This window comes from Vigna umbellata, chromosome 4, assembly GCF_029865625.1.
Source record: "Vigna umbellata cultivar VRB3 chromosome 4, Vumbellata_1.0, whole genome shotgun sequence".
NCBI lineage: Eukaryota > Viridiplantae > Streptophyta > Magnoliopsida > Fabales > Fabaceae > Vigna > Vigna umbellata.
In genome coordinates this window covers 70182719-70253583 of record NC_142168.1, presented here as the reverse complement: position 1 = coordinate 70253583, position 70865 = coordinate 70182719, and positions in this window count along the sequence as shown.

Genomic DNA, 70865 nt, shown 5'->3' with positions numbered 1-70865 from the left:
CTTCTTCCACTTCTTCCACTTCTTTCAGTTCGTCCACTTCGTCCACTTCGTCCACTACGTCCACATCCGCCACTTCGGCCACGTCGTCCCCTTCGTCCGCTTCGTCCACTTCGTCCACTTCGTCCACTTCTTCCACATCTTTCACTTCTTCCCGTTCGTCTATCTTGTCAACTTCGTCAACTTCGTTCACTTCGTCCACCTCTTGAACTTCGTCCACCTCGTCCAATTCTTCTTCTTGTTCTTGTTCTTGTTCGTCTTCTTCTTCCACATCGTCCACTTCGTCCACATCGTCAACTTCGTCCCCTTCTTCCACTTCGTTCACTTCGTCAACTGTGCCCACTTTGTCCAATTCGTCCACCACGTCTTCTTGTTCTTCTTTTTTTTCTTGTTGTTGTTGTTCTTCTTCTTCTACTTCTTCACTTCGTCCACTTCATCCACTTCGTCCACTTCGTCAACTTCGTCAACTTTTTCCACTTCTTCCAGTTCCTTTAGTTCATCCACTTCGTCCACTTTGTCCACTTCGTCCACTTCTTCCACTTCTTCCACTTCTTTCAGTTCGTCTAGTTCGTCCACTTCGTCCACTACGTCCACATCGTCCACTTCGGCCACGTCGTCCACTTCATCCGCTTCATCCACTTCGTCCACTTCTTCCACATCTTCCACTTCTTCCCGTTCGTCTATCTTGTCAACTTCGTCCACTTCGTTCACTTCGTCAACTTCGTCCACCTCGTCAACTTCGTCCACCTCGTCCAATTCTTCTTCTTGTTCTTCTTCTTGTTCTTGTTCTTGTTCGTCTTCTTCTTCCACATCGTCCACTTTGTCCACATCGTCAACTTCGTCCCCTTCTTCCACTTCGTCCACTTCGTCAACTTCGCCCACTTTGTCCAATTCGTCCACCTCGTCCACCACTTCTTCTTGTTCTTCTTTTTCTTCTTCTTGTTGTTGTTCTTCTTCTTCTACTTCTTCACTTCGTCCACTTCGTACACATCGTCCACTTCGTCCACTTCGTCCGCTTCTTCCACTTCGTCCACTTCGTCCACCTCGTCCACCTCGTTCACTTCTTCCAGTTCTTCCACTTCTTTGAGTTCGTCTAGTTCGTCCACTTCGTCCACTACGTCCACATCGGCCACTTCGGCCACGTCGTCCCCTTCGTCCGCTTCGTCCACTTCGTCCACTTCTTCCACATCTTCCACTTCTTCCCGTTCGTCTATCTTGTCAACTTCGTCCACTTCGTTCACTTCGTCCACCTCGTCCACTTCGTCCACCTCGTCCAATTCTTCTTCTTGTTCTTCTTCTTGTTCTTGTTCTTGTTCGTCTTCTTCTTCCACATCGTCCACTTCGTCCACATCGTCAACTTCGTCCCCTTCTTCCACATCGTTCACTTCGTCCCCTTCGTCCGCTTCGTCCACTTCTTCCACATCTTCCACTTCTTCCCGTTCGTCTATCTTGTCAACTTCGTCCACTTCGTTCACTTCGTCCACCTCGTCAACTTCGTCCACCTCGTCCAATTCTTCTTCTTGTTCTTCTTCTTGTTCATGTTCTTGTTCGTCTTCTTCTTCCACATCGTCCACTTCGTCCACATCGTCAACTTCGTCCCCTTCTTCCACTTCGTCCACTTCGTCAACTTCGCCCACTTTGTCCAATTCGTCCACTTCGTCCACCACGTCTTCTTGTTCTTCTTTTTTTTCTTATTGTTGTTGTTCTTCTTCTTCTACTTCTTCACTTCGTCCACTTCGTCCACTTCGTCCACTTCGTCAACTTCGTCAACCTCTTCCACTTCTTCCAGTTCCTCTAGTTCATCCACTTCGTCCACTTTGTCCACTTCGTCCACTTCTTCCACTTCTTTCAGTTCGTCTAGTTCGTCCACTTCGTCCACTTCGTCCACTACGTCCACATCGTCCACTTAGGCCACGTCGTCCACTTCATCCGCTTCGTCCACTTCTTCCACATCTTCCACTTCTTCCCGTTCGTCTATCTTGTCAATTTCGTCCACTTCGTCCACCTCGTCAACTTCGTCCACCTCGTCCAATTCTTCTTCTTGTTCTTCTTCTTGTTCTTGTTCTTGTTCGTCTTCTTCTTCCACATCGTCCACTTTCTCCACATCGTCAACTTCGTCCCCTTCTTCCACTTCGTTCACTTCGTCCACTTCGTCAACTTCGCCCACTTTTTCCAATTCGTCCACTTCGTCCACCACTTCTTCTTGTTCTTCTTTTTCTTCTTCTTGTTGTTGTTGTTCATCTTCTACTTCTTCACTTCGTCCACTTCGTCCACATCGTCAACTTCGTCCACTTCTTCCACTTCTTCCAGTTCCTCTAGTTCATCCACTTCGTCCACTTTGTCCACTCCGTCCACTTCTTCCACTTCCTCCACTTCTTCCAGTTCGTCTAGTTCGTCCACTTCGTCCACTTCTTCCATTTCTTTTTCGTGTTCTTCTTCCACTACTTCTTCTTGTTCTTCTTGTTCTTCTTGTTCTTCTTCTTCTTCTTCTTCTTCTTCCACTTGGTGCACTTGGTGCACTTCTTCCACTTCTCCCAGTTCCTCAACCTCATCCATTTCGTCCACTTCATCCATTTCGACCACTTCGTCAGCTACGCCGACTTCGTCCACTTCGCCCATTTCTTCCACTTCTTCTTGTTCTTCTTCCACTTCGTCCCCTTCGTCAACTTCGTCTACTTTGTCCACTTCGTCCACTTCGTCCAATTGTCCCACTTTTCCACTTCTTCTTGTTCTTCTTCTACTTCTTCTTCTTCCACTTCGTCCACCTCGTCCATTTCGTCCACCTCGTCCATTTCGTCCACTACTTCTTCTTGTTCTTCTTCTTCTTCTTCCTCTTCCACTTCGTCCACTACGTCCACATCGTCCAATTCGTCCAATTCGTCCACTTCGTCCGCTTCTTCCACTTCGTCCACTTCGTCCACCTGGTCCACCTCGTCCACCTCGTTCAATTGTTCCACTTCTTCCACTTCTTTCAGTTCGTCTAGTTCGTCCACTTCGTCCACTACGTCCACATCGGCCACTTCGGCCACGTCGTCCCCTTCGTCCGCTTCGTTCACTTCGTCCACTTCTTCCACATCTTCCACTTCTTCCCGTTCGTCTATCTTGTCAACTTCGTCCACTTCGTTCACTTTCTCCACCTCGTCAACTTCGTCCACCTCGTCCAATTCTTCTTCTTGTTCTTCTTCTTGTTCTTGTTCTTGTTCGTCTTCTTCTTCCACATCATCCACTTCGTCCACATCGTCAACTTCGTCCCCTTCTTCCACTTCGTTCACCTCGTCCACCTCGTCCGCCACGTCTTCTTGTTCTTCTTTTTTTTCCTGTTGTTGTTGTTCTTCTTCTTCTACTTCTTCACGTCGTCCACTTCGTCCACTACGTCCACATCGTCCACTTCGGCCACGTCGTCCACTTCATCCGCTTCGTCCACTTCGTCCACTTCTTCCACATCTTCCACTTCTTCCCGTTCGTCTATCTTGTCAACTTCGTCCACTTCGTTCACTTCGTCCACCTCGTCAACTTCGTCCACCTCGTCCAATTCTTGTTCCTGTTCTTCTTCTTGTTCTTGTTCTTGTTCGTCTTCTTCTTCCACATCGTCCACTTCGTCCACATCGTCAACTTCGTCCCCTTCTTCCACTTCGTTCACTTCGTCCACTTCGTCAACTTCGCCCACTTTGTCCAATTCGTCCACTTCGTCCACCACTTCTTCTTATTCTTCTTTTTCTTCTTCTTGTTGTTGTTGTTCTTCTTCTACTTCTTCACTTCGTCCACTTCATCCACTTCATCAACTTCGTCCACTTCTTCCACTTCTTCCAGTTCCTCTAGTTCATCCACTTCGTCCACTTTGTCCACTTCGTCCACTTCTTCCACTTCTTCCACTTCTTCCAGTTCGTCTAGTTCGTCTAGTTCGTCCACTTCGTCCACTTCGTCCACTTCGTCCACTTCGTCCACTTCGTCTATTTCTTTTTCGTGTTCTTCTTCCACTACTTCTTGTTGTTCTTCTTGTTCTTCTACTTCTTCTTCTTCTTCCACTCGATGCACTTGGTCCACTTCTTCCACTTCTCCCAGTTCCTCAACCTCATCCATTTCGTCCACTTCATCCATTTCGTCCACTTCGTCAGCTTCGTCCACTTCGTCCACTTCGCCCATTTCTTCCAGTTCTTCCTTTTCTTCTTCTACTTCTTCTTCTTCTTCCACTTCGTCCCCTTCGTCAACTTCGTCTACTTTGTCCACTTCGTCCAATTGTCCCACTTTTCCACTTCTTCTTGTTCTTCTTCTACTTCTTCTTCTTCCACTTCGTCCACCTCGTCCATTTCGTCCACTTCGTCCACTTCGTCAACTTCGTTCCACTTCTTCCAATTCGTCCACTACTTCTTCTTGTTCTTCTTCTTGTTCTTCTTCTTCTTCTTCTTCTTCTTCTTCCTCTTCCACTTCGTCCACTACGTCCACATCGTCCACTTCGTCCCCTTCGTCCGCTTCTTCCACTTCGTCCACTTCGTCCACCTCGTCCACTTCGTTCACTTCTTCCACTTCTTCCACTTCTTTCAAGTCGTCTAGTTCGTCCACTTCGTCCACTACGTCCACATCGTCCACTTCGGCCACGTCGTCCACTTCGTCCACTTCTTCCACATCTTCCACTTCTTCCCGTTCGTCTATCTTGTCAACTTCGTCCACTTCGTTCACTTCGTCCACTTCGTCCACCTCGTCAACTTCGTCCACCTCGTCCAATTCTTCTTCTTGTTCTTCTTCTTGTTCTTGTTCTTGTTCGTCTTCTTCTTCCACATCGTCCACTTCGTCCACATCGTCAACTTCGTCCCCTTCTTCCACTTCGTTCACTTCGTCCACTTCGTCAACTTCGCCTACTTTGTCCAATTCGTCCACTTCGTCCACCACTTCTTCTTGTTCTTGTTTTTCTTCTTCTTGTTGTTGTTCTTCTTCTTCTACTTCTTCACTTCGTCCACTTCGTGCACTTCGTCAACTTCGTCAACTTCTTCCACTTCTTCTAGTTCCTCTAGTTCGTCCAGTTTGTCCACTTCGTCCACTTCTTCCACTTCATCCACTTCTTTCAGTTCGTCTAGTTCGTCCACTTCGTCCTCTTCATCCACTTCGTCCACTTCTTCAAATTCTTTTTCGTGTTCTTCTTCCACTACTTCTTGTTGTTGTTCTTGTTCTTGTTCTTCTTCTTCTTCTTCCACTTGGTGCACTTGGTCCACTTCTTCCATTTCTCCGAGTTCCTCAACCTCATCCATTTTGTCCACTTCGTCTATTTCGTCCACTTCGTCAGCTTCGTCCACTTCGTCCACTTCGCCCATTTCTTCCACTTCTTCTTGTTCTTCTTCTACTTCTTCTTCTTCCACTTCGTCCCCTTCGTCAACTTCGTCCACTTCGTCCACTTCGTCCACCTCGCCCACTCCGTCCACTTCTCCCACTTCTTCCGCTTCTTCTTCTAGTTCTTCTTCCAGTTCTTCTTCCTATTCTTCTTCTTGTTCTTCTTGTTCTTTTTCTTCTTGTTCCACATCGTCCACGTCGTCCGCTTCGTCCCCTTCGTCCCCTTCGTCCACATCGTCCTCTTCGTCCACTTCTCCCACTTCGTCGACTTCTTTTTCTTGTTCTTCTTCCACTTCTTCTTCTTGTTCTGTTGGTTCTTCTTCTTCTTCCACTTCGTCCACTTCGTCAACTTCGTCCACCTCGTCCGTCCACTTCGTCCACCTCGTCCACTCCGTCCACTTCTTCCACTTCTTCTTCTTTTTCTTCTTCCAGTTCTTCATCTTGTTTTTCTTCTTGTTCTTGTTCTTGTTGTTCTTCTTCTGCCACATCTTCCACTTCGTCCCCTTCGTCCCCTTCGTCCACTTCGTCCACTTCGTTCTCTTCGTCCACTTCTCCCACTTCTTCCACTTCTTCTTCTTGTTCTTCTTGTTCTTCTTCCACTTCTTCTTCTTGTGCTGTTGGTTCTTCTTCTTCTTCTTCTTCCACTTCGTCCACTTCGTCAACTTCGTCCACTTCCTCAACTTCGTCCACTTCGTCCACTTCGTCTACTTCGTCCACTTCTCCCACTTCCACTTCTTCTTCTTATTCTTCTTCCACCTCTTCTTCTTGTTCTTCTTCTTGTTCAGCTTATTCTACTTCTTCCACTTCTTCCACTTCGTCCACTTTGTCCACTACTTCTTCTTGTTCTTCTTCTTGTTCTTCTTTTTCTTCTTCTTGTTCTTCTTCCTCTTCTTCCACTTCGTCCACTTCCTGCACTTCGTGCTCTTTTGCACTTCGTCCACATCGTCCACTTCGTCCACTTCATCAACTTCGTCCACTTCGTCCACTTCGTCAACTTCGTCAACTTCGTCAATTTCGTCCACTTCTTGCATTTCTTCGAGTTCGTCTAGTTCCTCCACTTCGTCCACTTCTACCACTTCCACTTCTTCTTCTTATTCTTCTTCCACTTGTTCTTCTTGTTCTTGTTCTTCTTTTTCATCTTGTTCTGCTTATTCTGCTTATTCTGCTTCTTCCACTTCTTCCACTTCCTCCAGTTCGTCCACTTCGTTCACTTCGTCCACTTCGTCCACTTCGTCCATTTCGTCCCCTTCGTCCACTTCGTCCACTTCGTCCACTTCTCCCACTTCTTCGACTTCTTTTTCTTGTTCTTCTTCCACTTCTTCTTCTTGTTCTTTTGGTTCTTCTTCGTCTTCCACTTCGTACACTTCGTCAACTTCGTCCACTTCGTCAACTTCGTCCACTACGTCCAATTCGTCAACTTCGTCCACTTCTTCCACTTCTTCCACTTCTTCCAGTTCGTCAACTTCGTCCACTTTGTCAACTTCGTACACGTCGTCCAGCTCTCCTACTTCCACTTCTTCTTCTTATTCTTCTTCCACTTCTTCTTCTTCTTCTTCTTCTTCTTCTTCTTCTTGTTCATCTTGTTCCGCTTATTCTACGTCTTCCACTTTTTCCACTTCCTCCAGTTCGTCCACTTCGTCCACTTCGTGCACTTTGTCCACATCGTCCACTTGGTCCCATTCGTCCCATTCGTCCACATTGTCCACTTCGTCCACTTCTCCCACTTCTTCCACTTCTTCTTCTTGTTCTTCTTCCAGTTCTTCTTCTTGTTCTTCTTCATGTTCTTCTTCTTCTTCTTCTTCCACATCGTCCACTTTCTCTACTTCGTCCACCTCGTCCACTTCTCTCACTTCTTCCACTTCTTCTTCTTCTTCTTCTTCTTCCAGTTCTTCTTATTGTTCTTCTTCTTGTTCTTGTTCTTGTTGTTCTTCTTCTTCTATTTCGTCCACTCCATCCCCTTTGTCCATTTCGTCCACTTCGTCAACTTCGTTCACTTCGTCCACTTCGTCCTCTTCGTCCACTTCGTCCACTTCTCCCACTTCTTCCACTTGTTCTTCTTGTTCTTCCTGTTCTTCTTCCACTTCTTCTTCTTGTGCTGTAGGTTCTTCTTCTTGTTCTTCTTCCTCTTCTTCCACTTCGTCCACTTCCTGCACTTCGTGCTCTTTTGCACTTCGTCCACATCGTCCACTTCGTCCACTTCATCAACTTCGTCCACTTTGTCCACTTCGTCAACTTCGTCAACTTCGTCCACTTCTTGCATTTCTTTGAGTTCTTCTAGTTCGTCCACTTCGTCCACTTCTACCACTTCCACTTCTTCTTCTTATTCTTCTTCCACTTCTTCTTCTTGTTCTTGTTCTTCTTGTTCATCTTGTTCTGCTTATTCTGCTTCTTCCACTTCTTCCACTTCCTCCAGTTCGTCCACTTCGTCCACTTCGTTCACTTCGTCCACTTCGTCCACTTCGTCCATTTCGTCCCCTTCGTCTACTTCATCCACTTCGTTCACTTCGTCCACTTCTCCCACTTCTTCCACTTCTTCTTCTTGTTCTTCTTCTTGTTCTTCTTCTTCTACTTCGTCCACTTCGTCCCCTTCTTCCACTTCGTCAACTTCGTCCACTTCGTCCACCTCATCCACTTCGTCCCCGTCGTCCACTCCGTCCACTTCTCCCACTTCTTCCACTTCTTCTTCTTGTTCTTCTTCCAGTTCTTCTTCTTGTTCTTCTTCTTGTTCTTCTTCTTCTTCTTCTTCCACATCGTCCACTTTCTCCACTTCGTCCAGCTCGTCCACTTCGTCCACTTCTCCCACTTCTTCCACTTCTTCTTCTTCTTCTTCTTCCAATTCTTCTTATTGTTCTTCTTCTGATTCTTCTTCTTGTTCTTGTTCTTCTTATTCTTCTTCTTCTATTTCATCCACTCCGTCCCCTTTGTCCACTTCGTGCACTTCGTCAACTTCGTTCACTTCGTCCACTTCCTCCACATCGTCCACCTCGTCCACTTCGTCCACGTCGTCCACTCCGTCCACTTCTCCCACTTCTTCCGCTTCTTCTTCTAGTTCTTCTTCCACTTCTTCTTCCTATTCTTCTTCTTGTTCTTCTTGTTCTTCTTCTTCTTGTTCCACATCGTCCACGTCGTCCGCTTCGTCCCCTTCGTCCACTTCGTCCACATCGTCCTCTTCGTCCACTTCTCCCACTTCTTCGACTTCTTTTTCTTGTTCTTCTTCCACTTCTTCTTCTTGTTCTGTTGGTTCTTCTTCTTCTTCCACTTCGTCCACTTCGTCAACTTCGTCCACCTCGTCCACTTCGTCCACCTCGTCCACTCCGTCCACTTCTCCCACTTCTTCCACTTCTTCTTCTTTTTCTTCTTCCAGTTCTTCTTCTTGTTTTTCTTCTTGTTCTTGTTCTTGTTGTTCTTCTTCTGCCACATCTTCCACTTCGTCCCCTTCGTCCCCTTCGTCCCCTTCGTCCCCTTCGTCCCCTTCGTCCCCTTCGTCCACTTCGTCCACTTCGTTCTCTTCGTCCACTTCGTCCACTTCTCCCACTTCTTCCACTTCGTCCACTTCGTCAACTTCGTCCACTTCCTCAACTTCGTCCACTTCATCCACTTCGTCTACTTCGTCCACTTCTCCCACTTCCACTTCTTCTTCTTATTCTTCTTCCACCTCTTCTTCTTGTTCTTCTTCTTGTTCAACTTATTCTACTTCTTCCACTTCTTCCACTTCGTCCACTTTGTCCTCTACTTCTTCTTGTTCTTCTTCTTGTTCTTCTTTTTCTTCTTCTTGTTCTTCTTCCTCTTCTTCCACTTCGTCCACTTCCTGCACTTCGTGCTCTTTTGCACTTCGTCCACATCGTCCACTTCGTCCACTTCATCAACTTCGTCCACTTCGTCCACTTCGTCAACTTCGTCAATTTCGTCCATTTCTTGCATTTCTTCGATTTCGTCTAGTTCCTCCACTTCGTCCACTTCTACCACTTCCACTTCTTCTTCTTATTCTTCTTCCACTTGTTCTTCTTGTTCTTGTTCTCCTTGTTCATCTTGTTCTGCTTTTTCTGCTTCTTCCACTTCTTCCACTTCCTCCAGTTCGTCCACTTCGTCCACTTCGTTCACTTCGTCCACTTCGTCCACTTCGTCCATTTCATCCCCTTCGTCCACTTCATCCACTTCGTCCACTTCGTCCTCTTCGTCCACTTCTCCCACTTCTTCGACTTCTTTTTCTTGTTCTTCTTCCACTTCTTCTTCTTGCTCTTTTGGTTCTTCTTCGTCTTCCACTTCGTCCACTTCGTCAACTTCGTCAACTTCGTCCACTTCGTCCACTTCGTCAACTTCGTCCACTTCGTCAACTTCGTCCACTACGTCCAATTCGTCAACTTCGTCCACTTCTTCGACTTCTTCCACTTCTTCCAGTTCGTCTACTTCGTCCACTTTGTCAACTTCGTACACGTCGTCCACCTCTCCCACTTCCACTTCTTCTTCTTATTCTTCTTCCACTTCTTCTTCTTGTTCTTCTTCTTCTTCTTGTTCATCTTGTTCCGCTTATTCTACGTCTTCCACTTTTTCCACTTCCTCCAGTTCGTCCACTTCGTCCACTTCGTGCACTTTGTCCACATCGTCCACTTCGTCCCATTCGTCCCATTCGTCCACATTGTCCACTTCGTCCACTTCTCCCACTTCTTCCACTTGTTCTTCTTGTTCTTCTTCTTGTTCTTCTTCATGTTCTTCTTCTTCTTCTTCTTCCACATCGTCCACTTTCTCCACTTCGTCCACCTCGTCCACTTCTCTCACTTCTTCCACTTCTTCTTCTTCTTCTTCTTCTTCCAGTTCTTCTTATTGTTCTTCTTCTTGTTCTTGTTCTTGTTGTTCTTCTTCTTCTATTTCGTCCACTCCGTCCCCTTTGTCCATTTCGTCCACTTCGTCAACTTCGTTCACTTCGTCCTCTTCGTCCACTTCGTCCTCTTCTCCCACTTCTTCCACTTGTTCTTCTTGTTCTTCTTGTTCTTCTTCCACTTCTTCTTCTTGTGCTGTTGGTTCTTCTTCTTGTTCTTCTTCCTCTTTTTCCACTTCGTCCACTTCCTGCACTTCGTGCTCTTTTGCACTTCGTCAACATCGTCCACTTCGTCCACTTCGTCCACTTCATCAACTTCGTCCACTTCGTCCACTTCGTCAACTTCGTCCACTTCTTGCATTTCTTCGAGTTCTTCTAGTTCGTCCACTTCGTCCACTTCTACCAATTCCACTTCTTCTTCTTATTCTTCTTCCACTTCTTCTTCTTGTTCTTGTTCTTCTGGTTCATCTTGTTCTGCTTATTCTGCTTCTTCCACTTCTTCCACTTCCTCCAGTTCGTCCACTTCGTTCACTTCGTCCACTTCGTCCACTTCGTCCATTTCGTCCCCTTCGTCCCCTTCGTCCACTTCATCCACTTCGTTCACTTCGTTCACTTCGTCCACTTCTCCCACTTCTTCCACTTCTTCTTCTTGTTCTTCTTCTTATTCTTCGTCTTGTTGTTCTTCTTCTTCTACTTCGTCCACTTCGTCCCCTTCGTCCACTTCGTCCACTTCGTCCACCTCATCCACTCCGTCCCCGTCATCCACTCCGTCCACTTCTCCCACTTCTTCCACTTCGTCTTCTTGTTCTTCTTCTTCTTCTTCTTCCACATCGTCCACTTTCTCCACTTCGTCCACCTCGTCCACTTCTCCCACTTCTTCTTCTTCTTCTTCTTCCAATTCTTCTTATTGTTCTTCTTCTTGTTCTTGTTCTTGTTCTTGTTCTTGTTATTCTTCTTCTTCTATTTTGTCCACTCCGTCCCCTTTGTCCACTTCGTCAACTTCGTTCAGCTCATCCACTTCGTCCACGTCGTCCACTCCGTCCACTTCTCCCACTTCTTCCACTTCTTATTCTAGTTCTTCTTCCAGTTCTTCTTCCTGTTCTTTTTCTTGTTCTTCTTGTTCTTCTTCTTCTTGTTCCACATCGTCCACGTCGTCCTTCGTCCCCTTCGTCCACTTCGTCCACATCGTCCTCTTCGTCCACTTCTCCCACTTCTTCGACTTCTTTTTCTTGTTCTTCTTCCACTTCTTCTTCTTATTCTGTTGGTTCTTCTTCTTCTTCCACTTCGTCCACTTCGTCAACTTCGTCCACCTCGTCCACTTCGTCCACTTTGTCCACTTCGTCCACCTCGTCCACTTCGTCCACCTCGTCCACTTCGTCCACCTCGTCCACTTCGTCCACCTCGTCCACTCCGTCCACTTCATCCACTTCTTCCACTTCTTCTTCTTTTTCTTCTTCCAGTTCTTCTTCTTGTTTTTCTTCTTGTTCTTGTTCTTGTTCTTCTTCTTCTGCCACATCTTCCACTTCGTTCCCTTCGTCCCCTTCGTCCACTTCGTCCTCTTCGTCCACTTCTCCCACTTCTTCCACTTCTTCTTCTTGTTCTTCTTGTTCTTCTTCGACTTCTTCTTCTTGTGTTGTGGGTTCTTCTTCTTCTTCTTCTTCCACTTCTCCCACTTCCTCACATTCGTCCACTTCGTCCACTTCGTCTACTTCGTCCACTTCTCCCACTTCCAATTTTTCTTCTTATTCTTCTTCCACCTCTTCTTCTTGTTCTTCTTCTTGTTCAGCTTATTCTACTTCTTCCACTTCGTCCACTACTTCATCTTGTTCTTCTTTTTCTTCTTCTTGTTCTTCTTCTTCTTCCACTTCGTCCACTTCCTGCACTTTCTGCTCTTTTGCACTTCGTCCACATCGTCCACTTCGTCGACTTCATCAACTTCGTCCACTTCGTCCACTTCGTCCACTTCGTCCACTTCGTCAACTTCGTCAACTTCGTCCACTTCTTGCATTTCTTCGAGTTGGTCTAGTTCGTCCACTTCTACCACTTCCACTTCTTCTTCTTATTCTTCTTCCACTTCTTGTTCTTGTTCTTGTTCTTGTTCTTCTTCTTATTCATCTTGTTCTGCTTATTCTGCTTCTTCCACTTCTTCCACTTCCTCTAGTTCGTCCACTTCGTCCACTTCGTCCATTTCGTCCCCTTCGTCCACGTCATCCACTTCGTCCACTTCGTCCTCTTCGTCCACTTCTTCCACTTCTTCGACTTCTTTTTCTTGTTCTTCTTCCACTTCTTCTTCTTGTTCTTTTGGTTCTTCTTCGGTTCCACTTCGTCCACTTCCTCCACTTCGTCAACTTCGTCCACTTCGTCCACTTCGTCAACTTCGTCCACTTCGTCCAATTCGTCAACTTCGTCCACTTCTTCCACTTCTTCCACTTCTTCCAGTTCGTCCACTTCGTCCATTTTGTCAACTTCGTAAACGTCGTCCACCTCTCCCACTTCCACTTCTTCTTCTTATTCTTCTTCCACTTCATCATCTTCTTCTTCTTCTTCTTCTTCTTCTTTTTCAACTTGTTCCGCTTATTCTACGTCTTCCACTTTTTCGACTTCTTGCAGTTCGTCCACTTCGTGCACTTTGTCCACATCGTCCACTTCGTCCCATTCGTCCCATTCGTCCACATCGTCCACTTCGTCCACTTCGTCCACTTCTCCCACTTCTTTCGCTTCTTCTTCTTGTTCTTCTTCTAGTTCTTCTTCTTGTTCTTGTTCTTGTTATTCTTCTTCTTCTACTTCGTCCGCTTCGTCCCCTACGTCCACTTCGTCAACTTCGTCCACTTCGTCCACCTCGTCCACTGCGGCCCTGTCGTCCACTCCGGCCACTTCTCCCACTTCTTCCACTTCTTCTTCTTGTTCTTCTTCCAGTTCTTCTTCTTCTTCTTTTTCATGTTCTTCTTCTTCTTCTTCATCCACATCGTCCACTTTCTCCACTTCGTCCACCTCGTCCACTTCTCCAACTTCTTCCACTTCTTCTTCTTCTTCTTCTTTCAGTTCTTCTTATTGTTCTTGTTGCTCTTGTTCTTGTTGTTCTTCTTCTTCTATTTCGTCCACTCCGTCCCCTTTGTCCATTTCTTCCACTTCGTCAACTTCGTTCACTTCGTCCACTTCGTCCACATCGTCCACGACGTCCACTTCGTCCACGTCGTCCACGTCGTCCACTCCGTCCACTTCTCCCACTTCTTCCACTTGTTCTTCCGATTCTTCTTCCAGTTCTTCTTCTTGTTCTTCTTCTTGTTCTTCTTGTTCTTCTTCTTCTTGTTCCACATCATGCCCGTCGTCCACTTCGTCCCCTTCGTCCACCTCGTCCACTTCGTCCCCGTCGTCCACTCCATCCACTTCTCCCACTTCTTCCACTTCTTCTTCTTGTTCTTCTTCCAGTTCTTCTTCTTGTTCTTCTTCATCTTCTTCTTCTTCTTCTTCTTCTTCCACATCGTCCACTTTCTCCACTTCGTCCACATCGTCCACTTCTCCCACTTCTTCCACTTCTTCTTCTTCTTCTTCTTCCAGTTCTTCTTATTGTTCTTCTTCTTGTCCTTGTTCTTGTTGTTCTTCTTCTTCTATTTCGTCCACTCCGTCCCCTTTGTCCATTTCGTCCACTTCGTCAACTTCGTTCACTTCGTCCACATCGTCCACTTCGTCCATGTCGTCCACTCCGTCCACTTCTACCACTTCTTCCACTTCTTCTTCTGTTTCTTCTTCCAGTTCTTCTTCTTCTTCTTCTTGTTCTTCTTGTTCCACATCGTCCACTTCGTCCCCTTCGTCCAGTTCGTCCACATCGTCCTCTTCGTCCACTTCTCCCACGTCTTCGACTTCTTTTTCTTGTTCTTCTTCCACTTCTTCGTCTTGTTCTGTTGGTTCATCTTCTTCAACTTCGTCCACTTCGTCAACTTCGTCCACCTCGTCCACTTCGTCCACCTCGTCCACTCCGTCCACTCCGTCCACTCCGTCCACTCCGTCCACTCCGTCCACTCCGTCCACTTCTCCTACTTCTTCCACTTCTTCTTTTTCTTCTTCCAGTTCTTCTTTTTGTTTTTCTTCTTATTCTTGTTCTTGTTCTTCTTCATCTGCCACATCTTCCACTTCGTCCCCGTTGTCCCCGTCGTCCTCTTCGTCCACTTCGTCCACTTCATCCTCTTCGTCCACTTCGTTCATTTCTCCCACTTCTTCCACTTCTTCTTCTTGTTCTTCTTGTTCTTCTTCCACTTCTTCTTCTTGTTCTGCTGGTTCTTCTTCTTCTTCCACTTCGTCCACTTCGTCCACTTCGTCCACTTCGTCCACTTTGTCCACTTCGTCCACATCGTCCTCTTCGTCCACTTCTCCCACTTCTTCGACTTCTTTTTCTTGTTCTTCTTCCACTTCTTCTTCTTGTTCTGTTGGTTCTTCTTCTTCTTCCACTTCTTCCACTTCGTCAACTTCGTCCACCTCGTCCACTTCGTCCGCTTCGTTCACTTCGTCCACCTCGTCCACTTCGTCCACCTCGTCCACCTCGTCCACTCCGTCCACTTTGTCCACTTCTCCTACTTCTTCCACTTCTTCTTCTTTTTCTTCTTCCAATTCTTCGTCTTGTTTTTCTTCTTGTTCTTGTTCTTGTACTTCTTCTTGTGCTACATCTTCCACTTCGTCCCCTTCGTCCACCTCGTCCTCTTCGTCCACTTCTCCCACTTCTTCCACTTCTTCTTCTTGTTCTTCTTGTTCTTCTTCCACTTCTTCTTATTCTTTTGGTTCTTCTTCTTCTTCTTCGTCCACATCGTCAACTTCGTCCACTTCCTCAACTTCGTCCACTTCGTCTACTTCGTCCACTTCTCCCACTTCCACTTCTTCTTCTTATTCTTCTTCGACCTCTTCTTCTTGTTCTTCTTCTTGTTCAGCTTATTCTACTTCTTCCACTTCTTCCACTTCGTCATCTTCGTCCACCTCGTGCACTTCGTCCGCTTCGTTCACTTCGTCCACTTCGTCCACCTCGTCCCCTTCGTCCACCTCGTCCACTTCGTCCCACCTCGTCCACTCCGTCCACTTTGTCCACTTCTCCTACTTCTTCCACTTCTTCTTCTTTTTCTTCTTCCAGTTCTTCTTCTTGTTTTTCTTCTTGTTCTTGTTCTTGTTCTTGTTCTTCTTCTTCTGCCACATCTTCCACTTCGTCCCCTTCGTCCCCTTCGTCCACTTCGTCCTCTTCGTCCACTTCTCCCACTTCTTCGACTTCTTCTTCTTGTTCTTCTTGTTCTTCTTCTACTTCTTCTTCTTGTTCTGTTGGTTCTTCTTCTTCTTCCACTTCGTCCACATCGTCCACCTCGTCCACATCGTCCACCTCGTCCACTCCGTCCACTTCTCCCACTTCTTCCACTTCTTCTTCTGGTTCTTCTTCCAGTTCTTCTTCTTGTTCTTCTTCTTGTTCTTCTTCTTCTTGTTCCACGTCGTCCACCACGTCCACATCGTCCTCTTCGTCCACTTCTCCCACTTCTTCGACTTCTTTTTCTTGTTCTTCTTCCACTTCTTCTTCTTGTTCTGTTCGTTCTTCTTCTTCTTCCACTTCGTTCACCTCCTCCACTCCGTCCCCTTTGTCCACTTCGTCCACTTCGTCAACTTCGTTCACTTCGTCCACTTCGTCCACATCGTCCACCTCGTCCACTTCGTCCACGTCGACCACTCCGTCCACTTCTCCCACTTCTTCCACTTCTTCCACTTCTTCTTCTGGTTCTTCTTCCAGTTCTTCTTCTTCTTGTTCTTCTTCTTCTTGTTCTTCTTCTTCTTGTTCCACGTCGTCCACCACGTCCACTTCTCCCACTTCTTCGACTTCTTTTTCTAGTTCTTCATGCACTTCTTCTTCTTGTTCTGTTCGTTCTTCTTCTTCTTGCACTTCGTCCACCTCGTCCACTTCGTCCACCTCGTCCACTCCGTCCACTCCGTCCACTCCCTCCACTCCCTCCACTTCTCCCACTTCTTCCACTTCTTCTTCTTTTTCTTCTTCCAGTTGTTCTTCTTGTTTTTCTCTTGTTCTTGTTCTTGCACTTCTTCTTCTGCCACATCTTCCACTTCGTCCCCTTCGTCCACTTCGTCCACCTCGTCCTCTTCGTCCACTTCTCCCACTTCTTCCACTTCTTCTTCTTGTTCTTCTTGTTCTTCTTCCACTTGTTCTTCTTATTCTGTTGGTTCTTCTTCTTCTTCTTCGTCCACTTCGTCAACTTCGTCCACTTCCTCAACTTCGTCCACTTCGTCGACTTCGTCTACTTCGTCCAATTCTCCCACATCCACTTCTTCTTCTTATTCTTCTTCGACCTCTTCTTCTTGTTCTTCTTCTTGTTCAGCTTATTCTACTTCTTCCACTTCTTCCACTTCGCCCACTTTGTCCGCTACTTCTTCTTTTTCTTCTTCTTCTTCTTCTTCTTCTTCTTCTTCTTCCACTTCGTCCACTTCCTGCACTTCGTGCTCTTTTGCCCTTCGTCCACATCGTCCACTTCATCAACTTCGTCCACTTCGTCAACTTCTTCCACTTCTTGCATTTCTTCGAGTTCGTCTAGTTCGTCCACTTCTCCCACTTCCACTTCTTCTTCTTATTCTTCATCCACTTCTTCTTCTTGTTCTTCTTCTTCTTCTTCTTCTTGTTCATCTTGTTCTGCTTATTCTGCTTCTTCCACTTCCTCCAAGTCGTCCACTGCGTCCACTTCATACACTTTGTCCACTTCGTGCACTTCGTCCCCTTCGTCCCCTTCGTCCACTTCGTCCCCTTCGTTCACTTCGTCCACCTAGTCCACTTCGTCCACCTCGTCCACGTCGTCCACGTCGTCCACTCCGTCCACTTCTTCTTCTTGGTCTTCTTCCAGTTCTTCTTCTTCTTCTTCTTCTGGTTCTTGTTCTTCTTCTTCTTCTTCTTCCACATCGTCCACTTTGTCCACTTCGTACCCTTCATCCACTTCGTCCACTTCGACCCCTTCGTCGACTTCATCCACTTCGTCCACTTCGTCGACTTCGTCCTCTTCGTGCACTTCTCCCACTTCTTCAACTTCTTTTTCTTGTTGTTCTTCCACTTCTTCTTCTTGTTCAGTTGGTTCTTCTTCTTTTTCCACTTCGTCCACTTCGTTCAATTCGTCAACTTCGTCCACTTCTTCTTCTTCTTCTTCAACTTGGTCCACTTGGTCCACTTCGTCCACTTGGTCTACTTCGTCGACTTCGTACAGTTCGTCCACATCGTCCACTTCGTCCACTTCTCGTTCTTCTTCTTTTTCTTCTTCTTCTTCTTCTTCTTCTTCTTCGTCCACTTTGTCCACTTCGTCCACCTAGTCAACTTCGTCAACTTCGTCCACTTCGTCAACTTCGTCCACTTCGTCAACTTCGTCCACTTCTTCAACTTCTTCCACTTCTTCCAGTACGTGTAGTTCGTCCACTTCCTCCTCTTCTTCGACTTCTTCTTCTTGTGCTTCTTCAACTACTTCTTTTTCTTGTTCTTGTTCTTCTTCTTCTTCTTCATCCACTTCGTCCAGTTCGTCCACTAATTCTTCTCGTTCTTCTTTTTCTTCTTCTTGTTCTTCTTTTTCTTGTTCTTGTTCTTCTTCTTCTTCTTCCACTTCGTCCAGTTCGTCTAGTTCGTCCACTTCGTCAACTTCGTCCACTTCGTCCACTTCGTCTACTTCGTTCAACTTGTCCACTTCACCCACTACTTCTTCTTGTTCTTCTTTTTCTTGTTCTTGTTCTTCTTTTTCTTCTTCTTCTTCTTGTTCTTGTTCTTCTTCTTCTTCTTCTTCCACATCGTCCATTTCGTCCCCTTCATCCCCTTCGTCCACTTTGTCCACTTCGTCCTCTTCGTTCACTTCGTCCTCTTCTTCCACTTCTTCTTCTTGTTCTGTTGGTTCTTGTTCTTTTTCTTCTTCTTGTTCTTGTTGTTCTTCTTCTTCTTCCACTTCGCCGACTTCGTGCACTTCGTCCACTTCGTCTACTTCGTCCACTTCGTCCAATTCGTCCACTTCATCCAATACTTCTTCTTGTTTTTCTTTTTCTTCTTCTTGTTCTTCTTTTTCATCTTCTTCTTGTTCTTTTTCTTCTTCTTCGACTTCGTCCACTTCGTCCACTACATCTTCTTGTTCTTCTTTTTCTTCTTCTTGTTCTTCTTTTTCTTCTTCTTGTTCTTCTTTTTCTTCTTCTTGTTCTTCTTGTTTTTCTTCTTCTTCTTCTTGTTCTTCTTCTTCTTCTTCTTCTTCTTCTTCTTCTTCTTCCACTTCTTCCAGTTCGTCCACTTCGTCCACTACTTCTTCTTGTTCTTCTTTTTCTTCTTCTTGTTCTTGTTTTTCTTCTTCTTGTTCTTGTTCTTCTTATTCCACTTCGTCCAGTTCATCCAGTTCGTCCACTTCGTCCACTTCTTCCACTTCTTCCAGTCCGTCTAGTTCGTCGACCTCGTCCACATCGTCCACTTCCTCCACTTCTTCCACTTATTCTTCTTTCTCTTCTTCCAGTACTTCTTCTTCTTCTTCTTCTTCCAGTTTGTCCACTTGGTCCACTTCTTCCACTTCTTCCAGTTCGTCCATTTCGTCCACTTCGTCCAGTTCTTCTACTTCGTTCACTTCGTCCACCTCGTCCACTTCGTCCGCCTCGTCCGCCTCGCCTGCTTCGTCCGCTTCGTCCACTTCGTCCACTTCGTCAACTTCGTCCACTTCTTCCACTTCTTCCAGTTCGTCTATCTTGTCAACTTCGTCCACCTCGTCAACTTCGTCCACTTCTTCCAGTTCGTCTAGTTCGTCCACTTCGTCCACATCGTCCACGTCGTCCACTTCTTCCACTTCTTCCACTTATTTGTCTTTCTCTTCTTCCACTACTTATTCTTCTTCTTCTTCTTCATTTTCTTCTTCTTCTTCTTCTTCTTCTTCTTCTTCTAGTTCGTCCACTTGGTCCACTTCTTCCACTTCTTCCAGTTCGTCCACTTCATCCAGTTCGTCCAGTTCTTCCACTTCGTTCACTTCGTCCACTTCGTCTACGTCGTCCGCTTAGTCCGCTTCGTCCACTTCGTCCACTTTGTCCACTTCGTCAAATTCGTCCACTTCTTCCACTTCTTCCAGTTCGTCTATCTTGTCAACTTCGTCCACTTTGTCTACTTCATCCACTTCGTCCACCTCGTCCACTTCGTCTACTTCCGTCCACCTCGTCCCCTTTGTCCACCTCGTCCACTCCGTCCACTTCTCCCACTTCTTCCACTTCTTCTTCTTGTTCTTCTTCCAGGTCTTCTTCTTGTTCTTGTTCTTGTTCTTGTTCTTCTTCTTCTTCCACATCGTCCACTTCGTCCACTTCGTGCCCTTCGTTCCCTTCGTCCACTTCATCCACTTCTCCCACTTCTTCCACTTCTTCTTCTTGTTATTCTTGTTCTTCTTCGAATCCTTCTTCTTCTTCTTCTTCTTCCACTTCGTCCACTTCGTCAACTTCGTCCACTTTGTCCACTTCTCTCACTTGCACTTCTTCTTCTATTCTTCTTCCAGGTCTTCTTCTTGTTCTTGTTCTTGTTCTTGTTCTTCTTCTTCTTCCACATCGTCCACTTCGTCCACTTCCTGCCCTTCGTTCCCTTCGTCCACTTCATCCACTTCTCCCACTTCTCCCACTTCTTCCACTTCTTCTTCTTGTTATTCTTGTTCTTCTTCGACTCCTTCTTCTTCTTCTTCTTCTTCCACTTCGTCCACTTCGTCAACTTCGTCCACTTCGTCTACTTCGTCCACTTCTCTCACTTGCACTTCTTCTTCTATTCTTCTTCCACTTCTTCTTCTTGTTCTTCGTCCACTGCTCGTTCTTCATCTTTTTCTTCGTCTTCTTCTCCTTCTTCCACTTCGTCCACTTCTTCCACTTCTTCCTGTTCCTCCACTTCGTCCACTTCTCCCACTTCGTCCACTTCTTCTTCTTGTTCTTCTTCCACTTCTTCTTCTTGTTCTTCTTTTTGTTCTTCTTCTTGTTCTTCTTTTTGTTCTTCTTATTCTTCTCCTTCTTCTTCTTCTTCCACTTCGTCAATTTCGTCCACTTCGTCAACTTCTTCAACTTCTACCACTTCTTCCAGTTCGTGTAGTTCGTCCACTTCTTCCACTTCTTCTTCTTATTCTTCTTCAACTACTTCTTTTTCTTGTTCTTGTTCTTCTTGTTCTTCTTGTTCTTCTTCTTCTTCCACTTCGTCCAGTTCGTCCACTTCGTCCACTACTTCTTCTCGTTCTTCTTTTTCTTCTTCTTGTTCTTCTGTTTCTTCTTCTTGTTCTTCTTCTTCTTCTTCTTCCACTTCGTCCAGTTCGTCCACTTCGTCCACTTCATCCACTTCGTCCACTTCGTCAACTTCGTCCACTTCGTCCACTTTTTCCAGTTCGTCTAATTCGTCCACTTCGTCCACTTCGTCCACTTCTTCCACTTATTCTTCTTTCTCTTCTTCCACTACTTCTTCTTGTTGTTCTTCTATTGGTTCTTCTTGTTGTCCTTCTTCTTCTTCCACTTCGTCCACTCGGTCCACTTCTTCCACTTCTTCCAGTTCGTCAACTTCGTCCGTTTTGTCCACTTCGTCCATTTCGTCCACTTCGTCAGCTTCGTCGACTTCTCCCACGTCTTCCACTTCTACTTGTTCTTCTTATACTTCTTCTTCTTCCACTTCGTCTACTTCGTCAACTTCGTCCACTTTGTCCACTTTGTCCACTTCTCCCACTTCTTCTTATTCTTCTTTTACTTCTACTTCTTCCACTTCGTCCACTTCGTCTACTTCGTCCACTTCTTCCACTTCGTTCACTTCGTCCACTTTGTCCACTTCGCCCACTTCGTCCACTTCGCCCACTTCATCTACTTCGTCCACCTCGTCCACCTCGTCCACTCCGTCCACTTCTCCCACTTCTTCCACTTGTTCTTCTTGTTCTTCTTCCAGTTCTTCTTCTTGTTCTTCTTCTTATTCTTCTTGTTCTTGTTCTTGTTCTTGTTCTTCTTCTTCCACATCGTCCACTTCGTCCCCTTCGTCCCCTTCGTCCTCTTCGTCCACTTCGTCCTCTTCTTCCACTTCTTCTTCTTGTTCTGTTGGTTCTTGTTCTTTCGCTTCTTCTTGTTCTTCTTGTTCTTCTTCTTCCACTTCGTCGACTTCGTGCACTTCGTCCACATCGTCTACTTCGTCCAATTCGTCCACTTCGTCCACTTTGTCCACTTCGTCCACTTCGTCCACATCGTCCACGTCGTCCACTTCTTCCACTTCTTCCACTTCTTCCACTTATTTGTCTTTCTCTTCTTCCACTACTTATTCTTCTTCTTCTTCTTCTTTTTCTTCTTCTTCTTCTTCTTCTTCTTCTTCTTCTAGTTCGTCCACTTGGTCCACTTCTTCCACTTCTTCCAGTTCGTCCACTTCATCCAGTTCGTCCAGTTCTTCCACTTCGTTCACTTCGTCCACTTCGTCTACGTCGTCCGCTTAGTCCGCTTCGTCCACTTCGTCCACTTTGTCCACTTCGTCAAATTCGTCCACTTCTTCCACTTCTTCCAGTTCGTCTATCTTGTCAACTTCATCCACTTTGTCTACTTCATCCACTTCGTCCACCTCGTCCACTTCGTCTACTTCCGTCCACCTCGTCCCCTTTGTCCACCTCGTCCACTCCGTCCACTTCTCCCACTTCTTCCACTTCTTCTTCTTGTTCTTCTTCCAGGTCTTCTTCTTGTTCTTGTTCTTGTTCTTGTTCTTCTTCTTCTTCCACATCGTCCACTTCGTCCACTTCGTGCCCTTCGTTCCCTTCGTCCACTTCATCCACTTCTCCCACTTCTTCCACTTCTTCTTCTTGTTATTCTTGTTCTTCTTCGAATCCTTCTTCTTCTTCTTCTTCTTCCACTTCGTCCACTTCGTCAACTTCGTCCACTTCGTCTACTTTGTCCACTTCTCTCACTTGCACTTCTTCTTCTATTCTTCTTCCAGGTCTTCTTCTTGTTCTTGTTCTTGTTCTTGTTCTTCTTCTTCTTCCACATCGTCCACTTCGTCCACTTCCTGCCCTTCGTTCCCTTCGTCCACTTCATCCACTTCTCCCACTTCTCCCACTTCTTCCACTTCTTCTTCTTGTTATTCTTGTTCTTCTTCGACTCCTTCTTCTTCTTCTTCTTCTTCCACTTCGTCCACTTCGTCAACTTCGTCCACTTCGTCTACTTCGTCCACTTCTCTCACTTGCACTTCTTCTTCTATTCTTCTTCCACTTCTTCTTCTTGTTCTTCGTCCACTGCTCGTTCTTCATCTTTTTCTTCGTCTTCTTCTCCTTCTTCCACTTCGTCCACTTCTTCCACTTCTTCCTGTTCCTCCACTTCGTCCACTTCTCCCACTTCGTCCACTTCTTCTTCTTGTTCTTCTTCCACTTCTTCTTCTTGTTCTTCTTTTTCTTCTTCTTCTTGTTCTTCTTTTTGTTCTTCTTATTCTTCTCCTTCTTCTTCTTCTTCCACTTCGTCAATTTCGTCCACTTCGTCAACTTCTTCAACTTCTACCACTTCTTCCAGTTCGTGTAGTTCGTCCACTTCTTCCACTTCTTCTTCTTATTCTTCTTCAACTACTTCTTTTTCTTGTTCTTGTTCTTCTTGTTCTTCTTCTTCTTCCACTTCGTCCAGTTCGTCCACTTCGTCCACTACTTCTTCTCGTTCTTCTTTTTCTTCTTCTTGTTCTTCTGTTTCTTCTTCTTGTTCTTCTTCTTCTTCTTCTTCCACTTCGTCCAGTTCGTCCACTTCGTCCACTTCATCCACTTCGTCCACTTCGTCAACTTCGTCCACTTCGTCCACTTTTTCCAGTTCGTCTAATTCGTCCTCTTCGTCCACTTCATCCACTTCTTCCACTTATTCTTCTTTCTCTTCTTCCACTACTTCTTCTTGTTGTTCTTCTATTGGTTCTTCTTGTTGTCCTTCTTCTTCTTCCACTTCGTCCACTCGGTCCACTTCTTCCACTTCTTCCAGTTCGTCAACTTCGTCCGTTTTGTCCACTTCGTCCATTTCGTCCACTTCGTCAGCTTCGTCGACTTCGTCGACTTCTCCCACGTCTTCCACTTCTACTTGTTCTTCTTATATTTCTTCTTCTTCCACTTCGTCTACTTCGTCAACTTCGTCCACTTTGTCCACTTTGTCCACTTCTCCCACTTCTTCTTATTCTTCTTTTACTTCTACTTCTTCCACTTCGACCACTTCGTCTACTTCGTCCACTTCTTCCACTTCGTTCACTTCGTCCACTTTGTCCACTTCGCCCACTTCGTCCACTTCGCCCACTTCATCTACTTCGTCCACCTCGTCCACCTCGTCCACTCCGTCCACTTCTCCCACTTCTTCCACTTGTTCTTCTTGTTCTTCTTCCAGTTCTTCTTCTTGTTCTTCTTCTTATTCTTCTTGTTCTTGTTCTTGTTCTTGTTCTTCTTCTTCCACATCGTCCACTTCGTCCCCTTCGTCCCCTTCGTCCTCTTCGTCCACTTCGTCCTCTTCTTCCACTTCTTCTTCTTGTTCTGTTGGTTCTTGTTCTTTCGCTTCTTCTTGTTCTTCTTGTTCTTCTTCTTCCACTTCGTCGACTTCGTGCACTTCGTCCACATCGTCTACTTCGTCCAATTCGTCCACTTCGTCCACTTTGTCCACTTCGTCCACTTCGTCCACTTCGTCCACATCGTCCACGTCGTCCACTTCTTCCACTTCTTCCACTTATTTGTCTTTCTCTTCTTCCACTACTTATTCTTCTTCTTCTTCTTCTTTTTCTTCTTCTTCTTCTTCTTCTTCTTCTTCTTCTTCTTCCTCTAGTTCGTCCACTTGGTCCACTTCTTCCACTTCTTCCAGTTCGTCCACTTCATCCAGTTCGTCCAGTTCTTCCACTTCGTTCACTTCGTCCACTTCGTCTACGTCGTCCGCTTAGTCCGCTTTGTCCACTTCGTCCACTTTGTCCACTTCGTCAAATTCGTCCACTTCTTCCACTTCTTCTAGTTCGTCTATCTTGTCAACTTCGTCCACTTTGTCTACTTCATCCACTTCGTCCACCTCGTCCACTTCGTCTACTTCCGTCCACCTCGTCCCCTTTGTCCACCTCGTCCACTCCGTCCACTTCTCCCACTTCTTCCACTTCTTCTTCTTGTTCTTCTTCCAGGTCTTCTTCTTGTTCTTGTTCTTGTTCTTCTTCTTCTTCTTCTTCCACATCGTCCACTTCGTCCACTTCCTGCCCTTCGTTCCCTTCGTCCACTTCATCCACTTCTCCCACTTCTTCCACTTCTTCTTCTTGTTATTCTTGTTCTTCTTCGAATCCTTCTTCTTCTTCTTCTTCTTCCACTTCGTCCACTTCGTCAACTTCGTCCACTTCGTCTACTTCGTCCACTTCTCTCACTTGCACTTCTTCTTCTATTCTTCTTCCAGGTCTTCTTCTTGTTCTTGTTCTTGTTCTTGTTCTTCTTCTTCTTCCACATCGTCCACTTCGTCCACTTCCTGCCCTTCGTTCCCTTCGTCCACTTCATCCACTTCTTCTTCTTGTTATTCTTGTTCTTCTTCGACTCCTTCTTCTTCTTCTTCTTCCACTTCGTTCACTTCGTCAACTTCGTCCACTTCGTCTACTTCGTCCACTTCTCTCACTTGCACTTCTTCTTCTATTCTTCTTCCACTTCTTCTTCTTGTTCTTCGTCCACTGCTCGTTCTTCATCTTTTTCTTCGTCTTCTTCTCCTTCTTCCACTTCGTCCACTTCTTCCACTTCTTCCTGTTCCTCCACTTCGTCCACTTCTCCCACTTCGTCCACTTCTTCTTCTTGTTCTTCTTCCACTTCTTCTTCTTGTTCTTCTTTTTGTTCTTCTTCTTGTTCTTCTTTTTGTTCTTCTTATTCTTCTCCTTCTTCTTCTTCTTCCACTTCGTCAATTTCGTCCACTTCGTCAACTTCTTCAACTTCTACCACTTCTTCCAGTTCGTGTAGTTCGTCCACTTCTTCCACTTCTTCTTCTTATTCTTCTTCAACTACTTCTTTTTCTTGTTCTTGTTCTTCTTGTTCTTCTTGTTCTTCTTCTTCTTCCACTTCGTCCAGTTCGTCCACTTCGTCCACTACTTCTTCTCGTTCTTCTTTTTCTTCTTCTTGTTCTTCTGTTTCTTCTTCTTGTTCTTCTTCTTCTTCTTCTTCCACTTCGTCCAGTTCGTCCACTTCGTCCACTTCATCCACTTCGTCCACTTCGTCAACTTCGTCCACTTCGTCCACTTTTTCCAGTTCGTCTAATTCGTCCACTTCGTCCACTTCGTCCACTTCTTCCACTTATTCTTCTTTCTCTTCTTCCACTACTTCTTCTTGTTGTTCTTCTATTGGTTCTTCTTGTTGTCCTTCTTCTTCTTCCACTTCGTCCACTCGGTCCACTTCTTCCACTTCTTCCAGTTCGTCAACTTCGTCCGTTTTGTCCACTTCGTCCATTTCGTCCACTTCGTCAGCTTCGTCGACTTCTCCCACGTGTTCCACTTCTACTTGTTCTTCTTATACTTCTTCTTCTTCCACTTCGTCTACTTCGTCAACTTCGTCCACTTTGTCCACTTTGTCCACTTCTCCCACTTCTTCTTATTCTTCTTTTACTTCTACTTCTTCCACTTCGTCCACTTCGTCTACTTCGTCCACTTCTTCCACTTCGTTCACTTCGTCCACTTTGTCCACTTCGCCCACTTCGTCCACTTCGCCCACTTCATCTACTTCGTCCACCTCGTCCACCTCGTCCACTCCGTCCACTTCTCCCACTTCTTCCACTTGTTCTTCTTGTTCTTCTTCCAGTTCTTCTTCTTGTTCTTCTTCTTATTCTTCTTGTTCTTGTTCTTGTTCTTGTTCTTCTTCTTCCACATCGTCCACTTCGTCCCCTTCGTCCCCTTCGTCCTCTTCGTCCACTTCGTCCTCTTCTTCCACTTCTTCTTCTTGTTCTGTTGGTTCTTGTTCTTTCGCTTCTTCTTGTTCTTCTTGTTCTTCTTCTTCCACTTCGTCGACTTCGTGCACTTCGTCCACATCGTCTACTTCGTCCAATTCGTCCACTTCGTCCACTTTGTCCACTTCGTCCACTTCGTCCACATCGTCCACGTCGTCCACTTCTTCCACTTCTTCCACTTCTTCCACTTATTTGTCTTTCTCTTCTTCCACTACTTATTCTTCTTCTTCTTCTTCTTTTTCTTCTTCTTCTTCTTCTTCTTCTTCTTCTTCTAGTTCGTCCACTTGGTCCACTTCTTCCACTTCTTCCAGTTCGTCCACTTCATCCAGTTCGTCCAGTTCTTCCACTTCGTTCACTTCGTCCACTTCGTCTACGTCGTCCGCTTAGTCCGCTTCGTCCACTTCGTCCACTTTGTCCACTTCGTCAAATTCGTCCACTTCTTCCACTTCTTCCAGTTCGTCTATCTTGTCAACTTCATCCACTTTGTCTACTTCATCCACTTCGTCCACCTCGTCCACTTCGTCTACTTCCGTCCACCTCGTCCCCTTTGTCCACCTCGTCCACTCCGTCCACTTCTCCCACTTCTTCCACTTCTTCTTCTTGTTCTTCTTCCAGGTCTTCTTCTTGTTCTTGTTCTTGTTCTTCTTCTTCTTCTTCTTCCACATCGTCCACTTCGTCCACTTCCTGCCCTTCGTTCCCTTCGTCCACTTCATCCACTTCTCCCACTTCTTCCACTTCTTCTTCTTGTTATTCTTGTTCTTCTTCGAATCCTTCTTCTTCTTCTTCTTCTTCCACTTCGTCCACTTCGTCAACTTCGTCCACTTCGTCTACTTTGTCCACTTCTCTCACTTGCACTTCTTCTTCTATTCTTCTTCCAGGTCTTCTTCTTGTTCTTGTTCTTGTTCTTGTTCTTCTTCTTCTTCCACATCGTCCACTTCGTCCACTTCCTGCCCTTCGTTCCCTTCGTCCACTTCATCCACTTCTCCCACTTCTCCCACTTCTTCCACTTCTTCTTCTTGTTATTCTTGTTCTTCTTCGACTCCTTCTTCTTCTTCTTCTTCTTCCACTTCGTCCACTTCGTCAACTTCGTCCACTTCGTCTACTTCGTCCACTTCTCTCACTTGCACTTCTTCTTCTATTCTTCTTCCACTTCTTCTTCTTGTTCTTCGTCCACTGCTCGTTCTTCATCTTTTTCTTCGTCTTCTTCTCCTTCTTCCACTTCGTCCACTTCTTCCACTTCTTCCTGTTCCTCCACTTCGTCCACTTCTCCCACTTCGTCCACTTCTTCTTCTTGTTCTTCTTCCACTTCTTCTTCTTGTTCTTCTTTTTGTTCTTCTTCTTGTTCTTCTTTTTGTTCTTCTTATTCTTCTCCTTCTTCTTCTTCTTCCACTTCGTCAATTTCGTCCACTTCGTCAACTTCTTCAACTTCTACCACTTCTTCCAGTTCGTGTAGTTCGTCCACTTCTTCCACTTCTTCTTCTTATTCTTCTTCAACTACTTCTTTTTCTTGTTCTTGTTCTTCTTGTTCTTCTTGTTCTTCTTCTTCTTCCACTTCGTCCAGTTCGTCCACTTCGTCCACTACTTCTTCTCGTTCTTCTTTTTCTTCTTCTTGTTCTTCTGTTTCTTCTTCTTGTTCTTCTTCTTCTTCTTCTTCCACTTCGTCCAGTTCGTCCACTTCATCCACTTCGTCCACTTCGTCAACTTCGTCCACTTCGTCCACTTTTTCCAGTTCGTCTAATTCGTCCTCTTCGTCCACTTCGTCCACTTCTTCCACTTATTCTTCTTTCTCTTCTTCCACTACTTCTTCTTGTTGTTCTTCTATTGGTTCTTCTTGTTGTCCTTCTTCTTCTTCCACTTCGTCCACTCGGTCCACTTCTTCCACTTCTTCCAGTTCATCAACTTCGTCCGTTTTGTCCACTTCGTCCATTTCGTCCACTTCGTCAGCTTCGTCGACTTCGTCGACTTCTCCCACGTCTTCCACTTCTACTTGTTCTTCTTATACTTCTTCTTCTTCCACTTCGTCTACTTCGTCAACTTCGTCCACTTTGTCCACTTCTCCCACTTCTTCTTATTCTTCTTTTACTTCTACTTCTTCCACTTCGACCACTTCGTCTACTTCGTCCACTTCTTCCACTTCGTTCACTTCGTCCACTTTGTCCACTTCGCCCACTTCGTCCACTTCGCCCACTTCATCTACTTCGTCCACCTCGTCCACCTCGTCCACTCCGTCCACTTCTCCCACTTCTTCCACTTGTTCTTCTTGTTCTTCTTCCAGTTCTTCTTCTTGTTCTTCTTCTTATTCTTCTTGTTCTTGTTCTTGTTCTTGTTCTTCTTCTTCCACATCGTCCACTTCGTCCCCTTCGTCCCCTTCGTCCTCTTCGTCCACTTCGTCCTCTTCTTCCACTTCTTCTTCTTGTTCTGTTGGTTCTTGTTCTTTCGCTTCTTCTTGTTCTTCTTGTTCTTCTTCTTCCACTTCGTCGACTTCGTGCACTTCGTCCACATCGTCTACTTCGTCCAATTCGTCCACTTCGTCCACTTTGTCCACTTCGTCCACTTCGTCCACTTCCTCCACTTCTTCCACTTCTTCCACTTCTTCTAGTTCTTCTAGTTCGTCCACTTCGTCCACTTTCTCAGCATCGTCCACTTCGTCTACTTCGTCCACTTCGTCTACTTCGTCCACTTCGTCCAATTCGTCCACTTCATCCACTACTTGTTCTTTTTCTTCTTTTTCTTCTTCTTTTTCTTCTTTTTCTTCTTCTTTTTCTTCTTTTTCTTCTTCTTTTTCTTCTTTTTCTTCTTCTTTTTCTTCTTTTTCTTCTTCTTCTTCTTGTTCTTGTTCTTCTTCTTCTTCTTCTTCCACATCGTCCACTTCGTCCCCTTCGTCCACTTTGTCCACTTCGTCCTCTTCGTCCTCTTCGTCCTCTTCTTCCACTTCTTCTTCTTGTTCTGTTGGTTCTTGTTCTTTTTCTTCTTCTTGTTCTTGTTCTTCTTCTTCTTCCACTTCTTCGACTTCGTGCACTTCGTCCACTTCGTCTACTTTGTCCACTTCGTCCACTTTGTCCAATTCGTCCACTTCGTCCAATATTTCTTCTTGTTCTTCTTTTTCTTCTTCTTGTTCTTCTTCTTCTTTCTCTTCCACTTCGTCCACTTCGTCCAGTTCGTCCAGTTCGTCCAGTTAGTCCACTTCGGCCACTTCGTCAACTTCGTCCACTTTTTCCACTTCTTCCAGTTCGTCTAGTTCGTCCACTTCGTCCACATCGTCCACTTCTTCCACTTATTCTTCTTTCTCTTTTTCCACTACTTCTTCTTGTTCTTCTTGTTCTTCTTCTTCTTCTTCCACTTCTTCGACTTCTTCCAGTTTGTCAACTTCGTCCATTTCGTCCACTTCGTGCATTTCGTCGACTTCTTCAGCTTCGTCGACTTCGTTGACTTCTCCCACTTCTTCCACCTCTTGTTGTTCTTCTTCTACTTCTTCTTCTTCCACTTCGTCCACTTTGTCAACTTCATCTACTTCGTCCACTTTGTCCACTTCGTCCACTTCTCCCACTTCATCTTGTTCTTCTTCTACTTCTTATTCTTCCACTTCGTCCACTTCGTCCACTTCGTCCACTTCGTCCACTTCGTTCACTTCGTCCACTTCGTCCACTTCGTTCACTTCGTCCACTTCGTCCACTTCGCCCACTTCGTCCACTTCGTGCACTTCGTCCACTTCGTCCACGTCGTCCACTTCGCCCACTTCGTCCAGTTCATCCACTTCGTCCACCTCGTCCACTTCGTCCACTTCTCCCACTTCTTCCACTTCTTCTTCTTGTTCTTCTTGTTCTTCTTCGACTCCTTCTTCTTGCTCTTTTGGTTCTTCTTCTTCTTCTTCTTCCACTTCGTCCACTTCATCAACTTCGTCCACTTCGTCCACTTCGTCCACTTCGTCCACTTCGTCTACTTCGTCTACTTCGTCCACTTCTCCCACTTGCACTTCTTCATCATATTCTTCTTCGACTTCTTCTTCTTGTTCTTCGTCCACAGCTCGTTCTTCGTCTTTTTCTTCTTCTTCTTCTTCTTCCACTTCGTCAACTTCGTCAACTTCGTCCACTTCTTCCACTTCTTCCAGTTCCTCCACTTCGTCCACTTCGTCCACTTCTCCCACTTCATCCACTTCTTCTTCCACTTCTTCTTCTTGTTGTTTTTGTTGTTCTTCTTATTCTTGTTCTTCTTCTTCTTCTTCCACATCGTTCACTTCGTCTCCTTCGTCCACTTTGTCCATTTCATCCACTTCATCCTCTTCGTCCACTTCTCCTACTTCTTCCACTTCTTCTTCTTGTTCTTCTTCCACTTCTTCTTCTTCTTCTGCTGGTTCTTCTTCTTCTTCTTCTTCCACTTGGTCCACTTGGTCCACTTGGTCCACTTGGTCCACTTCGTCGACTTCGTACACTTTGTCCATTTCGTGCAGTTCGTCCACATCACCCTCTTCGTCCACTTCTTGTTCCTCTTCTTTTTCTTCTTTTTCTTCTTCCACTTCGTCCACTTCGTCCACTTCGTCCACTTCGTCCACTTCGTCCACTTCGTCAACTTCGTCAACTTCGACCACTTCGTCCACTTCGTCCACTTCTTCAACTTCTTCCACTTCTTCCACTTCTTCTAGTTCGTGTAGTTCGTCCACTTGTTCCACTTCTTCCAGTTCATGTAGTTCGTCCACTTCTTCAACTACTTCTTTTTCTTCTTCTTGTTCTTGTTCTTGTTCTTCTTCGTCTTCTTCTTCTTCCACTTCGTTCAGTTCGTCCACTTCGTCCACTACTTCTTCTTGTTCTTCTTTTTCTTCTTCTTGTTCTTCTTTCTCTTCTTCTTGTTCCTCTTCTTCTTCTTCTTCTTCCACTTCGTCCAGTTCGTCCACTTCGTCCATTTCGTCCACTTCGTCCACTTCTTCCAGTTCGTCTTGTTCGTCCACTTCGTCCACAACGTCCACTTCGTCCAGAGGAAGCCACAGAAATAATTGAAAACATGACTACTAATAACAATAAGTGGAACAGTGAAAGAGGAGCTCCTATTCAACAAAAAGGAGTTCTACAGTTGCAATCCAATGATGCCTTGATAGCTCAGAACAAGTTAATAACTCAACAATTGGAGAATCTCTCAAAGATACTTGAACAATTGCCACAAGAGTTAAAGACTGATGCACAGGTACAATCCCAGTTATGCGAATTGTGTGGAGGTGACCATATCAATGGTCAATGTGCCTTTCCAGTTGAAGCCGTAGAGGATGTAAACTACATGACCAATCAGTACCGTCAAGGGAGCTACAATCAAGGGTGGAAACCACACCCAAGTATTGGTCAGGAACAAAGTGGGCAAGCTGGACAAACTGGGCAATTTAACAAGCAACAGCAACAAACCTTTCTATCAGGAAGTTTGGATGACACCCTTCAACAATTTTTGAAAAATTCTGACGCTACTCAGAAAAGCATTGAAGAATCATGTAAAAGGATGGAGATGCAGCTTCATTCCATTAGTCAAAGATTGAATGATGAGGTTAATACTGAAGTTAACCCTAAGGAGGAAGGGCAAGCCATTATCACTGAAAGTGACAAGATTCTTGATGAGAAAAAATAGGGGGCGATGAGGAAAAGATAGAGAGAAAAGAAAAAGAAGAATTGAGTGAGAGAAATAAAGATGAAGAAAAAGAGAAAGAAGTGGTTGAGAGAGAAGAGAGAAAGAAAATTTGTGTGAAAATAAAGAAGTTGAAAAGAAAAAGAAAAGGGAAGAAAAAAATAAAAGAAAAGAAAAAGAGAAAATTTAGGGAGAGAAAAAGGAAGAAAAAGAAGATGAGAGGAAAGAAGAAGAAATCATATGAAAAATCACATCCTCATCTAAAGAAGAATCATAGGAAGGAAAAGAAATTCAAGTGCTTTATGGAAATCTTCAAGAAATTGGAGATTAAAGTTCCTATGATTGAGACACTGCAACAGGTTCCTGGTTTGATCAAATTTCTAAAGAAGTTCAGTAGAAAGAAGAAGAAAAAGAAGAAGGAACATGAGCTTTATTGGGTCAAGCTAGTGACGTTAAAAGAGCGCTTGCTGGGAGGCAACCCAATGATTTAAGAACTTTTAATTTTTGGTTTGGTGATGTAATTTTGAACTTTTGGGTATTTTTGTTTTTGTTATAATTTTGTTACAGGGTTTACATCTACAGATGGATGTTAGGCGGAAGAGTATCTACTGAAGGATACTATGTTTGTATACACCTACTGATGGGTGTTGGTAAGAAAGATTTGCATCTACTGAAGGGTGCTGGAGGATTTTGGGTCAGGCTCGTGATGTTAAACAAGCGCTACCTGGGAGGCAACCCAGTTGATTGATTTTATCTGTATTGTTTGTTTTGATTCTGCTTTAGTTGCATGATAGGGATTGAATGTTTGAGTGATTTGAGAAATTAATTGCAGGGAGCAAGTGAGGGGCATGAGTAGAAGGCACCTAGGGTAAGCTAGGAAGAAGAAAAGCACAACACGAAAGTGCCGCTGAGCGGTGGTATCGTAAAAGGGGCTTAGATTGTCCCTTAGCGGAACCCGAGCCCATTAGGGTATTTTTATACCCTAAGTCACGTTTTGGCCTCTATTTCCATATTCTTCTCTACACACACACTCCTAAACACTTTTACAAAGGTTCTCTACATTTTTCCTTTCATTCCTCTTTAGAAAATCTCCCTTCCACTCACTTTCTCACTAGTTTTCCATCTAAGTTTGGGGTTGGGAGAGAGCATCATTGATGGGGCTGAGATTTTCAAAGCACTAGAGTAGGATTTGTTTTATCAATCACTTATGTTTTTAGAATAGGATTTGATGTACTCAATTGGAAATTTTGTTTGATATGATGGTTTGCTTATGATTGTTGTTTGATAAGTAATGCCTGATGATGCTTTGATATTGATTGATGTTGAGAATGTGCACATTATATGCTTATACAGGTGGTTCACAAGCATTGTGAACAAATGCAAGATGTTATGATTGTGATTATGACTCTAAGCAGGATGTTATATGTGGAATGTGAATGAGCTTATATGTGAGGTTTTGAGCTCCAGAGTTGTTATTGTTGAATACTATTACTGTGAAAGCATGAATGACTTTGCCCAGGTTTTCTATGATTGAATTACTTGCTTGTTTGCATCATATGATCAAGGCCATTTGTTGATAACCCTTCTATTAGCCAAATTCATAAATTGAGCCCACTAAAAGAGAACACTATGTGTTATATCCTTTGAACCTCTAGCCTTGAACATGATTTGAAAACCCTTGTTGAAAAGCTTTACCTTGAGTTAAGTAGAAAATATTTTGTGGTATTGACAAATGTTCAAGTTTGGGGTTGTTGGAAAATAGAAAGGGAAATTGAAAGCATTGAGCTAAGAGCTAAGAATTAAGTATGTGAAAAGAAAAAGAAAAAAGAGAAAGAAAAGAAAAGAAAAAGCAAAGCTCAATGCAAAAGAAAGTTGGGAATAAATAAGAATGATTGTGTTTATATGTTTCTCTTAACTCAAGGGTTTTGTGATCTAGAAAAACCAATTTTCTTGTTAGCCCAGCCACGTTATAAGCCATAGAAAAGTCCTTGTGATGATGCTTGCTGATAAGTGTTTTTGATTGTGGTTAAATGAAAGGCAAAGTTGATTCATGTGATATTGTAATAGTAGAGTGAATGAGTGAATATCTCCTATACACTTGTGTGATTGAGTGAAACACTTTATCTAGTGAGGATAGATTCCATGAACACATAAGAACATCTTTGCTTAGTTAATTGATCATTCATGAAAATAGCATTTGTTGGATAGTATGTGTTTGAGTGATCACTAAAAGCATGTGCACATCTTGATTGAAGTCTTGATGATGAGCTAAATTGAGTATTTACTTGTCTTAAAAGAAGGATTTTTGAATGTGGTGAACCATTATATGGATTGATGGAAGATTGAGTTACATCTTGTTTGCTTGAGGACAAGCAAAGTTTTAAGTTTGGGGTTGTGATAACGGTTGAAAAACCGTTATTTTTATGCTTAAATTTGATACCAAAAGCAACCTTTAAGACTTAGAAACTAGCTTGAACTCATATTTTTGCTTTAGTTTTGAGAATAAGAAAGTTGAAAGTGAATTTAATGGTTTTGTGCAACATTCCCTTGATTTTGTAGGCTAATTGAATGATTTGAAAGAAGAATTGAAATACCGAATGATTGGAGTGCTGAAAAGTCAACCAGAAACCAGAAAAGTCAACCAGTCAACCAAAAAAGTCAACCAGTCAACCAGTCAACCAGAAAAGTGAACCAGTCAACCAGAATGCTGAAAAACCAACCAGAACGCAGAAAAAGTCTGACCGAGTGGCGCTGAGCGGAAAAATACCGCTGAGCGGCACTTTTCGGGTGCCGAAATCACCGCTGAGGGGCAAAACAACAGCTGGGGGGCAAAATGGATCATGCGCTAGTACCGCTCAGCGGTAAAATACCGCTGAGCGCCATTCTAAGTGGGCTTGGACCGGTTTTCTTTTGTTTTTATGGGCTTGGACTTGTTTTATGTTATTTTTATGCCCTATTTAAGGACTTGCACGTCCTAGGGTTTGTATCTTTGGCTGGAACGAAGCAAACACTCTCTCTTCCACCCCTTTGAAGGAGGATCTTGGATGTTGAGGCTTCCTCTTCACCTTTTTAGGGTTTATTCTTTCATTCTTTCATTGTAATTCATCTAGGTTCACCATGAATATGGTGAACTAAACTCTGTATGTTTGTTGGGGAATCAATGTAATCTTGTGAAACTCTCATATATGGAATCTGTTTTTACATCTTTTAATTAAGACTTATGTTTTCTTTTCATCATTAGTTAGGGTTTTTTCTCTTTGCTTAATGCTTGCATTGTTTAACTCATTCGATGCATGATTATTGGTTTTGTCGATACGGGCACGTACGGGGAAGTCTAGATTCGGGGAATTTCTCCCAATATGATATTGGTTGTCGTTAAGCTCCTGCACTTATGAACTGATCATTAGGAATGCTAGGAATTGTATGAACTCGTGATTAGGGAGAAGCCTTCTAGAAAGGTACTTTAGAGAGTGGCATTAACAATGATGATTTGAATGTTGAATTCCTAAAATATATGAGAGTGGATAAGATGAAATTGACCCCCAACAACATATTCATACATTAATATCATTGAAAGTGTTTATCTTTTGCTTTTTGCCATTGATCAAAACTTCATGCATACATGTTTATTTTTTTGTCTTGCATATTAAACCCCAAATATTTTATCTGTAAGTCTTAGCTAATTAAGAAATCACATAACTAAACTAGGCCGTGAGTCCTTTGGGAAGAACGATACTTGGTCTTACCAAGTTTATTACTTGAACGATTCGGTCATACTTGCCGATTGAAAAACAAGTTTGTGACATCATAAACTGGTGTTCATAAATTTGTCCATCAGCTTCTTCCACTTGTTCCACTTCGTCCATTTCGTCCACTACGTCCACTTCGTCAAGTTCGTCCACTTCGTCCACTTCGTGCACTTCGTCCACATCGTCCACTTCGACCACTTCGTCCACTTCGTTCGCTTCGTCCAGCTTGTCCACTTCATCCACTACTTCTTTTTGTTCTTCTTTTTCTTCTTTTTCTTCTTTTTATTCTTCTTGTTCTTCTTGTTCTTGTTGTTCTTCTTCTTCTTCCACTTCGTCCACTACTTCTTGTTCTTCTTTTTCTTCTTCTTGTTCTTGTTCTTTTGCATGTTCTTCTTCTTTCACTTCGACCAGTTCGTCCACTATTTCTTCTTGTTCTTCTTTTCTTCTTCTTGTTCTTCTTTTTCTTCTTCTTGGTCTTGTTCTTCTTCTTCTTCTTCCACTTCGTCCAGTTCGTCCAGTTCGTCCAGTTCGTCCACTTCTTGCACTTCTTCCAGTTCGTCTAGTTCGTCCTTTTCGCCCACATCGTCCACTTCGTCCAATTATTCTTCTTTCTCTTCTTCCACTACTTCTTCTTGTTCTTGTTCTTCTTCTTCTTCTTCTTCTTCTACTTCTTCTTCCACTTCGTCCACTTTGTCCACTTCGTCCACTTCGTCCACTTCTCCCACTTCTTCTTGTTCTTCTTGTACTTCTTCTTCTTCCACTTCGTCCAGTTCCTCTACTTTGTCCACTTTGTTCATTTCATCCACTTCGTCCACTTCGTTCAGTTCGTCCACTTCGTCCACTTCGCCCACTTCGTCCACTTCGTTGACTTCGTCCACTTCGTTCACTTCGTCCACTTCGCCCACTTCGTCCAGCTCGTCCACTTCGTCCACGTCGTCCACTCCGTCCACTTCTCCCACTTCTTCCACTTCTTCTTCTTGTTCTTCTTCCAGTTCTTCTTCTTGTCCTTGTTGTTCTTCTTCTTCTTCTTCCACATCGTCCACTTCGTCCCATTTGTCCCCTTCGTCCACTTCGTCCTCTTCGTCCACTTCGTACTCTTCTTCCACTTCTTCTTCTTGTTCTGTTGGTTCTTGTTCTTTTTCTTCTTCTTGATCTGTTGGTTCTTGTTCTTTTTCTTCTTCTTGTTCTTCTTCTTCTTCTTCTTCCACTTCGTCCAATTCGTCCAATTCGTCAACTTCGTCCACTTCTTCCACTTCTTCCACTTCTTCCACTTCTTCCACTTCTTCCACTTCTCCCAGTTCGTCTAGTTCGTCCACTTTGTCAACCTCGTCCACTTGGTCTACTTCGTCCAATTCGTCCACTTCATCCACTACTTATTCTTGTTCTTCTTTTTCTTCTTCTTGTTCTTCTTTTTCTTCTTCTTCTTGTTCTTCTTTTTCTTCTTCCACTTCGTCCACTACATCTTCTTGTTCTTCTTTTTCTTCTTCTAGTTCTTCTTTTTCTTCTTCTTCTTCTTCTTCTTCCACTTCGTCCAGTTCGTTCACTTCGTCCACTACTTCTTCTTGTTCTTCTTTTTCTTCTTCTTCTTCTTTTTCTTCATCTTCTTCTTCTTCTTCTTCTTCCACTTCGTCCACCTCGTGCACTTCGTCCACATCGTCCAATTCGTCCACTTCGTCCACATCGTCTACATCGTCCACTTCGTCCACTTCGTCCACTTCGTCTACATCGTCCACTTCGTCCACTTCGTCCACTTCTTCCCCTTCTTCCACTTCTTCCACTTCGTCAAGTTCGTCCACTTTGTCAACATCATCCACTTCGTCTACTTCATCCGCTTCTCCCACTTCCATTTTTTCTTCTTATTCTTCTTCCTCCACTTCTTGTTCTTGTTCTTGTTCTTGTTCTTCTGCATGTTCATTTTGTTCTGCTTATTCTGCTTCTTCCACTTCTTCCACTTCCTCCAGTTTGTCCACTTCGTTCACTTCGTCCGATTCTTCCACTTCGTCCACTTGGTCAACTTCGTTCCACTTCTTCCACTTCGTCCACCAGTTCTTCTTGTTCTTCTTCTACTTCTTGTTTTTCTTCTTCTTGTTCTTCTTCTTCTTCTTCTTCCACTTTCGTGCGGTTCGTCCATATCGTCCACTTTGTCCACTTCGTCTACTTCGTCCGCTTCGTCCAGTTCGTCAGCTTCGTCCGCTTTGTCCACTTCGTCCGCTTTGTCCACTTCGTCAACTTCGTCAACTTCTTGCACTTCTTCCACTTGTTCCAGTTCGTCTAGTTCATCCACTTTGCCAACTTCGTCCACGTCGTGTACTCTGTGCAGTTCTCCCACTTCTTCCACCCACTTCTTCTTCTTGTTCTTCTTCTAGTTCTTCTTCTTCTTCTTCTTCTTCTTCTTCTTCTTCTTGTTCTTCTTCTTCTTCTTCCACATTGTCCACTTCGTCCCCTTCGTCCCCTTTGTCAACTTCGTCAACTTCGTCCACTTCGTCCTCTTCCTCCACTTCGTCCACTTCTCCCACTTCATCCACTTCTTCTTCTTGTTCTTCTTCCAATTCTTCTTCTTGTTCTGTTGGCTCTTCTTCTTCTTCTTCTTGCACTTCGTCCACTTCGTCCACTTCGTCAACTTCGTCAACTTCATCCACTTCGTCGACTTTGTTGTCTTTGTCCACTTCGTCTACTTCGTCCACTTCTCTGAGTTCGACTTCTTCTTCTTATTCTTCTTCCACTTCTTCTTGTTCTGTTAGTTCTTCTTCTTTTTCTTCTTCTTGTTCTTCTTCTTCCACTTCGTCCACTTCGGGCAGTTCGTCCACATCGTCCATTTCGTCCACTTCCTCCACTTCCTCCACTTCTTCTACTTCGTACACTTCGTCCACTTCGTTCACTTCGTCCACTTTGTCTCCTCATCCACCTCATCCACGTCGTCCACTCCGTCCACTCCGTCTGCTCCGTCCGCTTCTCCCACTTCGTCAACTTCTTCTTCTTGTTCTTCTTCCACTTCTTCTTCTTGTTCTTCTTCTTGTTCATCTTGTTCTTGTTCTGCTTCTTCCACTTGTTCCACTTCGTCCATTTCGTCCACTACGTCCACTTCGTCCAGTTCGTCCACTTCGTCCACTTCGTGCACTTCGTCCACATCGTCCACTTCGACCACTTCGTCCACTTCATCTGCTTCGTCCAGTTTGTCCACTTCATCCACTACTTCTTCTTGTTCTTCTTTTTCTTCTATTTCTTCTTTTTATTCTTCTTGTTCTTCTTGTTCTTCTTGTTCTTCTTCTTCTTCCACTTCGTCCACTACTTCTTGTTCTTCTTTTTCTTCTTCTTGTTCTTGTTCTTTTGCATCTTCTTCTTCTTTCACTTCAACCAGTTCGTCCACTATTTCTTCTTGTTCTTCTTTTCTTCTTCTTGTTCTTCTTTTTCTTGTTCTTGTTCTTCTTCTTCTTCTTCTTCTTCTTCCACTTCGTCCAGTTCGTCCAGTTCGTCCACTTCGTCCACTTCTTCCACTTCTTCCAGTTCGTCTAGTTCGTCCTTTTCGCCCACATCGTCCACTTCGTCCACTTCGTCCACTTCGTCCAATTATTCTTCTTTCTCTTCTTCCACTACTTCTTCTTGTTCTTCTTCTTCTTCTTCTTCTTCTTCTTGATGAAGTTGCTCCAGCAGAAGTGAGGATTGAAGGCAGTGGAATGATGAATGGAATCATGAGCAATGTTGAATATGGCTCACGAGGAGCAGTGGCAGCGGACTAAGATGTTATTTAGCAGCAGCAGTATAGTTAATGCAGTGGAGGCAGATCTGGATGCAGAGATGGATGTAGAGATGGATGCAGAGCTCTATGGTGAGTGGATTATCTAACTCAGAAAGCCTTCACTGGAAGGAAGCTAGAAGGAGAAGGAAAGCTCAATAAGAGGTGACTTTTGGTAGAGTTCTGGTTGCTGGAAAAATGCATCAGCATAGTAAAACTCCATATATTCAAAAGTGAACTTCAAGCTTTGCTTATGAGATTTTATAGATCAATCTCAAAGCTTAAGCAAGCCTTTTACACGTTTTCTTTAGATCTGAAATGTTAACCATGTGCTAAATGTGTGGCTTCTAGAAAGCCTTATGAAACACGTTGATAATTGAATTTTACATGTAAAAATGAAAAATTACTAATGCCACCCCATAGAAGGATAAGCACACCCCTTCTTGTGTGTAAATGTCCATTTTACCCTTCTCCATGTTTTGGCAAATTTGGAACATCTTCTTGTTCTCCAATTTTCCATCCAAAAATAGCAAATAGTATTTGGCCTTGGGGAGAATACTCATCTTGGAGCTTTTTGGCCATTCCTCTTGTGATGGGTCCTATGGTGTTAGACCTTCTTGTATCATCTCCTCCCTCTTGAGAAGGATTTGCCCTCAAATCCAAAAGGTCTTCATCTTCACTATCAAATCCTGAAAAAGGTTTAAGATCAGATACATTGAAGGTAGCATGAACACCATATTCAGGAGGAAGATCAAGTTGATATGCATTGTTATTAATCCTCCTTATCACTCTAAAAGGGTCATCTCCTCTAGGATTGAGTTTGGATTTTCTTAGTTGAGGAAATCTTTCCTTTCTAAGATGAACCCAAACTAGATCACCTTCATTGAAGATTAACTCTTTCTTGCCCTTGTTGTGTTGCTTGGCATATTTATCATTTTGTTGTTGAATTTGATTTTTAACCTTGTGATGTAATTCTTTGATAAACTTAGATTTAGATACCCCATCTTGATGAACAAAATCAATAGAATTTGGAAGGGGTATTAAATCCATGGGTGTCAAAGGATTAAAACCATAAACAACTTCAAAAGGAGACAATTTAGTAGTTCCATGAACTACTCTATTGTAGGCAAACTCAACATGAGGCAGGTACTCATCCCAAGATTTGTGATTTCCTTTAAGAACTACCCTTAGTAAAGTGGAAAGAGATCTATTGACTACTTCAGTTTGACCATCTGTTTGAGGATGGCAAGTAGTAGAAAAAGATAACTTAGTCCCTAATCTAGACCATAAGGTCCGCCAAAAGTGACTAAGAAATTTTGTATCTCTATCCGAAACTATTACCTTAGGTAACCCATGAAGTTTAACCACATCTCTAAAGAATAACTTTGCAATGTTGCTTGCATCATCTACTTTGTGGCAAGGTATAAAATGAGCCATTTTGCTAAATCTATCTACCACCACAAAGATAGAATCAAAACCCCTAGAAGTTTTGGGAAGACCTAACACAAAATCCATACTTATCTCTTCCCAAGGGGTGGAAGCAACATTCAAAGGAGTATACAGTCCATGAGGCATTGATTTAGATTTAGCTTCTAAACAAGTTATACACTTAAAGCAATGCCTTTGAACATCCCTTCTCATGTGAGGCCAAAAGAATTTTTCTTTCAACATGCCAAGGGTCTTTTCTACCCCAAAATGTCCCATTAATCCTCCCTCATGTGTCTCTTTAACAAGGAGTTTTCTATGTGAACCTTGAGGAATGCAAATTTTTCCTTCTTTAAAAAGATATCCTTCTTTCACATAGAATCCTCCTTGAGGTTTATTGAGACATTCCTCATAGATATGAGCAAAATCAAGATCTTGTGAATATAATTCAAGAATGTTATTAAATCCAAGAATTTGAGCTCCCAATGTGGCTAATAGATTAATTTTTCTTGACAAAGCATCAGCCACCACATTGGATTTTCCTTTCTTGTATTTAATAACATAAGTGAATTGTTCAATGAATTCCAACCACTTAGCATGCCTCTTTTGTAACTTGTGTTGACTCTTCAAATACTTAAGTGATTCATGATCACTATGAATGATAAACTCCTTGGCAACAAGATAATGTTCCCAAGTTTGAAGAGCCCTCACAAGTGCATAGAGTTCTTTGTCATAGGTGGGGTAATTACAAGAGGCACCATGAAGTTTTTCACTAAAGTATGCAATTGGGTGTCCTTCTTGTAATAATACTGCACCTATGCCAAATCCTGAAGCATCACATTCTAGCTCAAAAGTTTTGGAAAAATTTGGCAAAGCTAGAATGGGTGCTTGTGTGAGCTTCTCTTTGAGTAGCTCAAAAGCCTTTTGTTGTTTATCCCCCCAATGGAATGTAACATCTTTTTTCACCAACTCATTGAGGGGTGAAGCAAGACTAGAGAAGTTAGGAACAAATCTTCTATAAAAGCTTGCCAACCCATGGAAGCTCCTTACTTCTCCTACATTCTTTGGAGGAGGCCAATCTTGGATGGCCTTTATTTTTTCTGGGTCCACATGAACCCCATTTTTGGTGACCACAAATCCAAGAAATATGACACTATCAACACAAAAGGTACACTTGTCAAAGTTTGCAAACAATTTGTGTGTTCTAAGAATTGTTAAAACAACTCTCAAATGTTTTCATGAGTTTGCAAATTTTGACTATATACCAAGATGTCATCAAAGTAAACAACTACAAACTTCCCAATGCAATCCCTAAGGACATGATTCATAAGTCTCATGAATGTGCTTGGAGCATTTGTAAGACCAAAAGGCATAACTAGCCATTCATATAATCCAAACTTGGTCTTAAAGGCAGTTTTCCATTCATCACCTTCTTAATTCTTATTTGGTGATAGCCACTTTTTAAATCTACCTTTGAAAATATTTGTGCTCCATGCAATTCATCCAACATATCATCAAGCCTAGGAATGGGATGTCTATACTTGATTGTGATGTTGTTGATAGCTCTACAATCACAACACATGCGCCACTTCCCATCTTTTTTTGGTACAAGTAACACTGGTACAGCACAGGGACTTAGACTCTTTTGAACTAAGCCTTTATCTAGCAACTCTTGGACTTGTGTCTCAATCTCCTTAGTTTCTTGGGGATTTGTCCTATAGGCTGGCCTATTAGGAAGAACTGCCCCTGGAATGAAATCAATTTGATGTTCAATTCCTCTTATGGGTGGAAGCCCTTTTGGAATTTCTTGTGGGAATAGATCATCAAATTCTTTCAAAAGTTTTTGAATGGATGGAGAAAGAGTTGAAGTCTTTGAATCACTAGATGTGCATGTAAGTGTCCCTTGACAAAGAAGAAGATATGAAGGTTGCTCAACTTGAAGTGTATTGATTAAAGTCTTTTTGTTTAAAAGGACTTCATGTTGAGTGACCTTAGGTGGCACACTTGTTTCTATACCTCCCTTTCTTTTTGACTTTTTCTTTTGATCATGTTCTTGCTTTCTTAAAATCTTCATTTGTGCTTGATCCTTAGCCACTTGGGTAGGAGTCAAAGGATGAAGCACAAACTTCTTGTCCTTTTGATGGATAGTGATGGTATTGGTTAGACCATGATGGATAGTTTGATGATCAAATTGCCATGGTCTCCCCAATAACACATGACATGCTTCCATGGGAACTATATCACATAAAACTTCATCTTTGAAGTTCCCAATGGAAAATGCCAACTTCACTTGATTCTTGACTATTATATCCCCATCTTCATTTAGCCAATGAAGTTTATAAGGTTTTGGATGGGGTATAATATCAAGTTTCAACTTCTCAACCAACCTTGTGCTACAACAATTGCAACAAGACCCACTATCAACAATGAGAGAACAATGATTTTCTTGAATTTTACATCTTGTGTGAAAGATGTTCTCTCTTTGTGATATGTGTTCAAGACTTGGTTGGTTGCTAAGTATCCTTCTCACCATGAGAAGTTGCCCATCATCAGCATATATTTCCTCTTCCCTCTCTTCTTCCTCTTCCCTCTCTTCTTCCTCACTCTCACTTGTACTAGTTGGGGTGTCACTTTCACTACTATAAATGTCCTTGCCTTTCAAAATAATGTTTCTTTTTGTAGGACATTGAGTAGCTACATGACCCCTTCCTAGACATTTGAAGCATTTGATTTCACTTGTTCTTGTGTGTGAGGGTGTCTCTTTCTTGGGTCTCTCTTCTATTTTGGCTAGAGGTTTAAATGGCTCTTTTTCTTTAAAAATTTTCTTTTCAAAAGTAGGTTGAACTTGAATTCTTTTAGAAGAAGATTTTCTCAAGTTTTGTTGTTCTACCTTTATACACATTTGAACAAGATCATTCAAATCTCTATAAGGTAGAAGTTCAACCCTATCTCTTATGTCAAAATTGAGCCCACTTAAAAATCTAGCTAAAGTAGTTTCTGGACCTTCTACTATGCCTGCCCTCATCATATACAACTCCATCTTTTGTCTATATTCCTCAACTGTCATAGACCTTTGTTGTAACCTTTGGAGTTTATCCATGAGTTCTCTATTGTAGTAGGAGGGAATGTGTCTCCTCCTAAGGGCAGACTTGAGATCATTCCAATAGTGGATGGGAGGGGCTTGATGTCTAAGCCTCTCTTGGACCAAGGCGTCCACCAATACATTGCATACCCTTGAAAACTTAGGGTAGCTAGAGAGACCTTCCTCTCTTCACTCACTTGATGGCATTCAAACAATTGTTCTACCTTCATCTCCCAATCAAGATAAGCCTCTACATTGTCCTTCCCATGGAAGTGAGGCAACACCACATTGACTTCTTTAGGGGGTGGGGGTGCATGAGAATTTCTCCTATGCCTTCTAGAAGTAGAAGGCTGATGAGGGTAATAATCACCCAGACTCATAGACATCCCTCCCTCTTGAGAGTTTTCACTCTGACTTCCCCTAGACTTACTTTTCCTTATCATTCTCAACTCATCTTGAATAACAGCATTTTGAAGCTCTCTATTGGCTTTCTCTTCATTCATTTCTCTTCTTATTTCCTTGAATTCATTAACTAAAGTTTGAAGAGAAAAATGTTCTTTTTCACTATCACTAATCCTAGGAGAATGCCTTCTAGACATTATGATGGACTTAAATGTTATTCTTGAAGTAAAGACTAGAGCTTTTCACTTGAAAGCAATATTCCAGGTAAGGGAGGTGATTCACTAGGAATGCTTAAGTACCAAGCCTTATCCTTGCCAAATATGCTTCTAGTTACTTACTAGAGTCCTTAGATCAAAATCACTCTTAAATCCACTTAAGTCTTAAAGACAACAAAGAAAACACAAAGCCAAGAAAAGACACAGCCTAACTCTAAATTCGGACCCCTAAGAGAGCTTCCTATTCGCACAAGATATATGCTATCTAGTTGAGAATGGGACAAGCAATTAAAGTGAGGTCTCCTAGGTGAGGCTTAGACTTTGGATCTAAGACACACTCACCGTCTACCAAATTTAAAGTGATGAGACTTTTAGTCAAGTTAGCAAATGAGGGAAGAACACTTATGAGCTCTTCCACTTCACTTGCTTGAAATGGCCAACTTACAAAATTGAAAAAGAAAGTAAACACCAAAAATACAAAGGAAACACAAAATTTGGGAAAACAAGGATGTGGTTGAATGTGGCAGCTTTGGTTGCTCTCAAACAAGTAATGAATCAGCTTGGATTCATGCAATTCTCTCAGCTGCAAGTGAATTATGCTGCTGTTGCAGCAACCAGTTTGATGCAGACCAGTGAAGAATTTGGGTCTGCTGCACCAAAAAATCAGCCTCAAGGTTGATCTTTCCTTGCTCCAATCCACTCCCTAAGATGCTACCAGTGTTGTAGGACCACCTGAAATAATTCTGCACCCAACAAAGAGCTCATACAGACCACCAATGATCAATTATTAAGCCAGAAAATCAACACTGCTGCTGCCAGAAAACTGTTAAACCAGAATGCACAACTGTAGTTTTATCAAACAGCTTATGTGCAGGATTTTCAAACAACTTAAATCAATCAATTAATCGGTTTCCAATGAATGGTGGCACTCAAAATGAACTTAGGAAAGGATCTAGAGTAGATTTGAAAAGCAAGAAACAAAGATAAGTTGCAGCTTTGATCAATTTCGAAACCAAATGTAAACTAGGCAAAGTGTTTGACAAAATGCCTAGAAGAAAGCTGAAAAAAAATGTGCATCAGAGTTTTAAATTTTGTTTGGCACTGGTTCACACAGCTTTTTACAATGCAGTTTATGGTAAGATTTGAATTGTGCACTTCTTTTAATTCAATTGAACCAAGCTTTTGCTACCAATCTAACACTGAATCTGATGCATTAATCATACCAAACTCTGAATTTTCAAATCTGCAACTTATATCAGAAAAAATGTTGAAAATTTGGTGGTTTGAATGGCAATTTTAAACAAACACGTTTGCACACTTAATTTTATGATTTGAGCAACTTTGTTTAACCAAATGTGACTTGCTCAAACTGCCAGCAGAGGCTAAAAACTTGGAATTCCGATTTTCACTACTTCAGTTGCTATTTTGCACCAAAATTAAGCCAAATCACCAACCAAACTTCAGCAGAGGATTCAAACAAAACTGTAAACAAATCTTATGACTCCAGGACAACAAATGAAACTTGAACAAGACTCTAAGAATGACTGAAAAGATATCCAAATATGAGTTCTAATCTGGACAGATTCAAAAATCAGAAAAAAATTGACTCAAACAATGATGATTGCAGTTCGGTCAAGCTGCTTACACAAGGATTTCCAGATTCTACAGAATGGTGCATCCAGTTTTAATGGTCTTAGACAATACAATGTTCATATGGTTTGCACATACAGCAAATTCAGCACATCAACACAGCCAAGGATGATGTTTCCATACGGTGCAGTTTCAGAGAAAAACACATGAAAAACCAGATTTAAAACAGAATTGGATAGGCATCCATTGGCACTGCACTGTGATGAATTTCAAGATGCACTGAGCTCTTTAATCATTGCTCATCTGATGTGCTTCTATTGAAAATCCAGTCAAACACAGCAGATTTATCCCAAACCAGTTTCAACTCAGAAATTTGACAAAAATAAACCAAAACACATTACTGGACATGACAGCATTAGATTTCAAAATTAAAAGACTCAAAGCACTGGAATGAACCGATTAAAATGATTAACAATAAAGCAATTAAAGGCTGGAACAAAGAACTCAAACATTGGAATCTACTGGAATTAAAATTGCAATGAAACAGTGTGCACAGAATGAAGAACACGAAGGAAATGTTGATGACATAATGGAATGAAGGAAAAATTGACTTAGCTGGAGCGTGATGCAGAACCAAGGCTCTGAATACCACTTGATGAAGTTGCTCCAGCAGAAGTGAGGATTGAAGGCAGTGGAATGATGAATGGAATCATGAGCAATGTTGAATATGGCTCACGAGGAGCAGTGGCAGCGGACTAAGATGTGATTTAGCAGCAGCAGTATAGTTAATGCAGTGGAGGCAGATCTGGATGCAGAGATGGATGTAGAGATGGATGCAGAGCTCTATGGTGAGTGGATTATCTAACTCAGAAAGCCTTCACTGGAAGGAAGCTAGAAGGAGAAGGAAAGCTCAATAAGAGGTGACTTTTGGCAGAGTTCTGGTTGCTGGAAAAATGCATCAGCATAGTAAAACTCCATATATTCAAAAGTGAACTTCAAGCTTTGCTTATGAGATTTTATAGATCAATCTCAAAGCTTAAGCAAGCCTTTTACACGTTTTCTTTAGATCTGAAATGTTAACCATGTGCTAAATGTGTGGCTTCTAGAAAGCCTTATGAAACACGTTGATAATTGAATTTTACATGTAAAAATGAAAAATTACTAATGCCACCCCATAGAAGGATAAGCACACCCCTTCTTGTGTGTAAATGTCCATTTTACCCTTCTCCATGTTTTGGCAAATTTGGAACATCTTCTTGTTCTCCAATTTTCCATCCAAAAATAGCAAATAGTATTTGGCCTTGGGGAGAATATTCATCTTGGAGCTTTTTGGCCATTCCTCTTGTGATGGGTCCTATGGTGTTAGACCTTCTTGTATCACTTCTTCTTCTACTTCTTCTTCCACTTTGTCCACTTCGTCCACTTCTCCCAGTTCTTCTTGTTGTTCTTGTACTTCTTCTTCTTCCACTTCGTCCAGTTCCTCTACTTCGTCCACTTTGTTCATTTCATCCACTTCGTCCACTTCGTTCAGTTCGTCCACTTCGTCCACTTCGCCCACTTCGTCCACTTCGTTCACTTCGTCCACTTCGCCCAGTTCGTCCAGGTCGTCCACTTCGTCCACGTCGTCCACTTCTCCCACTTCTTCCACTTCTTCTTCTTGTTCTTCTTCCAGTTCTTCTTCTTGTCCTTGTTCTTCTTCTTCTTCTTCTTCTTCCACATCGTCCACTTCGTCCCATTTGTCCCCTTCGTCCACTTCGTCCACTTCGTCCTCTTCATCCATTTCGTCCTCTTCGTCCACTTCGTCCTCTTCTTCCACTTCTTCTTCTTGTTCTGTTGGTTCTTGTTCTTTTTCTTCTTCTTGTTCTGTTGGTTCTTGTTCTTTTTCTTCTTCTTGTTCTTGTTCTTCTTCTTCTTCCACTTCGTCCAATTCTTCCACTTCGTCAACTTCGTCCACTTCTTCCACTTCTCCCAGTTCGTCTAGTTCGTCCACTTTGTCAACCTCGTCCACTTGGTCTACTTCGTCCAATTCGTCCACTTCATCCACTACTTCTTCTTGTTCTTCTTTTTCTTCTTCTTGTTCTTCTTTTTCTTCTTCTTCTTGTTCTTCGTTTTCTTCTTCCACTTCGTCCACTACATCTTCTTGTTCTTCTTTTTCTTCTTCTTGTTCTTCTTTTTCTTCTTCTTCTTCTTCTTCTTCTTCTTCTTCTTCTTCCACTTCGTCTAGTTCGTTCACTTCGTCCACTACTTCTTCTTGTTCTTCTTTTTCTTCTTCTTCTTCTTTTTCTTCATCTTCTTCTTCTGCTTCTTCTTCCACTTCGTCCACCTCGTGCACTTCGTCCACATCGTCCACTTCGTCCACATCGTCTACATCGTCCACTTCGTCCACTTCGTCTACATCGTCCACTTCGTCCACTTCTTCCCCTTCTTCCACTTCTTCCACTTCGTCAAGTTCGTCCACTTTGTCAACATCGTCCACTTCGTCTACTTCATCCACTTCTCCCACTTCCATTTTTTCTTCTTATTCTTCTTCCTCCACTTCTTGTTCTTGTTCTTGTTCTTGTTCTTGTTCTTCTGCATGTTCATTTTATTCTGCTTATTCTGCTTCTTCCACTTCTTCCACTTCCTCCAGTTTGTCCACTTCGTTCACTTCGTCCGATTCTTCCACTTCGTCCACTTGGTCAACTTCGTTCCACTTCTTCCACTTCGTCCACCAGTTCTTCTTGTTGTTCTTCTACTTCTTCTTTTTCTTCTTCTTCTTCTTCTTCTTCTTCTTCTTCCACTTCGTCCACTTCGTGCGGTTCATCCATATCGTCCACTTTGTCCACTTCGTCTACTTCGTCCGCTTCGTCCAGTTCGTCAGCTTCGTCCGCTTTGTCCACTTCGTCCGCTTTGTCCACTTCGTCCACTTCGTCAACTTCATCAACTTCTTTCACTTCTTCCACTTGTTCCAGTTCGTCTAGTTCATCCACTTTGCCAACTTCGTCCACGTCGTCCACTCTGTGCACTTCTCCCACTTCTTCCACCCACTTCTTCTTCTTGTTCTTCTTCTAGTTCTTCTTCTTCTTCTTGTTCTTGTTCTTCTTGTTCTTGTTCTTCTTCTTCTTCTTCCACATTGTCCACTTCGTCCCCTTCGTCCCCCTTGTCAACTTCGTCCACTTCATCCTCTTCGTCCACTTCGTCCACTTCTCCCACTTCATCCACTTCTTCTTCTTGTTCTTCTTCCAATTCTTCTTCTTGTTCTGTTGGTTCTTCTTCTTCTTCTTCTTGCACTTCGTCCACTTCGTCCGCTTCGTCAACTTCGTCAACTTCATCCACTTCGTCGACTTTGTTGTCTTCGTCCACTTCGTCTACTTCGTCCACTTCTCTGAGTTCGACTTCTTCTTCTTATTCTTCTTCCACTTCTTCTTCTTGTTCTGTTAGTTCTTCTTCTTTTTCTTCTTCTTGTTCTTCTTCTTCCACTTCGTCCACTTCGTGTAGTTCGTCCACATCGTCCATTTCGTCCACTTAGTCCACTTCGTCCACTTCCTCCACTTCCTCCACTTCCTCCACTTCCTCCACTTCTTCTACTTCGTACACTTCGTCCACTTCGTTCACTTCGTCCACTTCGTTCACTTCGTCCACTTTGTCTCCTCGTCCACCTCATCCACGTCGTCCACTCCGTCCACTCCGTCCGCTCCGTCCGCTTCTCCCACTTAGTCAACTTCTTCTTCTTGTTCTTCTTCCACTTCTTCTTCTTGTTCTTCTTCCACTTCTTCTTCTTGTTCTTCTTCTTGTTCATCTTGTTCTTGTTCTGCTTCTTCCACTTGTTCCACTTCGTCCATTTCGTCCACTACGTCCACTTCGTCCAGTTCGTAAAGTTCGTCCACTTCGTCCACTTCGTGCACTTCGTCCACATCGTCCACTTCGACCACTTCGTCCACTTTGTCCACTTCGTCCGCTTCGTCCAGTTTGTCCACTTCATCCACTACTTCTTCTTGTTCTTCTTTTTCTTCTTTTTCTTCTTTTTATTCTTCTTGTTCTTCTTGTTCTTGTTGTTGTTCTTCTTCTTCCACTTCGTCCACTTCGTCCACTACTTCTTGTTCTTCTTTTTCTTCTTCTTGTTCTTGTTCTTTTGCATCTTCTTCTTCTTTCACTTCAACCAGTTCGTCCACTATTTCTTCTTGTTCTTCTTTTCTTCTTCTTGTTCTTGTTCTTCTTCTTCTTCTTCCACTTCGTCCAGTTCGTCCAGTTCGTCCACTTCGTCCACTTCTTCCACTTCTTCCAGTTCGTCTAGTTCGTCCTTTTCGCCCACATCGTCCACTTCGTCCAATTATTCTTCTTTCTCTTCTTCCGCTACTTCTTCTTCTTCTTCTTCTTCTTCTTCTACTTCTTCTTCCACTTCGTCCACTTTGTCCACTTCGTCCACTTTGTCCACTTCGTCCACTTCTCCCACTTCTTCTTGTTCTTCTTGTACTTCTTCTTCTTCCACTTCGTCCAGTTCCTCTACTTCGTCCACTTTGTTGATTTCATCCACTTCGTCCACTTCGTTCAGTTCGTCCACTTCGTCCACTTCGCCCACTTCGTCCACTTCGTTCACTTCGTCCACTTCGTTCACTTCGTCCACTTCGCCCACTTCGTCCAGCTCGTCCACGTCGTCCACTCCGTCCACTTCTCCCACTTCTTCTTCTTGTTCTTGTTCTTGTTCTTCTTCTTCTTCTTCTTCCACATCGTCCACTTCATCCCCTTTGTCCCCTTCGTCCACTTCGTCCACTTCGTCGTCTTCGTCCACTTCGTCCTCTTCTTCGACTTCTTCTTCTTGTTCTGTTGGTTCTTGTTCTTTTTCTTCTTCTTGTTCTTGTTCTTCTTCTTCTTCCACTTCGTCCAATTCGTCCAATTCGTCTACTTCGTCAACTTCGTCCACTTCTTCCACTTCTTCCACTTCTCCCAGTTCGTCTAGTTCGTCCACTTTGTCAACCTCGTCCACTTGGTCTACTTCGTCCAATTCGTCCACTTCATCCACTACTTCTTCTTGTTCTTCTTTTTCTTCTTCTTGTTCTTCTTTTTCTTCTTCCACTTCGTCCACTACATGTTCTTGTTCTTCTTTTTGTTCTTCTTGTTCTTCTTTTTCTTCTTCTTGTTCTTCTTCTAATTCTTCTTCTTCTTCTTCTTCTTCCACTTCGTCTAGTTCGTTCACTTCGTCCACTACTTCTTCTTGTTCCTCTTTTTCTTCTTCTTCTTCTTTTTCTTCTTCTTCTTCTTCTTCTTCTTCTTCTTCTTCTTCTTCTTCTTCCACTTCTTCAACTTCTTCCAGTTCGTCTCGTTCGTCCACATCGTCCACTTCCTCCACTTCTTCCACTTATTCTTCTTTCTCTTCTTCCACTACTTTTTCTTGTTCTTCTTGTTCTTGTTCTTCTTCTTCTTCTTCTTCTTCCAGTTCGTCCACTTGGTCCACTTCTACCACTTCTTCCGGTTCGTCAACTTCATCCATTTCGCCCACTTCGTCCAGTTCTTCCACTTCGTTCACTTCGTCCATTTCGTCCACTTCGTCCACCTCGTCCGCTTAGTCCGCTTCGTCCACTTCGTCCACTTCGTCAACTTCGTCCACTTTTTCCACTTCTTCCAGTTCGTCTATCTTGTCAACGTCGTCCACTACGTCTACTTCGTCCACTTCGTCCACCTCGTCCACTTCGTTCACTTCGTCCACTTCGTCCACCTTGTCCACGTCGTCCACTCCGTCCACTTCTCCCAATTCTTCCACTTATTCTTCTTGTTCTTCTTCCAGTTCTTCTTCTTGTTCTTCTTCTTGTTCTTGTTCTTCTTCTTCTTCTTCTTCCGCATCGTCCACTTCGTCCACTTCGTCCCCTTCGTCCCTTTCGTCCACTTCGTCCACTTCATCCTCTTCGTCCACTTCGTCCACTTCTCCGACTTCTTCCACTTCTTCTTCTTGTTCTTCTTGTTCTTCTTCGACTCCTTCTTCTTGTTCTGTTGGTTCTACTTCTTCTTCTTCTTCCACGTCGTCCACTTCGTCCACTTCTTCCACTTCGTCAACTTCGTCCACTTGGTCTACTTCGTCCACTTCTCCCACTTGCACTTCTTCTTCCACTTCTTCTTCTTGTCCTTCATCGACTGCTCGTTCTTCATCTTTTTCTTCTTCTTCTTCTTCTTCTCTTCTTCTTCCACCTCGTCAACTTCGTCCATTTCGTCCACTTCGTCCATTTCGTCAGCTTCGTCCACTTCTCCCACTACTTCCACTTCTTCTTGTTCTTCTTCTACTTCTTCTTCTTCCACATTATCCACTTTGTCCACTTCGTCAACTTCGTCCACTTGGTCCACTTCGTCCACTTCCTCCACCTCGTCCACTTCGTCCACATCGTCCACTTCGTCCACTTTTCCAACTTCTTCCACTTCTTCTTCTTGTTCTTCTTCTTGTTCTTGTACTTCTTCTTCTTCTTCGTCTTCCACATCGTCAACTTTGTCCACTTCGTCCCCTTTGTCCCCTTCGTCCACTTCATCCACTTTGTCCACTTCGTCCACTTCGTCCTCTTCGTCCACTTCATCCACTTCGTCCTCTTCGTCCACTTCATCCACTTCGTCCTCTTCGTCCACTTCATCCACTTCGTCCTCTTCGTCCACTTCGTTCACTTCTCCCACTTATTCCACTTCTTCTTCTCGTTTTTCTTGTTCTTCTTCCACTTCTTTTTCTTGTTCTTGATCTTTTTCTTCTTCTTCCACTTCGCACACTTGGTCCACTTCTTCCAGTTCATCAACTTCGTCCATTTCGTCCACTTCTTCCACTTCTTCTTCTTGTTCTTCTTCCACGACTTCTTCTTGTTGTTCTTCATGTTCTTCTTGTGCTTCTTCTTTTTCTTCTTCGTCCACTTCATCCACTTCGTCCACTTCATCCACTTCGTCCAGTTCATCCACTTCGTTCATTTCGTCCTCTTCGTCCACTTCGTCCTCTTTGTCCACTTTGTCCATTTCTCCCACTTATTCCACTTCTTCTTCTCGTTTTTCTTGTTCTTCCACTTCTTTTTGTTGTTCTTGTTCTTGTTCTTCTTCTTCTTCTTCTTCTTCTTCCACTTCCCACACTTGGTCCACTTCTTCCAGTTCATCAACATCGTCCATTTCGTCCACTTCTTCCACTTCTTCTTCTTGTTCTTCTTCCACTACTTCTTCTTGTTCTTCTTCATGTTCTTGTTTTTCTTCATGTTCTTCTTGTTCTTCTTCTTCTTCTTTGTCAACTTCGTCCACTACGTTCACTTCGTGCACTTCATGCACTTCGTCCACCTCGTCCACTTCGTCCACCTCGTCCACTTCTCCCACTTCTTCCACTTCTTCTTCTTGTTCTTCTTCCAGTTCTTTTCTTGTTCTTCTTCTTGTCCTTCTTGTTCTTCTGATTCTACTTCGTCCCCTTCGTCGCATTCGTCCACTTCGTCCAGTTCATCCACTTTGTCCTTTTCGTCCACTTTGTCTACTTCGTCCACTTCTCCCACTTCTTCCACCTCTTCTTCTTATTCTTCTTGTTCTTCGTCCACTTCTTCTTCGTGTTCATCTTGTTCTTCTTCCACTTCTTCTTCTTGTTCTGTTGGTTCTTCGTCCACTTCGTCAACTTCGTCCACTTTGTCAACTTCGTCCACTTCTCCCACTTTCACTTCTTCTTCTTATTCCTCTTCCACTTCTTCTTCTTGTTCTTCTTCTTGTTCATCTTGTTCTGCTTATTCTGCTTCTTCCACTTTGTCCACTTCGTCCACTACTTCTTCTTGTTCTTCTTTTTCTTCTTCCTATTCTTCTTCTTCCACTTCTTCTAGTTCGTCCACTTCGTGCACTTTGTCAACTTCGTCCACTTCGTCTACTTCGTCCACTTCTCCCACTTCCACATCTTCTACTTATTCTTCTTCCACTTCTTCTTCTTGTTCTTCTGCTTGTTCTTCATCTTGTTCTGCTTATTCTGCTTCTTTCACCTCTTCCACTTCCTCTAGTTCGTCCACTTCGTTCACTTCCTCCACTCCGTCAACTTCGTCCACTTCGTACACTTTGTCACTTCGTCCAAATCGTCCAGATCGTCCACTTCGTCCACTTTGTCCACTCCGTCCACTTCGTCTACTTCGTCCACTTTGTCCACTTCGTCAACTTCGTCCACTTTGTCCTTTTCATCCACTTTGTCCACTTCGTCGACTTCTCCCACTTCTTCCACTTCGTCTTCTTGTTCTTCTTGTTATTCTTCCACTTCTTCTTCTTGTTCTTCTTCCACTTCTTCTTCTTATTCTGTTGGTTCTTCTTCTTCTTCTACTTCGTCCACTTCTCCCACTTCCACTTCTTCTTCTTATTCTTCTTCCACTTCTTCTTCTTGTTCTTTTTCTTGTTCATCTTGTTCTGCATATTCTTGTTCTTCCACTTTGTCCACTTCGTCCACTACTTCTTCTTGTTCTTCTTTTTCTTCTTCTTGTTCTCCTTCTTCCACTTCGTCTAGTTCGTCCACTTTGTCGACTTCGTCCACTTCGTCTACTTCGTCCACTTCTCCCACTTCCACTTCTTCTACTTATTCTTCTTCCACTTCTTCTTCTTCGTGTTCTTCTCGTTCTTCATCTTGTTCTGCTTATTCTGCTTCTTTCACCTCTTGCACTTCCTCCAGTTCGTCCACTTCGTTCACTTCGTCCACTTCGTCAACTTCGTCCACTTCGTACACTTTGTCACTTCGTCCAAATCGTCCACATCGTCCACTTAGTCCACTCCGTCCACTCCATCCAATTCGTCAACTTCGTCCACTTGGTCCACTTCGTCAACTTCGTCCACTTCATCAAATTCGTCCACTTCGTCAACTTCGTCCACTTCCTCAACTTCGTCCACTTCGTCAACTTCGTACACTTTGGCCACTTCGTGCACTTCGTCCACTTTGTCCACTTCTTCCACTTCTTCTTATTCTGTTGGTTCTTCTTCTTCTTCTTCTTCTTCTTCTTCTTCTTCTTCTACTTCGTCCACTTTGTCAACTTCCTCCACTTCGTCCACTTCTCCCACTTCCACTTCTTCTTCTTATTCTTCTTCCACTTCTTCTTCTAGTTCTTCTTCTTGTTCATCTTGTTCTGCATATTCCTGTTCTTCCACTTTGTCCACTTCGTCCACTACTTCTTCCTATTCTTCTTTTTCTTCTTCTTGTTCTCCTTCTTCCACTTCGTCTAGTTTGTCCACTTCGTCCACCTTGTCAACTTCGTCCACTTCGTCTACTTCGTCCACTTCTCCCACTTCCACTTCTTCTACTTATTCTTCTTCCACTTCTTCTTCTTGTTGTTCTTCTCGTTCTTCATCTTGTTCTGCTTATTCTGCTTCTTTCACCTCTTCCACTTCTTCCAGTTCGTCCACTTCGTCCACTTCGTCAACTTCGTCCACTTCGTCAACCTCGTCCACTTCGTACACTTTGTCACTTCGTCCAAATCGTCCACATCGTCCACTTCGTCCACTTAGTCCACTCCGTCCACTTCATCCAATTCGTCAACTTCGTCCACTTGGTCCACTTCGTCAACTTCGTCCACTTCGTCCACTTCATCAAATTCGTCCACTTCGTCAACTTCGTCCACTTCGTCCACTTCGTTCACTTCGTCCACTTCGTCCACTTCTCCCACTTCGTCCACTTCGTTCACTTCGTCAACTTCGTCCACTTTGTCAACTTCGTCCACTTCGTCTACTTCGTCCACTTCTCCCACTACCACTTCTTGTTCCTATTCTTCTTGCACATCTTCTTGTTGTTCTTCTTGTTCATCTTGTTCTGCTTATTTTGCTTCTTTCACTTCTTCCACTTCGTCCACTTCCTCCACTTCGTCCGCTTCGTGCACTACGTCCACCTCGTGCACTTCGTCCACATCGTCCACTTCGTCCATTTCGTGCACTTCGTCCACTTCGTCAACTTCGTCCACTTCTTCCAGTTCGTGTAGTTCGTCCACTTCGTCGACTTTGTCAACTTCGTCCACTTCGTCCGCTTCGTCCGCTTCGTCCACTTCGTCCACTTCTCCAACTTGCACTTCTTCTTATTCTTCTTCTACTTCTTCTTCCTGTTCTTCTTCTTATTCATCTTGTTCTTCTTATTCTGCTTCTTCCACTTCGTCCACTTCGTACACTTTGTCCACTTCGTGCACTTCGTCCACATCGCCCACTTCGTCCACTTAGTCAACTTCGTTCACTGCGTCGACTTCGTCCACATCGTCCACTTCGTCCACTTCTTCAACTTCGTCCACTTCTTCCACTTCTTCTTCTTGTTCTTCTTTGGCTTCTTCCACTAGTTCTTCTGGTTCTTGTTCTTGTTCTTGTCGTTCTTTGTCTTGTTCTTCTTCTTCTTCTTCTTCCACTTCATCCACTTCTTCCACTTCTTCTAGTTCGTCTAGTTCGTCCACTTCGACCGCTTCGTCCACTTCTTCCACTTCGTCCACTTCGTCTTCTTCATGTTCTTGTTCTTGTTCTTCTTCTTCTTCCATTTCGTCCACTTCGTGAATTTCGTCCACTTTGTCCACTTCGTCCACTTTGTGCACTTCATCCACTTCTTCTAGTTCTTCAACTTTGTCTATTGAGTCCACTTTGTCGACTTCGTCCACTTCGTCAACTTCGTCCACGTCGTCCACTCCGTCCACTTCTCCCATTTCTTCCACTTCTTCTTCTTGTTCTTCTTCTTGTTCTTCTTGTTCTTCTTCCTCTTCTTCCTCTTCTTCTTGTTCTTCTTCAGCTTCGTCCACTTCGTCTACTTCTCCCACTTCTTCCACTTCTTATTCTTGTTCTCCTTTACTTCTTCTTCTTGTTCTTCTTCTTCTTCTTCTCCTTGTTTTTCTTGTTGTTGTTGTTCTTCTCCTTCTTGTTCTTCTTGCACTTCGTCAACTTCTTCCACTTCTTCCAATTCGTCACCTCGTCCATTTCTTCCACTTCGTCCATTTCGTCCACTTCGTCCACTTCGTCCATTTCGTCGACTTCGTCAGCTTCGTCAGCTTCGTCGACTTTGTCCACTTCTTCCACTTCTTCTTTTTCTTCAACTTGGTCCAATTTGTCCACTTCTTCCACTTCTTCTTCTTGCTCTTCTTCCTGTTCTTCTTGTTCTTGTTCTTCTTCTTCTTCCTCTTCTTCTTCTTCTTCTTCTTCTTCAGCCTCGTCCACTTCTCCCACTTCTTCCACTTCTTATTCTTGTTCTTCTTCTTCTTCTTCTTCTTCCTCCTCTAGTTCGTCCACTTCGTCCACCTCTCGTCCACTTCGTCCACTTCGTCCACTTGTCCACTTCGTCCACTTCTTTCACTTCTTCCACTTCTTTCAGTTCATCTAGTTCGTCCAGTTCATCCACTTCTTCCACTTCTTCCACTTCTTCCACTTCTTCTTCTTGTTCTTCTTCCACTATTTCTTCTTGTTCTTCTTCATGTTGTTCTTGCACTTCTTCTCCATCTTCTTCTCCCACTTCGTCCATTTTGTCCACGTTGTGCACTTCGTCCACTTCTTCCAGTTCGTCAACTTTGTACATTGAGTCCACTTCATCCACTTCGTCCACCTCGTCCACTTCGTCCACTCCCTCCACTTCTCCTACTTCTTCCACTTCTTCCACTTCTTCTTATTTTCTTCTACCACTTCTTCTTCTTCTTGTTCTTCTTGTTCTTCTTCTTCTTGTTCCACTTCGTCCACTTCGTCCTTTTTGTACTCTTCATCCACTTCGTCCACTTCTGCCACTTCTTCCACTTCTTCTTCTTTTTCTTCTTGTTCTTCTTCCACTTCTTCTTGTTTTTATGGTTCTTCTTCTTCTTACTTACTTACACTTCGTCCACTTTGTCCACTTCGTCCACTTCGACCACTTCGTCCACTTCGTCAACTTCGTCTATTTCGTCCACTTCGTTCACTTCAGTAAGTTCGGCAACTTCGTCCAATTTGTCAACTTCGTCCACCTCGTCCACGTCGTCTACTTCGTCCACTTCTCCACTTCCACTTCTTCTTCTTATTCTTTTTATTCTTCTTCTTATTCTTCTTCTTGTTCTTCTTCTTGTTCATCTAGTTCTGCTTATTCTGCTTCTTCCACTTCGTCCATTTCGTCCACTTCATCGACTTGGTCCACTTCTCCCACTTCTTTTTCTATTCTTCTTCCACTTGTTCTTGTTGTTGTTCTTGTTCTTGTTGTTCTTCTTCTTCTTCCACTTCGTCTACTTCGTCCACTTCTCCCACTTCTTCTTCTTGTTCTTCTTCCACTTCTTCTTCTTGTTCTTGTTCTAGTTCTTCTTCTTCTACTTCGTCCAGTTTGTCCACTTCGTCCACTTAGTCAACTTCGTCCACTTCGTCCACTTCTCCCACCTCTTCTTCTTGTTATTCTTCCACTTCTTCTTCTTGTTCTTCTTCTAGTTCTTGTTCTTGTTCTTCTTGTTCTTCTTCTTCCACTTGGTCCACTTCGTCCACTTCGTCCACTTCGTCCTCTTCGTCCACTTCGTCCACTTCTTCCACTTCGTCCACCTCGTCCACTTCGTCCACTTCTCCCACCTCGGCCACTTCGTTCACTTCATTAACCTCGTCAACTTCGTCCACTTCGTCCACTTTGTCAACTTCGTCCACTTCGTCTACTTCGCCCACTTCTCCCACTACCACTTCTTCTTCTTATTTTTCTTCCCCTTCTTCATCTTGTTCTTCTTCTTGTTCATCTTTTTCTGCTTATTCTACTTCTTCCACTTCGTCCACCTCGTCCACTTCGTCCACTTCGTCCACATCGTCCACATCGTCCATTTCTTCCACTTCGTCCACTTCGTCCAGTTCGTCAACTTCGTCCACTTCGTCCAGTACGTCCACTTCGTCCACTTCTTCAACTTCTTCCAATTCGTCCACTATATCCACCTCATCCACTTCTTCCACTTCTTCTTCGTGTTGTTCTTCCACTACTTCTTCTTGTTCTTGTTGTTGTTGTTGTTGTTCTTCTTCTTCTTCTTCTTCTTCTTCCACTTCGTCCACTTCGTCCAGTTCGTCCATATCGTCCACTTCGTCCACCTCTTCCCGTTTGTGTAGTTCGTCCACTTCGTCCACTTTGTCAACTTCGTCCACTTCATCTACTTCAGCCACTACTCCCACTTCCACTTCTTCTTCTTATTCTTCTTCCACTTCTTCTTCTTGTTCTTCTTCTTATTCTTCTTCTTATTCATCTTGTTCTGCTTATTATGCTTCTTCCACTTCTTCCACTTCGTCCATTTCGTCCACTTCGTCCACTTCGTACACTTCGTCCACTTCGTCCACTTCGTCCACTTCGTCCACTTCGTCCACTTCGTCCACTTCGTCCACTTCGTCCACTTCGTCCACTTCGTCCACTTCGTCCACTTCGTCCACTTCGTCCACTTCGTCCACTTCGTCCACCCCGTCCACTTCGTCCACGTCGTCCACTTCGTCCACTTCGTTCACTTCGTCAACTTCGTCCCCTTCGTCCTCTTCATCCACTTTGTCAACTTCGTCCACTTCGTCTACATCGTCCACTTCTCCCACTACCACTTCTTCTTATTCTTCTTCCCCTTCTTGTTCTTGTTCCTCTACTTGTTCATCTTGTTCCGCTTATTCTGCATCTTCCACTTCGTCCCCTTCGTCCGCTTCGTCCACTTAGTCCACTTCGTCCACTTCGTCCACTTCGTCCACTTCGTCCACTTCGTCAACTTCGTCCACTTCCTCCACTTCATCCACTTCGACCACTTGCTCAACTTCGTTCACTTGTTCCACTTCTTCCACTTCTTCCACTTCTTCCACTTCGTCTAGTTCGTCCACCATATCCACTTCATCCACTTCTTCCACTTCTTCTTCGTGTTCTTCTTCCACTACTTCTTGTTGTTCTTCTTCTTCTTGTTCTTGTTCTTCTTCTTCTTCTTCTTCCACTTCGTCCACTTCGTCACTTCGTCCACTTCTTCCAGTTCGTGTAGTTCGTCCACTTCGTCCACTTTGTCAACTTCGTCCACTTCATCTACTTCGTCCACTTCTCGCACTTCCACTTCCTCTTCTTGTTCTTCTTCTTATTCGTCTTGTTCTGCTTATTCTGCTTCTTCCACTTCTTCCTCATCGCCCACTTCGTACACTTTGTCCACTTCGTCCACTTCTTCCACATCTTCTAGTTCGTCTACTTCGTCCCCTTCGACCGTTTCGTCCACTTCATCCACTTCTTCCACTTCGTCTTCTTCATGTTCTTTTTCTTGTTCTTCTTCTTCTTCCCTTTCGTCCACTTCGTCTATTTCCTCAATTTCGCCCACTTTTTTCACTTCGTCCACTTTGTGCACTTCGTCCACTTCTTCCAGTTCGTCAACTTTGCCCATTGAGTCCACTTCGTCAACTTCCTCCACTTTGTCCATGTCGTCCACTCTGTCCACTTCTCCCATTTCTTCAACTTCTTCTTCTTGTTCTTCTTCCACTTCTTCTTCTTGTTCTTCTTCTTCCTCTTCTTCCTCTTCTTCTTCTTCTTCTTTAGCTTCGTCCACTTTGTCTACTTCTCCCACTTCTTCCACTTCTTATTCTTGTTCTTCTTCCACTTCTTCTTCTTGTTGTTCTTCTTGTTCTTCTTCTTCTTCTTCTTCCACTTCGTCCACTTCTTCCAGTTCGTCAACTTCGTCCATTTCGTCCACTTCGTCCACTTCGTCCATTTCGTCCACTTCGTCCACTTCTTCCAGTTCTTCCAGTTCGTCCACTTCTTCCACTTCTTCTTGTTCTTCTTCCACTTGTTTTCTTGTTCTTCTTCATGTTCTTCATGTTCTTCATGTTCTTCTTGATCTTCTTCTTGTTCTTCTTCTTCCACTTCGTCCGTTTCGTCTACTTTGTGCACTTCGTCCACTTCTTCCAATTCGTCAACTTTGTCCATTGAGTCCACTTCGTCCACCTCGTCCACTTCATCCACTTCCACCACTTCTTCCTCTTCTTCTTCTTTTTCTTCTTCCACTTCTTCTTCTTGTTCTTCTTCTTACTGTTCTTCCACTTCGTCCACTTCTCCCACTTCTTCCACTTCTTCTTCTTTTTCTTTTAGTTCTTCTTCCACTTCTTCTTCTCGTTCTGCTGGTTCTTCTTCTTCTTCTTCCACTTTGTCCACTTCGTCCACTTCGTCGGCTTCGTCCACTTCGTCCACTTCGACGACTTCGTCCACTTCGTCAACTTCGTTCATTTCGTCCATTTTGTCAACTTCGTCCATTTCGTCTACTTCGTCCACTTTTCCCACTTCCACTTCTTCTTCTTATTCTTCTTCTTGTTCTTCTTCTTGTTCATCTTGTTCTGCTTATTCTACTTCTTCCACTTCTTCTTGTTGTTCTTCTTGTTCTTCTTCCACTTCGTCCACTTTGTCCACTTCGTCCACTTCGTTCATTACGTCTACTTCGTTGACATCTTCCACTTCTTCTTTTTCTTCCACTTCTTCCACTTCGTCCACTTCTTCTTCTTGTTCTTTTTCCACTACTTCTTCTTGTTCTTCTTATTCTTCTTGTTCTTCTTCTTCTTCTTCTTCTTCCACTTCGTCGACTTCGTCCACTTCGTCAACTTCGTCTGGTTCGTGCACTTCGTCAATTTCGTCCACTTCTTCCACTTCTTCCAGTTCCTCTAGTTCCTGCACTTCGTCCACTTCGTCAACTTCGTCCATTTCTACCCTTCTTCCAGTTCCTCTAGTTCTTCCACTTTGTCCACTTCTTCCATTTCTTCTTCTTATTCTTCTTCCACTACTTCTTCTTGTTCTTCGTCAGCTTCGTCCACTTCTTCCACTTCGTCCACTTCTCCCACTTCTTCCACTTCTTCTTGTTCTTCTTCTACTCCTTCTTCTTCCACTTCGTCCACTTCGTCAACTTCATCCACTTTGTCCACTTCGTCCTCTTCGTCCACTTCGTCCACTTCGTTCACTTTGTCTACTTCTTCCACTTCTTCTTCTTGTTCTTCTTCCACTACTTCTTCTTGTTCTTCTTCTTCTTCCACTTCGTCCACTTCTTCCACTTCTTCCAGTTCCTCAACCTTGTCCATTTTGTCCACTTCCTCCACCTGGTCCGCTTCGTCCACGTCGTCCACTTCTGCCACTTCTTCTTCTTATTCTTCTTCCAGTTCTTCTTGTTCTTCTTCTTCTTCTTCTTCTTCCACTTCTTCCACTTCGTCCATTTCGTGCCCTTCGTCCGCTTCGTTCACTACGTCCACTTCGTCCACCTCGTCCACCTCGTCCACTTCGTCCACTTCTCCCACTCCATCTTCTTGTTCTTCTTCTTCTTCCACTTCGTCAACTTCGTCTACTTCGTCCACTTCGTCCACTTCGTCCACTTCGTTCACTTCGTCCACTTCGTCCACTTCGTCCATCTGGTCCACTTCGTCCACGTCGTCCAACCCGTTCACTTTTCCCACTTCTGCCACTTGTTCCACATCTTCTTGTTCTTCTTCTACTTCTTCTTCTTCCAATTCGTCGACTTCTTCATCTTCGTCCATTTGGTCCACTTCGTCCACTTCTTCCACTTTGTCCACTTTGACCTCTTCGTCCAGTTCGTCCACTTCTCGCACTTCTTCTTTTTGATCTTCTTCCACTTCTTCTTCTTGTTCTTCTTCTTGTTCTTGTACTTGTTCTTCTTTTTCTTCTTGTTCTTCTTGCACTTCGTCCACTTCTTCCACTTCATCAACTTCGTCTACTTCGTCCACATCGTCCACTCCGTTCACTTCTTCCACTTCTTCCACTTCTTCTTCTCTTTCTTCTTCCAGTTCTTCTTCCAGTTCTTCTTATTCTTCTTCTTCTTCCACTTCGTCCACTATGTCCACTTCGTCGCCTTCGTCCCCTTCGTGCACTTCATCCACTTCGTCCACTACGTCCACTTCGTCCTCTTCGTCCACTTCGTCCACTTCTCCCACTTCATCTTCTTGTTCTTCTTCCACTTCTTGTTCTTGTTCTTCTTCTTCTTCTTCTTCTTCCACTTGGTCCACTTCGTCCACCTGGTCCACTTCGTCCACGTCGTCCACTCCGTTCAATTCTCCCACTTCTCCCACCTGTTCAACTTCTTCTTGTTCTTGTTCTTGTTCTTCTTCTACTTCTTATTCTTCCACTTCATCCACTTCGTCCACTTTGTCCACTTCGTCCACTTCGTCCACTTCGACCTCTTCGTCCACTTGGTCCACTTCTCGCACCTCTTCTTTTTGATCTTCTTCCACTTCTTGTTCTTGTTCTTGTTCTTGTTCTTGTTCTTGTTCTTCTTCTTGTTCTTCTTGCACTTCGTTCACTTCGTCGACTTCTTCGACTTCGTCAACTTCGTCTACTTCGTCCACTTCGTCCACTTCGTCCACTTCGTCCACTTTGTTCACTTCGTCCACTTCGTCCACCTGGTCCACTTCGTCCACATCGTCCACTTCTTCCACTTCTTCCACTTCTTCTTCTCGTTCTTCTTCCATTTCTTCTTCCACTTCTTCTTGTTCTTCTTCTTGTTCTTGTTCTTCTTCCACTTCGTCCACTATGTCCACTTCGTCCCCTTCGTCCACTTCGTCCACTTCTTCCACTTCGTCCACTTCGTCCTCTTCGTCCTCTTCGTCCACTTCTTCTTCTTGTTCTTCTTCTTCTTCTTCTTCTTCCACTATTCCATGTCGTCCACGTCGTCCACTTCGTCCACCTCGTCCACTCCGTCCACCTATCCCAATTCTTCCACTTCTTCGTCTTGTTGTTCTTCCACTTCTTCTTCTTGTTCTTCTTGTTGTTGTTCTTCTTCATCCACTTCGTCCACTTCTTCCACTTCTTTCAGTTCGTCTAGTTCGTCCACCTTTTCCACTTCTTCTTCTTTTTCTTCTTCCACCACTTCTTCTTGTTCTTCTTCTTGTTCTTCTTGTTCTTCTTGTTCTTCTTGTTCTTCTTCTTCGACTTCATCCACTTCGTCCACTTGGTCAACTTCTTCCTATTCGTCAACTTCGTCCACTTCGTTGATTTCGTCAATTTCGTCCACTTCTCTTAGTTCTTCGACTTGTTCTTGTTCTTCTCTACTTCTTCTTCCACTTCGTCAACTTCGTCCAATTTGTCCACTTCGTCCTCTTCGTCCACTTAGTCAACTTCGTCCACTTCGTCCACTTCGTCTACTTCGTCCACTTCGTCCACTTCTTCCACTTCTTCTTCTTCCTCTTCTTTCACTACTTCTTCTTGTTCTTCTTCTATTTCTTCTTGTTCTTATTCTTCTTCTTCTTCTTCCACTTCATGCACTTGGTCCACTTCTTCCACTTCTTCCAATTCGTCAACTTCGTCCATTTCGTCCACTTCGTCCACGTCGTCCACTTCGTCAGCTTCGTCGACTTCGTCCACTTGGTCTACTTGCTCCACTTCGTCCACTTCGCCCACTTCTTCCTCTTTGTCTACTTGGTCCACTTCGTTCACTACGTCCACTTCGGCCACTTCGTCAACTTCTTCCACTTCTTCCAATTCGTCCACTTCATTCACTTCGTCCACTTCTTCCACATCTTCTTGTTCTTCTCCTTCTTCTTCTTGTTATTCTTCTTGTTCTTCTTACACTTCTTCCACTTCTTCCACTTCGTCCACTTCATCCACTTCTTCTTGTTCTTCTTCCACTACTTCTTCCTGTTCTTCTTGTTCTTCTTCTTGTTGTTCTTCTTCTTCGTCAACTTCGTCCACTTCGTCCACTTCGTCCACTTTTTCCACTTCGTCAACTTCGTCTAGTTCATCCACTTCGTCAACTTCGTCCACTTCTTCACCTACTTCCACTTCTTCCACTTCTTCTACTTCCTCTAGTTCCTTCACTTCGTCCACTTCGTCCACTTCGTCCACTTCTTCCCCTTCTTCCAGTTCGTCAACTTTGTCCATTTCGTCCACTTCGTCCACTTCGTCCACCTGGCTCGCTTCATCCACGTCGTCCACTCCGTCCACTTCTGCCACTTCTTCTTCTTGTTCTTCTTCCACTTCTTCTTCCACTTCTTCTAGTTCTTCTTGTTCTTCTTGTTCTTCTTGTTCTTCTTGTTCTTCTTGTTCTTCTTGTTCTTCTTGTTCTTCTATTCTTCTTGTTCTTCTTGTTCTTCTTCTTCTTCTTGTTCTTCTTCTTCTTCTTCCACTTTGTCCACTTCGTGCACTTCGTCCCCTTCGTCCATTACGTCCACTTCGTCCTGTCCACTTCGTCCACTTCTCCCACTTCTTCCACTTCTTCTTCTAGTTCTTCTTCTTCTTCTTCTTCTTCTTCTTCTTCTTCTTCTTCCACTTCGTCAACTTCGTCCACTTGGTCCGCCTCATTCACTTCGTCCACCTGGTCCACTTCGTCCACGTCGTCCACTTCTCTCACTTCTTCCACTTCTTCTTCTTTTTCTTCTTCCACTTCTTCTTCCACTTCTTCTTCTTCTTCGTCTTCTTCTTCTTCTTCTTCCACTTCGTCTATTTTGTCCACTTCGTCCCTTTCGTCCCCTTCGTCCACTTCGTCCACTGGGTCCACTACTTCCAGTTCGTCAACTTCCTCCATTTCGTGCACTTCGTCCACATCGTCCATGTCGTCCACTTCGTCCGCTTCGTCGAGTTCGTCCACTTCTCCCATTTGTTCCACTTCTTCTTGTTCTTCTTCTTGTTCTTCTTCTACTTCTTCTTCTTCCACTTCGTCCACTTCGTCCACTTCGTCAAGATCGTCCATTTGGTCCACTTCGTCGACTTCGTCAACTTCGTCCACTTCGACCTCTTCGTCCACTTCGTCCACTTCTCGCACTTCGTCTTTTTGATCTTCTTCCACTTCTTCTTCTTCTTGTTCTTCTTCTTCCACTTTGTCCACTTCGTCCACTTCGTCCACTTCCTCCACTTCGTCCACTTCCTCCACATCGCCCACTTCCTCCACCTCGTCGACTTCGTCCACCTCGTCAGCTCCGTCCACTCCTCACACTTCTTCCACTTCTTCTTCTTCTTCTTCTTCCACTTCTTCTTCTTGTTCTTCTTGTTCTTTGTGTTCTTCCTCTTCTTCCACTTCGTCCACTTCGTCTATTCGTCAGCTTCGTCCACTTCGTCAACTTCGTCCACTTCTTCAAGTTCGTCTAGTTCGTCCACTTCGTCCACTTCTTCCACTTCTTCTTCTTGTTCTTCTTCCACTACTTCTTCTTGTTCTTCTTCTTGTTCTTCTTCTTCTTCCACTTTGTCCACTTCGTCCATTTCGTCAACTTCTCCTACTTCTTCCACTTCTTCTTCTTCTTCTTCTTGTTGTCCTTCTACTTCTTCTTCCACTTCGTCCACTTCCTCAACTTCGTCCACTTCGTCAACTTCGTCCACTTTGTCCACTTCATCCACTTCGTCCTCTTCGTCCACTTCGTCCACTTCGTCTACTTCGTCCACTTCTTCCACTTCTTCTTCTTGTTATTCTTCCACTACTTCTTCTATTTCTTCTTGTTCTTATTCTTCTTCCACTTCCTCCACTTGGTGCAGTTCTTCCACTTCTTTGAGTTCGTCAACTTCATCCATTTCGTGCACTTCGTCCATTTCGTCCATTTCGACCACTGCGTCAGCTTCGTCGACTTCGTCCACTTCGTCCACTTCGTCCTCTTCGTCCACTTCTTCCACTTCTTCTTCTTGTTCTTCTTCCACTACTTCTACTTGTTCTTCTTGTTCTTCTACTTGTTCTTCTTGTTCTTCTACTTGTTCTTCTTCTTCTAGTTCTTCTTCTTCTTCTTCCCCTTCTTCTTCTTATTCTTCTTTCACTACCTCTTCTTGTTCTTCGTCAGCTTCGTCGACTTCCTCCACTTCGTCCACTTCTCCCACTTCTTCCAATTCTTCTTGTTCTTCTTCTTGTTCTTCTTCTACTTCTTCTTCTTCCACTTCATCCACTTCGTCCACTTTGTCAATTTCGTCCACTTTGTCCACTTCGTCCTCTTCGTCTACTTCGTCCACTTCTTCTTCTTGTTCTTCTTCCACTACTTCTTCTTGTTCTTCTTCTTGTTCTTCTTCTTCTTCTTCCACTTCCTCCACTTGGTCCACTTCTTCCACTTCTTCCAGTTCGTCAACTTTGTCCATTTCGTCCACTTCATCCACCTGGTCCGCTTCGTCCACGTCATCCACTTCTGCCACTTCTTGTTCTTGTTCTTCTTCTTCTTCTTCTTCCACTTCGTCCACTTCGTTCATTTCGAGCCCTTCGTCCCCTTCGTCCACCTTGTCCACTTTGTCCACTTCGTCCACTTCTCCCACTTCATCTTCTTGTTCTTCTTCCACTTCTTCTTGTTCTTCTTCTTCTTGTCCTTCTACTTCTTCTTCATCCACTTCGTCCACTTCCTCAACTTCGTCCACTTCGTCAACTTCGTCCACTTTGTCCACATCATTCACTTCGTCCTCTTCGTCCACTTCGTCCACTTCGTCTACTTCGTCCACTTCTTCCAGTTCTTCTTCTTCTTCTTATTCTTCCACTACTTCTTCTATTTCTTCTTGTTCTTATTCTTCTTCCACTTCATCCACTTGGTCCACTTCTTCGACTTCTTTCAGTTCGTCAACTTCAGCCATTTCGTGCACTTCGTCCACTTCGTCCATTTCGTCCATTGCGTCAGCTTCGTCGACTTCGTCCACTTCGTCCGCTTCGTTTACTTCTTCCACTTCGTCCTCTTCGTCCACTTCTTCCACTTCTTCTTCTTCTTCTTCTTCCACTACTTCTACTTGTTCTTCTACTTGTTCTTCTTCTTCTAGTTCTTCTTCATCTTCTTCTTCCACTTCTTCTTCTTATTCTTCTTCCACTACCTCTTCTTGTTCTTCGTCAGCTTCGTCGACTTCCTCCACTTCATCCACTTCACCCACTTCTTCCACTTCTTCTTGTTCTTCTTCTACTTCTTCTTCTTCCACTTCGTCCACTTTGTCAATTTCGTCCACTTTGTCCACTTCGTCCTCTTCGTCTACTTCGTCCACTTCGTCTACTTCTTCCACTTCTTCTTCTTGTTCTTCTTCCACTACTTCTTCTTGTTCTTCTTCTTCTTCTTCCACTTCCTCCACTTGGTCCACTTCTTCCAGTTCGTCAACTTTGTCCATTTCGTCCACTTCGTCCACCTGGTCCGCTTCGTCCACGTCATCCACATCTACCACTTCTTCCACTTCTTCCACTTCTTCTTCTTGTTCTTCTTCCACTTCTTCTTGTTCTTCTTGTTCTTCTTGTTCTTCTTCTTCTTCTTCTTCTTCTTCCACTTCGTCCACTTCGTTCATTTCGAGCCCTTCGTCCACTTCGTCCATTTCGTCCCCTTCGTCCACCTTGTCCACTTCGTCCACTTCATCCACTTCTCCCACTTCATCTTCTTGTTCTTCTTCCACTTCTTCTTCTTGTTCTTCTTCTTCTTCCACTTCGTCAACTTCATCTACTTCTTCTTCTTCCACTTCTTATTCTTGTTCTTCTTCTTCTTCCACTTCTTCTTCTTGTTCTTCTTCTTCTTCTTCTTGTTCTTCGTCCACTTCATCCACTTCGTTAACTTCGTCCACCTGGTCCACTTCGTCCACGTCGTCCACTTCGTTCACCTCTCCTACTTCTCCCACTTGTTCCACTTCTTCTTGTTCTTCTTCTAGTTCTTCTTCCATTTCGTCCACTTCGTCCATTTCGACCTCTTCGTCCACTTCTTGCACTTCTTCTTTTTGATCTTCTTCCATTTCTTCTTCTTGTTCTTCTTCTTGTTCTTGTTGTTCTTCTTCTTGTTCTTCTTGCACTTCGTCCACTTCATCAACTTCGTCTTCTTCGTCCACTTCATCCACTTCGTCCACCTGGTCCACTTCGTCTACGTCGTCCACTCCCGTCACTTCTTCCACTTCTTCCACTTCTTCTTCGCTTTCTTCTTCCATTTCTTCTTCCACTTCTTCTTGTTCTTGTTCTTCTTCTTCTTCTTCTTCTTCCACTTCGTCCACTATGTCCACTTCGTCCCCTTCGTCCCATTCGTCCACTTCTTCCACTTCTTCCACTTCGTCCTCTTCATCCTCTTCGTCCCCTCGTACACTTCTTCCTGTTATTCTTCTTGTTCTTCTTCCACTACTTCTTCTTGTTCTTCTTCTTGTTTTTCTTCTACTTCTTCTTCTTCCACTTCGTCCACTTCGTCAACTTCGTCCATTTGGTCCACTTTGTCCACTTCTTCTTCTTGATCTTCTTCCACGTCTTCTTCTTGTTCTTCTTCTTCTTCTTGTTCTTCTTCTTCTTCTTCCACTTCGTCCATGTCGTCCACGTCGTCCACTTTGTCCAACTCGTCCACTGCATCCACTTATCCCACTTCTTCCACTTCTTCCACTTCTTCTTCTTCTTCTTCTTCCGATTCTTCTTCTTGTTCTTCTTGGTTTTGTTCTTCTTCTTCCACTTCGTCCAGTTCGTCCACTTCTTCCAGTTCGTCTAGTTCGTCCACTTCTTCCACTTCTTCTTCTTTTTCTTCTTCCACCACTTCTTCTTGTTCGTCTTCTTCTTCTTCTTGTTCTTGTTCTTCTTCTTCCACTTCATCCACTTCGTCCACTTGGTCAACTTCTTCCAGTTCGTCAACTTCGTCCATTTCGTCCACTTCGTTAATTTCGTCAACTTCGTCCACTTCTCCTACTTCTTCCACTTTTTCTTGTTCTTCTTCTACTTCTTCTTCCTCCACTTCGTGCACTTCGTCAACTTCGTCCTCTTTGTCCACTTCGTCCTCTTCGTCCACTTCGTCCACTTCGTCCACTTCGTCTACTTCGTCCACTTCTTCCACTTCTTCTTCTCTTTCTTCTTTCACAACTTCTTCTTGTTCTTCTTCTATTTCTTCTTGTTCTTATTCTTCTTCTTCTTCTTCCACTTCGTCCACTTCATGCACTTGGTCCACTTCTTCCACTTCTTCTAGTTCATCAACTTCGTCCATTTCGTCCACTTCGTCAGCTTCGTCGACTTCGTCCACTTGGTCTACTTGCTCCACTTCGTCCACTTCGCCCACTTCGTCCACTTTGTCCACTTGGTCCACTTCGCCCACTACGCCCACTACGTCCACTTCGTTCACTTCGTCCACTTCGTCCACTTCGCCCACTTCGTCCACTTTGTCAACTTGGTCCACTTCGTTCACTATGTCCACTTCGTTCACTACGTCCACTTCGTTCACTTCGTCCACTTCGTCCACTTCGGCCACTTCGTCAACTTCGTCCACTTCTTCCAGTTCTTCTAGTTCATCCACTTCATCCACTTCATTCACTTCGTCCACTTCTTCCACTTCTTCTTGTTCTTCTCGTTCTTCTTCTCGTTATTCTTCTTCTTCTTCTTCCACTTCTTCCAGTTCGTCCACTTCTTCCACTTCTTCTTCTTGTTCTTCTTCCACTACTTCGTCATGTTCTTCTTGTTCTTCTTCTTCTTCTTCTTCCACTTCGTCCACTTCGTCAACTTCGTCTAGTTCTTCCCCTTCTTCCACTTCTTCTAGTTCCTCTAGTTCCTCCACTTCGTCCACTTCGTCAACTTCGTCCACTTCTTTCCCTTCTTTCCCTTCTTCCACTTCTTCTAGTTCCTCTAGTTCCTCCACTTCGTCCACTTCGTCAACTTCGTGCACTTCGACAACTTCGTGCACTTCATCAACTTTGTCGACTTCGTCCACTACTTCTTCTTGTTCTTCTTCTTGTTCTTATTTTTCTTCTTCTTGTTGTTGTTGTTCTTCTTCCACTTCATCCACTTCGTCCACTTCGTCCACTTCTTCCAGTTCGTCTAGTTTGTCCACTTCGTCCACTTCGTCCAATTCATCCACTAAGTCCAGTTCTTCAACTTCTTCTTCTTCTTGTTCTTCTTCCACTATATCTTTTTGTTCTTATTGTTCTTCTTCTTGTTGTTGTTGTGCTTCTTCTTCTTCTTCCTTTTCCTCCACTTGGTCCACTTCTTCCAATTCGTCAACTTCGCCCATTTCGTCCACTTCGTCGACTTCGTCCACTTCTTCCACTTCTTCTTCTTGTTCTTCTTCCACAACTTATTCTTGTTCGTCTTCTTCTTCTTCTTCCACTTGGTCTACTTCGTCCACTTGGTCCACTTCTTCCAATTCGTCAACTTCGTGCATTTCGTCCACTTCGTCAAGTTCGTCCACTTCATCCATTTTGTCCACTTCGTCAGTTTGGTCGACTTCTTCCACTCCGTCCACTTATCTCACTTCTTCCACTTCTTCTTGTTGTTCTTCTACTTCTTCTTCTTCCACTTCCTCCATTTCA